The 57010-nt window shown below is 41.8% G+C and overlaps 1 protein-coding gene across 2 annotated transcripts; it reads left to right on the top strand.

The window, feature by feature from the left end:
* The first annotated feature begins 854 nt into the window (after window positions 1–854).
* LOC105027272 (neuropeptide FF receptor 2) lies at window positions 855–13492 on the top strand. 2 transcript variants are annotated; one of them, XM_010899302.5, is made up of 6 exons: window positions 855–968; window positions 6805–7164; window positions 7855–7954; window positions 8227–8347; window positions 8609–9379; window positions 10288–13492. In XM_010899302.5, the coding sequence occupies exons 2-6, from the start codon at window positions 6813–6815 to the stop codon at window positions 10303–10305; spliced, it is 1362 nt and encodes a 453-aa protein (XP_010897604.3). In that variant the 5' UTR covers window positions 855–968; window positions 6805–6812; the 3' UTR covers window positions 10306–13492. The 2 variants fall into 2 exon arrangements, with proteins under 2 accessions (XP_010897604.3, XP_010897603.4); XM_010899301.5 differs by having other exon boundaries at window positions 855–963.
* Window positions 13493–57010: the final 43518 nt, after the last annotated feature.

Genomic DNA, 57010 nt, shown 5'->3' on the forward strand with positions numbered 1-57010 from the left:
ATGGTGGATCTGTCTCCAAAGAAACACTCAGATCTCAATAAAACTGAATAAGGTCTAACCACTGCTAGGTTCAAACACTGTTTGAAATAATTGCATGGGCTTGCCAGTTCCAATTCCACCAATAGGAAAGGTCCTCATGTGCCTTAAATCTCTAAGCACGACTGAAACAAGTGTTGTTGAATAGTATTCAGCCCTGGTGGGTGCTGACTCCTCCCTCCAGGGTGATTGACATGAGAGGGAATACCATAGAGGTTTGTAGGCTTCATGAAAGCAAGTCTGCACAGACAATTAGAGTGGAACATGACACGATGTGGATCACTCACCCCTAACCAGGGCAAAATCTAATTGGTATGACACTGTACATTTGATGATTGAGAACGAAGGTAAAGATGGACATACAGTCACTGGAGCAGTATCGAGCAGACATTATCTATATGTAAACCATCTGTATTAACATCACTTCCACTCCGAGGGATTTTCTTTGTCATGATTAACCTGCACAGATATGTCTCCTGTGATATTAACGATGCACTATAATTAAAACAGTTCAGTGGGCTAAGGGTCGTTAAGCTGGAACTCTTTTTTTGGTTACACGTTGAGCCATATTTGGTTCCAGGTAGAAACATTTTGGGTTCTACATGGAAGCGATTCTTGTTTTAATGCTGTGTATTTGGCATATTCATTTTCATTACAGACATCCATTTGCAATACCACCAGCCTATGAAGTCGATATGATCTGCTCTTTCACCTTTGCTGACCTCCATAATTAGATCTTGGGTGGGGCTTTGGGCTGCACGCATTCCACCAACTCCTACCCACCCTACGCGCTTCCTCCCACCTCATTCTGAGCCTCATGCGCTGGTTGGTGGATGTGTTTGTGTCCAAGCATACGAAGTGACAAATCACCAATATCGGTAGTTACAATGTACGGAGCGTCTTCACAGCAGTGCTTTCTTCAAAAAAGTTAGGTAAGATATGTTTAAATTTTTTTAAGGAGTTTCCTCGCTAGTGATGTGCTATAATGAAAACAAATTAGGAGTACATTTGCAGAAAGGGTAGCCTCGTTTGTGCTTTGATTCCGTTATGCATAGTTGACTTCCTGAGCTCTGTGAGCAGCGCACGAGCCCACACCAAAGCGCTTAGGAATGATCTTTCACATCAATGTCTAAGTTATTGCAGTCCACCACTTTTTTATCTACCCACTTTCACGGCAGAAATATATTTAATATTAAGTTCAGCAGCTGAAATTCAGTTGCGCGAATGTCATTAAAATGTCAACATTTCATTGCATTGAATTCCAGCATCATCTACATTCGTACAATATGAATTATCTCCATACATTTCGTTATCCTGTTCTGTGTTGAAGATTGGAAATGCCGAACCGAACCGCTGTCCAGGGTTCTGAAATCTCCGTTAATACCTAGATGTGTTCACTTTTGAATAGTGGATCTAAAATAGCTTTGCCTTGGAACCCAAATTTGGATCGCGAATTCTTTAGAAATTACATTAAACCAGATAAGGTATTTTGTCATTCCATTTTGGTATTATATGTAGCAATTATGATAGCAAAGAACAACATTGTCAATTGTTCATGTTCAATTGTTCATGTCATAAATTCCATATAGCTCATGTTCTTGATATTTAACTCAAACATACATTCAAAACCTTTAGTTGTTAAACCAGTGCTTAAGGCTAAAAGTGCAGATGGTTTACGTTGCTTCTTCACTAGTCTGAGAAGGCTGTAATTTTTCCTTGATCTCAATATGTTGCTATATCTAGTCTTGTCCAGTGTTTTTGACCGGAGGTAAGTATTTTTCTATTGCACACTCTATGCATTCTCTCAATCAGCTTTATGAAGCAGTCACCTACACTTTCAATTATGGGTGTGCCTTGTTATTAAAAATTAATTTGTGGAATTTCCTTTTGTCTTATGCGTTAGGGTGGGTATACAGAGGGTGACAACGGAGAGTGGGCATACAGAAGACCATCATCATGTCTGTACTGTAGTAGTCCATATTATTAGGAACAACTCAACTAAGCAAAGAATGAAGACAGTCCATCATTACTTTAAGACATGAAAGTCGGTCAATCTGGATAATCTAAAGTGCAGTCAGAGAAACCATCCAAATACAATGATGAAAAAGGCTCTCATGAGAACCATTACAAGTAAGACCCAGCAGAGGATAAGTTAATTAGATTTACCCAGCTCAGAAGTTGGCAATTAACTGCACCTCAGATTGCCGCTGAAATAAATGTTTCGCAGAGTTCAGGTAACAGACACATTTTAACATCAGTTGTTCAGAAGAGACTATGTGAATCAGGCCTTTATGGGAGTATCACTGCAAAGAAATGACTATGACACCAGTGAGAATAAAGAAACTTGCTTGGGCCAAGAAAAAAATAATACTTTAGACGATTGGAAGAAGACTGGTGGAAATCTGTCCTTTGTTCTGATGTCTGAGTCCAAATATGTGTTTTTTTGGTTCTAACCACTGTGTCTTTGTGAGATGCAGAGTGGGTGAACGGATGATCTCCACATGTGTGGTTCCCACCGTGAAGCATGGAGGAGTGATGGTGTGGGGTGAAGCGTGGAGGAGGAGGTGTGATGGTCTGGGGTGAAGCATGGAAGAGGAGGTGTGATGGTGTGGGGGTGCTTTGCTGGTAATACTGTTTGTGATTCATTTAGAATTCAAGCCGCACCCAACCAGCATTGCCACCACAGCATTCTGCAGAAATACGGCATCCCATCTTGTTTGCGCTTAGTGGGACTATCATTTGATTTTCAACAGGACAATGACCCATAATAAACCTCTAGGCTGCGTAAAGGCTGTTTGACCAAAAAGCAGAGTGATGGAGTGCTGCATCAGATAACCTGGCCTCCACAGTCACCCAACCTCAACCCAGAGGTGGATTGGGATGACTTGGACTACAGAGTGAAGGAAAACCAGCCGACAAGTGCTTAGGCTATGTGAAAATTTCCTTAAAAAAAAACTCCTTAAAAAAAGCAATCTGGGTGATTGTCATGAAGTTGGTTAAGAGAATGCCAAGAGTGTGCAAAGCTGTCATCCAGGCAATGGGTGGTTAATTTGAAAAATCTAAAATATAAACGTGTTTTGATTTATTGTAAAATAATTGAAAATAGTAAAAATAAAAAAATTATCTTTAATGTGTAGGTGTGTCCAAACCTTTGACGGGTACTGCATTAAACATTGTCTTTAAACACCTGTTCAAGTGTCTGTTAATGATAAAATAAAATACTACCATCAAGAAGAAATCTTAATAAATACATTTTGTGTAATCTAATCAGAAATCTTTATAATTACACAATTTCTGCTGTGCAGAAGGATCTCATACGATAACAAGGTTATTTTAAAACATTTCTTTAATGCAAAATGCTGAAGAAAACTCCCAAAATGTCCTAAACATTTTCTTAGAAAAGTATTCATTTTTGACAAAGTATTGAAAAAGTATGTTTTTTTGGCAAATGGAAAAACATATTGCTCTATATGCCTTTAAAGATGGAAAAAATTACATTTACATAGTTTTCGTATTAACAGAATTTATTGAAATATGGTATTTGGGGACTGTTTGGACAGTTCCAATTACTTTCCTAAGAGACTTTCCCAATTACTTTCAATAAAACTAGATCTAGATGAAGAGAAAACAACAACACATTTTGGAAATGTGTCTAAGGACCTAAACCTCTCTGAGAAAGTGTTTGTCTGTCAAATTGAATGAGTATCTTGCTCACTCAACGAGAATGAGGAAGAGCTGAAAGGAAGGCTATGCCATGAGATTGTTCAGCCAATACTTTTATTCAATACTTTGAATACTGTGCTTTTTGTATTTTTGTCATTATGGAGTATTGTGTGTCGATTGTTGGCAGAACATATTGATCATAATTTATGTTCAATAAAAAACAAGATGTGTAGAAAGTGAAGGGATCTGAATTATTTCCAAAGGCACTGTATATTTTTATATATGTATATGTACAGTGTGTTCAGAAAGTAATGAGCACTCAGGGGAGAAAGGCCTTGGTCAGGGAGGTGACCAACAACCCAATGATCACTCTGAAAGAGATCCAGAGTTCCTGTGTTGAGATGGGAGAACCACTCCTCAGTAAAAGACACATGATAGCCTGTCTGGATGTTGCCATGATAAACAAGATTCTCTTGTCTGATCAAAAAAAGATTGAACTCTTTGGCCGGAATAGCAAGCGTCACATCTCGATGAAGCCAGGTACCACTAATCACCGGGCCAATACTTTGTTGTGATTGAGGGAGAGATGAATGGAGTGAAGTACAGACAGATCCTTGATGAAAACCTATTCCAGAGCGCTCAGGACGTCAGACTGGGGCGAAGCTTCATCTTCCAACAGGACAATGACCAAGACAACACATGACTGGCTTCAGGACAGGTCTGTGAATGTCTTTGAGTGGCTCAGCCAAAGCCCAGACGTGAACCCAATGAAGTATCTCTGAAGAGACCTAAAATGTCTGTGCAATGACATTCCCCATCCAACCTTATAGAGCTCAAAAGGATCTGCAGTGAAGGATGGGAGAAAGTCACCAAATACTGGTGTGCACAGCTTGTAGCATCCTACCCAAGAAGATCTGAGGATGTAATTGCAGCCAAATTGCTTCAGCAAAGTATTGAGTGAGTCTAAACATTTATGTAAATAAGATTTCATTAAATTAATTAGCCAAAAAAATCGAAAAACATTTTTTGCTTGTCATTATGGGGTATTGTTTGGAGATTGATGTGGACAATTCTTTTGTCTGTTTAGAGTAAATTTATAACGTAACAAAATGTTGAAAAAACGAAGGGGTCTGAATACTTTCCCAAAATAAAAATCAGAAAACATTACAATTTCTCAGAAAAAAGAAAGACAAAACAACAATGCTGTGGTTGCATGAATGTGTAAATCCCTCAACTAAGACTTTGTGGAAACAGACGTCTGTTTGGAGAGGTCTCGGTTAACCTAGCATCTCTTAAGATTGCATTGTTTCCCGCCACTCTTTGCAGCACAGTTTGCGCCCCAAAATAGAGCTTTTTGCCCTCGTGTTTTGTGCAAGCCTAAAACAGACAAAATAAATTGTACTATTAAAATGTTTTATAACTTCTACTTTTACTTTACTCAAACCCTCAATAACATGGGATACATGTTAACCCCCCCCCACACACACAGACACACACTGTATGTTCATTGATTTTTGGTTCTGTTTAGTCTGTTTGTATGGTCTTTAAGTCGTTTCACCTGTGTCTCGTTTACCCCTCATTATTTCCCTATATAAGTTCCTCCTAGTGTTTCCTGTCAGTCATTGTTTCATGTAACATTCCTGTCTCCTTTCCCTGGTGGTTCCCTGTGATAACTTTTATTAAAGAACCTTTGTTTGATCATCTCTGTGTCTGTGTCCTCCACAGATCGTTACAACAACACACTTTTTCAATTAAACAGAAGTTGTCTAGCTTTTAGATATAACAGCTGTATGGTTCAATTCCCTCAACTATAACACGTGTTTAGTTGCTCTGATCTGGCGGTCTGAATAAACACGTACGTAAACGGTATGTCTGTGTTAGTGTTCCTCTGGCTCTTTATAAATTAAACACAAAATGGATTTATTTAGTGGTATTATTTAGTTGATGGTTGTACTTTAAATATTTTGCTGTTACTCAAGAAACACCATTGTATCTTTTCAACCCACCATACATCCACAACTATCTTCTTTCTGTCTTTATAAGCAATTTTTTACCTGAGGAATTAAAATGTTACCTCAGTAATTTCTTTAATGTTATCATTGCTATTACTGGTTCACAATTTATAATTTTTTCAAGAGACAGCCCTGAAGAACATGCTGATTGATATTCAGAATGATTGGTTCAGTAAAATCCCTTATGTAGTCTCAATTATGGCTTCAGTAATGCAGTGGTGTGCCTGCTGTTATTTTAATAGGTTGATAGAAGTAAAGCCTTAATGGGTAAAGATAGGACAATAGTTCCCAAAGGCAGCATGAAATGTGGATTTAGCAAAAAGTAGTATTTTTCCTTGAAAAGGACATTAAAACTACTTGTTATCTCTGTGAATGTAACAACCATCAACAATTCCCTCCAGTAATTTTAGGAGGAATTGAAGTCGTTTTAAAGTCCTTCAAAAGGACTTTAAAACTACTTGTTATCTCTGTGAAAGTCAATAGTTATTCACTGCAGTAATTTTAGGAGGAATTGAAGTCGTTTTGTGTCAGACGGAGCTGTGATGGAGGGATAATGTGCTGGTGCTCGGCATGGCACCGCAGCGTAAAGGCAATCACTACACGTAAACAATACGTTGACATTTCACAAGATAATCCCTTCGTCGCGCGGGAGGAAGAGAAGGACAGTCAGCACACACTTGACTGAATCAAAACACAGTCTTCAGTTCTTCTGAAGACGAGTTGGTGTGCTGTATAACAACCAATCAATGTCTACTCTCTCTCTCTGTAGGATTGCCTCTTGATTGTTTTTGGTCTAACCCAAGTATTATCTCTCTTGATTGGATAATCTTGCAAAGTTGAGAATTTTAACTGGATCTTGGCACAGTCACAAACACTTTATTGACTTGAATCAATAGGTTTTCCTGCATTTACTGACATCTTGGAGCCACGTATACACACGTATACACACGCACACACATGCACACGTAAGCGCACAAAGACACAAAAAAAGCTCTTAAACAAGATTAAAAACAAGACCATTTCAACATGCAATAAAAAATATTGTTCTTCTGATCTTTTCTCCCTCCCCCTTCCTGTCTCCCTCCCCCCTTAGGATCCACCATGACACATACTCAGCAGCCCAACAGCTCCAACAGCTCAGAGGTCTGGAACACCACTTTCTCCGACTCCTCCAGGGACACCCAGGACCCCCTCCACCCGCCCAATCCCAGACAGAACATCACCTATGTGGATTTCTACCTCCACGAACCCTCTGTGGCGGCCATCTTCATCGTGTCCTACCTGCTCATATTCCTTGTGTGTATGGTGGGAAATGGCGTGGTGTGTTTCATCGTGCTACGGAGCAAGAACATGAAGACGGTCACCAACCTCTTCATTCTAAACCTGGCCGTTAGTGATCTTCTGGTGGGCATGTTTTGCATGCCAACCACGCTGGTGGACAACATAATAACAGGTTGGTAGCCAAAGACCAACCCTATCCCTAGCCGCAAACCTAACCACAACAAGTCTCAACACTAATCCCAGTTTCAACCATAAACCCTAATCTCAACCACAGCTTCAATTGTAACCATAACCCTAAACCCTAGTCTCAACCGTAACCCAAACTCGAATCCTAGCTTAATACCTACCCTCCACCTCCACCTAAAACACGGTAACCTCAAGCGAGGCAATCCTGTCAGCAAACAGCTTCTTAGTGTGTACCTCCTCTGCCCATGGGATTATTGCATCGCTGACATGGCGTTGTCGGCACTGGGGTTGTTTTCTTGAAGGACTCTGTAAACGTTTTCTGACAGCTGGTAGGTCTAATGGATGAAATAAATGTTAAGTGTGCCAACAATGGCCGCTTCTATACCTATAGTACTTACTGTAAGTGGCACAGTCATGAGTTTTGAGTGCATGTAGTGCCGTCGATGTTCATCCATTTTCTGTTTGTCAAATTATTATCATGCAGCATGTCTTTCTGAGTATTCCCTTTATACGGTTCTTATTAACGTATGTTTATGCTTGAAGTGTCATCTTATTGACCTGTTTCATACGAAAAGGCGTTTTACGCTCAGGATCCACTTCACACATTGCTCGATATTTGTCCCTGAAGTCTCTTGTCCAAGCACATCTGGACCTTAATATGTGTGTCTAATAACAGGTTGGCCTTTCGGAAGTTTAGTGTGTAAACTGAGTGGGATGGTTCAAGGCATATCAGTGTCAGCTTCTGTCTTCACTCTGGTGGCGATAGCTGTCGACAGGTAAGGTTCCTTACCAAATTATTCCTTTGCTGAATTAAACTGTGTGTGTTTGTGTGTGAGTATGTGTCTGTGCATGTGTGAGTAAAATTTTTGGGAAAATTAGCATGAGCTTTATTCTATTAGAAGCTGAATTACTTAAAAGTTAATGTGTCTTTCTGTTTGTGTGTGTTAGTTGAATTATTACCTCTGACATATCATCAATACAGCCAATAGAGACGTTTTCACATAGATTCACCTTATACTCTCCTCTCCTGCCTTCTCTCTTCTGGAAGGTTCCGCTGCATTGTCTACCCCTTCCAGCAGAAGCTGACCATCTCCACCTCAACCCTAATCATCGTCATTATTTGGGTGCTGGCTATCTCCATTATGTGTCCCTCAGGGGTCATGCTCCAGGTATATTGTATATTGTTTTATTAATAAATTGTTTCCAAAGGGACACCTAATTCAAAATCTGAGGTTAAAGATCATTTCCAAACACATCAAGAAAAATATAATAATAAAATTCAAATAAAAAATTCCACCCAAATCTGGGTACACAATCAGTCTGTAGTAAGCATCGAAGCACGCTTTCATCGCTAAAATAATAATTTTTGAAAAACAAAGTTCCATCTTTGAAGACCCTGAAATCAATCCAATCATTTAATCTAATCCAAGGTGACCAAGGAGCAACGGGTCCTCATCCTGCTTGGAGACAGCTACAACGAGACCCGCCCCTTCTTCTGGTGCCGTGAGAACTGGCCCAATCAGGAGATGAGGAAGATATACACCACCGTCTTATTTGCTAACATCTACCTGGCTCCGCTGTCACTAATTGTCATCATGTATGCCCGCATCGGATTCACCCTCTTCAAGACCGCCGTGCCCACCTCAGGCGGGGGCAGCGGCAGCAGGGACGGGACGAAGCCCGGCCCGGACAACCATCGCCACGCGGTGTCGAAGAAGAAGAAGCGGGTGATCAAGATGCTGCTGGTGGTGGCGTTGCTCTTCATCCTGTCATGGCTGCCACTGTGGACGCTGATGATGCTGAGCGACTACGCCAGCCTGACAGCCAGGCAGCACCGCGTCGTCAACATCTACGTTTACCCGATGGCTCACTGGCTGGCCTTCTTCAACTCCTCCGTCAACCCCATCATTTACGGCTTCTTCAACGAGAACTTCCGGCGGGGCTTCCAGGCCGCGTTCAAGTTCCAGCTGTGCTCCTCTGACACGGAGCACCGGAAGACCTACTCGCACCGTATCCAAGGCAACGCCATTTTACCAGCAAACCTGCACTTACCCACTGGGCCTAGTTCACTGGGGTCGGGCTTGGCTGTGGTGAATGGGAAGGGCACGGTTCGGGGGGAGGACGTTGGGCGGACATCGGATGGGCAGACGTCGGGGAGCAACGTGAACGAGCAGGATCTGGTCATGGAGGACCTGGAGAAGGTATCCCATATTTAAACAGCAACTGTATGCTTTAAGTGCCATTTGAACGTTCGCTGGACATTCTGTACTCATGCTGTGCCGTACACGTTTAGGACGCGGTGAAGGTATTGCTGATAACATGCCCGCCATAAAGACCTGGAGATGCAAACACCACACTGACACCCCATGAACCATGTAATACACGCGGAGAGGAAGTCCTGGATATAAACACTGAATTTGAACTGTGATGCACTTATATGCCATTAGGACATGTAGTGCTCATCAGGTTTTAGTGTACTATCTACACATACTGAGCACAGAGGACAGCTCCGGCCATAGGGTAGAGTATGCAGGTACTTTCATGGTATTCATTAGGATTGACAATGCAACCACGCACAGATAGACCCTTGAGGGTTAATGTGATGACATCTTAATTTTCCCGTTACCCATTAAGGAAAAAGGGAAAATAGGATTCTTCCCCCCACGGCACAATATCTGATTGGGTTGGTTTCACTCATGGTCTCCTACTCGTACAGACATCTGCATAGGATAGGCATGCGCTTCCTGTCAAAACATCTGTTTTTTTTGTGGAGGATGCTTGATTCCATACAGAGACACTGATTGTAGTGTAGAGGGACAATAATTACCAAGGAACTATTTCCATGCTTTTCAGGTTTTACAGGAAGTTGTCGTCAGCAGTATACATTAGTTGATTCATGCAAGCCTTCATTACGTTCTATTACACTAAAATCGATAGAGAAATAGACATGACTGGGAAAAAATACCATAAGCTACAGATAGATTTGAAAATATGTAATTAAGCACTTTTCCGTTCTTGAGGAAAATTCCATTCTGATCTTAACCGTGATTAAGATATGAGCTTCAGCTGATGTTTAAGGGGATACATCTGCTTTCTTTTCCTTCTGCAGGTAATATATGACCTATGAAACACACAGAATGTCTCAAAAGAAGGTGCACTCAACCTTATTTCAGCCGTGCAGCAGCCAGTGGACACCAAGCAAATGAAATTGGGTCAATGAAAGTTCCAAGAGCATGCATTAGGTTGCGCAACCTTTTTTTTACCATGCAAATACTGTACTACAAGAGCATGGACTTCTAAGCCAGAGAATATATTGCACACTCAGTTTTACAGAAATAGTTGTACATTTTAAGTTAATTCTGAAAACAGTTTATTTTTTTCATCAATGGGTGCACAAATGTTGCGTTGTTTGTGTGTGTTTTCTGCCATTGCTTGCAGTGCCTGAATGGGGAGAGAACAACACTGTGTCTGGGTGTATCAAGGTGACACCGTTATTAGTTGTTTACATAACCTATTCGCAGAGGTGTTAAATGTAAAAAGTAGGTGTACTTCCTCGAAAAATACTTTGCTGTGTTCACCAGGTGGGGGAAGTTTAGATTTAAGGCCTAAATAAAATGCCTTCACATGGTCATTTTGATCTTAATTAGGATTTTCCTTCGCCTGGTAAACACAGCAAAATACTTCTAAGTTGTACTTTTGCACCTGTGCCTATATGATATGTTACCTTCTGCCGGTGAACACTGGTCCCTGGGTGACATTAACATGCCTGGCGGTCGGAGGGGCTTCCCACTGGTCACCTGTATCCTGGTGGCTCCGCCAGAACCTAACGTGCCAAAAGTTAACCTACCAATGTATCAGGGCAGCCTGATAGCCCAAGGCTACAACTAACCATACATTACGTCTACAACCTTGGTCATTCATGCTGGCTAATCAGTCAACGGTTGGCATGTTGTGTAGCAGTTACCCATACTTGGTTTTTCTCGGTTTTGATAAATTCCCTGAGGGCTCCCGACTGGTGACTGGGAACATTTTAGGGTAGCGTCTCACACTTGAAGAGGACATCTCATTGGTTGTCACAGATGATATGCGTGGGTTCAGCCATGGCTGGTGGACAACAGTTGAAGAACAGGGGATTCTTGCAGTGCTTCACTCCACACCTCCCTGTTGGGAGGTGGGTGTGGGAGGCTGGATGGATGCCTGGGTTACTGGCTGTACTCCAGATATCTCAGAGATGTGAGGGAGAGTGAGGCTGGAACCTTGATGGATGAGGACCTAGATGGTGACCGTTCAGAAGCTACCACAGACAACCTTTCCTCCAGTCAGTGGGGATGTGTTCTGGATGGTGTGTATGGGGGGAACTCAGAGCCAAGGCTGAGGTGATATGACTAATCTATTTCCTTGGGACTGTGACTGGATGAGAACATGACCTGCACACTTAGACGGGTCTGGGAGTAAAAGGGATGGAATCGACCAATGATTGACCAATGTACTTGTTGGATGCAGTGAAGAATATTCAGATTTTGGTGTTTGTTTTTTTGTTTTTAAATAGCGGTGTTTGAATAGTTACTTTTAACGATGAGTGAACCAGGTTTTATGTGCCAAAATGTAGTTACCTCTTCTGAAAGTCAGGAATAATTGTTACTCTGACTGTAATCTATCGTTGTTCTAATACAAAGACAATACAACTTAACAACATCATTTAAAGGTAATCTTCACACTGCGTGTTGAATTATGTATGCATGCTTTACTCTGTTGGGAAATGTTTGTCCTGCTGCAAAATCGGTGATAGTATTTTGCTATATTTTCCCCTTCATGGAATTTAGTTCCCAAGCAGTTATGACAGCTGACTCACTGACATTGTTGGGAAGTAGATGGATTTGCTTAGGACCTCATTATTGTATAAATATAATATGTATCATGGCCCTCAGAGTCATGAAATGTATGATCGGTTGGGTGTCGCTGTCATGAAACAAAGGGGGCCACAATTTGTCGTGAAGTGATGCATAGTAGCTGGTATTGTGATTGTCTGATCTAAGAAATGTGCTTCATGAAGTAATACCTCAGCTTGTCATTGACGATGAGTTCACCCCCCACAGTCTGGGATGGTACTATTTATAGACAGGCAGGATCGCATGCACACACACTGTGGCTAAACCTAATAAATAATGGGTTCTTTTATTTCTAGAAAAAATGTCAAATGCTGTGCTATATTGTTTTGTTGTGTTGATGTGTGTCTGGCTTTAATGCAAACGATGTGAGCGCTGGGTGAGCTTGTCATTGCTGATAAAGTGGAACAGGCTGGTTTAGAAATCTAATCCGCACATTTTGTCACACTTGCATAACACAACATATTTAGACGTTCCCAGTAAAATGCTTACAATAAACACCTCAGAAATCAACTTGGAAAATTAGTTCCTGAGTCAGTGAGTTTGTGAATGTGTGTACACTTTGAGTTGCACTTAAGCAACTCTTTTTACATATTCTCAATTGAATTGAGGTCTGCTCTTTGACTGGGCCACCCCTGGACTTTGACACGTTTTTTTAAGCCACTACATTGTGGCTTTGGTTGTATAATTCGGGTCTTTGTCCTGCAGGAAGATGAAAGATGAACCTTCAAGTCCCAAGTTTCCTGCAGACTTCATCATGTTTTCTTACAGATTGCCTCCATTTTACCCAGCATCTATAGACTACTCTGCTCCATGGATAAAGGTGTCTGTAAATGCTTGATAGATTATTTACAGACAATCAGTAACATTTTATCTAACCATCTACAAACCCTTATCCTAACCTTAAACTTTATACTAACCCTAACCTTAACCCTTCCCCTAAAACTTCTAAACCTAACCCTAACTTTACCAAGAAGTTGCTTATCAACCGATAGTTTGTTGATTTTTTTTTTTTAACTATAAAACATCTACATATGGAAATTGGGACTCTCAAAATGAAGTTTAACTGAACCGTATTCTGGATTTGCTTTTGTCACGGTTAGGTGAGCAGCAGCGCCACCGTTACGTGCACCTTCAGTTCCCATATTACACGAACACTTCCCGGTCTGTCACATGTTTCCAGTCTTCCACACCAGGTCCCAATTGAGCTAATTTGTATGTGTTTAAATGTTTCCCCTCTGCTCCCCACATTGTGGATATTGTTGCTGTTATGTTTGTTCGGTTAGCGGTGAGTGGTGCTTGTTTGTACTGTTGAAGTTTGCTAGTTAAGACGCGTTGTCGCGCACCTTTCTTTTCATCAGTATATTAGTTATCGTTGTCCGTTCGTGTTCGGTTTTGTTTGTTTTTGATTAAACTCCACGAACGAGAGAAATGCCTGCGCCTGGTTCCTTAACCAACACTACACCACAACTAAAACATTACAGCTTTGAATGTTGCTTTGTGTACAGGATGTCAATTTTATTAAGAATTGTGCTACCCAACTGTGGGACCTCCCTGAGACCGGTGTATTTACCCTGAGATCATGTGAATCCCCTTGATTACACTCAGGCGGGCTCCATTCTACTAATTACGAGACTTCTAAAGAAAATTGTTGGCACCAGAGCTCATTCAGGCATGTCGAAGCAACAGTGTGCAGTTATTTTTTGTTTTATACTTAAATAATTTAGAACAATTTGAAGAGTTTTATTTTTCACTTTGACTTTAGGGGCGTTTTTTTAGTTGATCAGTGGGAAAAAACATTAATGGATTAAAAACCATTAGTGGATTAAAAACCATTTTGGTTTAATGTTGTAACCGTAGAATGTGAAAAGTCCAAGGGGGTGAATATTTTTGAGAGTCACGGTTAGTCTAGATGTTAAAGGTTTGTGAAAAGTGTAATTAATCAACTGTGTAGTCAAGATCTGTGCCATAGTGTCCATATATTATAATACCAGAGTGATTTTCAGTTATATGAGCTTGTTTTTCAAACAAGTTAACTTAAATCTATTTGAAAACACATGCTCACATGACCTAAATCCTTTTTTTTTTCTAACAAAAAGTCACCTAAAATTTACTGTGAATTTGGTTGATTGTGAATTAACATTGACTTGCTAAGAAATAATCAACATAATCAAATTCCCAGAGTGCTTCACTTGGATGTTTGGCTTTAAAAAAATCATTCAACCATGAAGTACTGTTTTCCTGGCCCATATACCTTTTTTCAAAGAGAGGGATCATAAAACAAGTGAAATTCTCCTATAATGCATTCCTGGGCATTAATAAATTCTGTTCAATTAGATAATGACATAAAAATGAAAGAAATTATATTGTTCCAGGTGGGACATTTTATACCTGAAAAACATAAGATGTTATTGTTCAGTCAATGTGTGATTTGCTACAGAATAACCTTTCTGCACTGTCGGATGATGGTCTTCCCAAAAATGAGGAATGAAGTGTCAAGCCTATGTTTTTCCCTGCTGTCATGGTTAGTTTCTACCCTCACCTGGTTGTGTAGGTCTGAACTGGGAACCAATTTATAGGAAAAACCAAAAACCTGCAGACACTCGGCCCTCTGTGGAATCGGTTTGACACCCCTGCTCTAAGGGATCGCCCAGCCACCTCATTTCGGCCGCCTGTATCCGGGATCTTGTCCTTTCGGTCATGACCCAAAGCTCATGACCATAGGTGAGAGAGATTGACCAGTAAATCAAGAGCTTCGCCTTGCGGCTCAGCTCTTTCTTCACCACGACAGACCGATACATCGACCGCATTACTGCAGAAGCTTTAAATGGCCATCATTTCCACAATTTCTAGTGTTATTGTCGGATTCCAAAATGTATTAAAATTATGTTTTCCTCACCAATCTACACACAATAACCCGAAATGACAAAGCATGACCATAGGTGAGAGTAGGAACGTAGATTGACTCAGCTCTTTCTTCACCACGACAGACCGATACATCGACCGCATTACTGCAGAAGTTGCACCGATCCATCTGTCAATCTCCCGTTCCATCCTTCCCTCACTCGTGAACAAGACCCCTAGATACTTAAACTCCTCCACTTGAGGCAGGCACTCCCCACCAACCTGAAGTGGGCGAGCCACCCTTTTCCGACTGAGGACCATGGCCTCGGATTTGGAGGTTCTGATTCTCAACCCCACCGCTTCACACTCGGCTGCAAACCGTCCCAGTGCATGCTGAAGGTCCTGGTTTGAAGGGGCCAACAGGACAACATCATCCGCAAAGAGCAGAGACGAAATTGTGTGGTCCCCAAACCTGACACACTCCGGCCCCTGGCTGCGCCTAGAAATTCTGTCCATAAAAATTACGAACAGAACCGGCGACAAAGGGCAGCCCTGTCGGAGTCCAACATGCACTGGGAACAAGTCTTACTTACTGCCGGCAATGCGGACCAAGCTCCTGCTTCGGTCGTACAGGGACCTGACAGCCCTTAACAAAGGACCCAGGACCCCATATTCGAAGCACCCTCCACAGGATGCCGCGAGGGACACAGTCGAATGCCTTCTCCAAATCCACAAAACACATGTGGACTGGTTGGGCAAACTCCCATGAACCCTCCAGCAACCCGTTGAGGGTATAGAGCTGGTCCAGTGTTCCACGGCCCGGACGAAAACCACACTGTTCCTCCTGAATCCAAGGATCTACTATCGGCCGTATTCTCCTCTCCAGTACCCTGGCATAGACTTTCCCGGGGAGGCTGAGAAGTGTGATCCCCCTGTAGTTGGAACACACCCTCCCCGACCGCCACGCGATGCTGCACAGGCGTGTCAGCCAAGACAGCCCCACAACATCCAGAGACTTGAGGTACTCAGGGCGGATCTCATCCACCCTCGTTGCCTTGCCGCCGATTAGTTTCTTGACTACCTCTGTGACTTCAGCCCGGGTGATGGACGAGTCCACCTCTGAGCCCTCATCCTCCGCTTCCGGCGGGATTGAGGAGATCCTCGAAGTACTCCTTCCACCGCCCGACGACATCCTCAGTTGAGGTCAACAGCTGCCCACCTCTACTGTAAACAGCGTTGGTAGGGCACTGTTTCCCTCTCCTGAGGCGCCGGATGGTTTGCCAGAATCTCTTCGAGGCCAGCCGATAGTCCTTCTCCATGGCCTCACCGAACTCCTCCCAGGCCCAAGTTTTTGCCTCCACAACCAGCCGGGCTGCAGTCTACTTGGCCTGCCGGTACCCGTCAGCTGCCTCAGGAGTCCCACAAGCAAACCAGGCCTGATAGGACTCCTTCTTCCGCTTGACGGCATCCCTTACTTCCGGTGTCCACCACCGGGTTCTGGGATTGCCGCCTCGACAGGCACCGGAAACCTTACGGCCACAGCTCCGAGAGGCCGCTTCGACAATGGCGGTGGAGAACATGGTCCACTCGGACTTGATATCTCCAGCCTCCCTCGGGATCCAGTCGAAGCTCTGCCGGAGGTGGGAGTTAAAGATCTCTCTGACAGGAGACTCGGCCAGACGTTCCCAGCAAACCCTTACAGTACGCTTGGGTCTGCCGAGTCTGTCTAGCTTCCTCCCCCGCCATCGGATTCAACTCACCACCAGGTGGTGATCAGTTGACAGCTCCGCCCCTCTCTTCGCCCGAGTGTCCAAGACATATGGCCGCAGGTCAGATGAAACGACAACAAAGTCGATCATCGACCTACGGCCTAAGGTGTCCTGGTGCCACGTGCACTGATGGACACCTTTATGCTTGAACATGGTGTTCATTATGGACAAACTGTGACTAGCACAGAAGTCCAATAAATGAACACCGCTTGGGTTCAGATCAGGGGGGCCGTTCCTCCCAATCACGCCCCTCCAGGTGTCACTGTCGTTGCCCACGTGGGCGTTAAAGTCCCCCAGTAGAACGATAGTCCCCAGTCTGAGCACTTTCCAGCACCCCTCCCAGAGACTCCAAGAAGGTTTGGGTACTCTGCACTGCCGTTCGGCCCGTAGGCACAAACATCAGTGAGAGACCTATCCCCGACCCATAGGGGCAGGGAAACGACCCTCTCGTTCACCGGGGTAAACTCCAACACATGGCGGCAGAGCTGGGGAGCTATAAGCAAACCCACACCAGCCCAACGCCTCTCACCATGGGCAACTCCAGAGTGGTGAAGAGTCCATCCTCTCTCAAGGAGTGTGGTTCCAGAGCCCAAGCCGTGCGTAGAGGTGATCCCGACTATGTCAAGTCGGAACCTCTCAACCTCACGCACGATCTCAGGCTCCTTCCCTGCCAGCGAGGTGACGTTCCACGTCCCTAGAGCTAGTTTCCATGTTCAGGGATCGGGTTGTCGAGGCCCCCGCCTTTGACTGCTGCCCGATCCTCTCCGCACTCACCCCTTATGGTCCCTCCTGTAGGTGGTGAGCCCACGGGAAGGCGGCCCCACATCGCTCGTTCAGGCTGAGCCCGGCCGGGCCTCATGGGGAAAGGCCTGGCCAACAGGCGCTCGCATACGAGCCCCAACCCCAGGCCTGGCTCCAGGGTGGGGCACCGGCAGCGCCATACCAGGCGACGTCACGGTGCTCAAAATGTAACCCATCATTAAAGGGTTTTGAACCGCTCTTAGTCTGACCCGTCGCCTAGGACCTGTTTGCCTTGGGAGACCCTACCAGGGGCATATAGCCCCAGAAAACATAGCTCCTAGGGTCACTCGGGTACTCAAACCCCTCCACCACGTTAAGGTGCCAGTTCATGGAAAAAAAAAGACGTTTTTGATCCCCGTGTTAAAAAAGCTAGAATTGGGATCATGTACAGGATAATAAGCCACACGAGTGACAAACAACAAAGAACAACATGACCAACTTAACAAACTAAGGATTTGTGGTGACATGGAGACTTCATTCATTGTTTTACTCACTATCGGCTTCCACTGAAAATGTTGCCTGCCTGCCCGTGAAATAAGGATTTGGCTTTGTGAATATAAACACAAGAGGAATACCGATGACTGTTGTGCCAGCTTGTGGTGGCCGAACAAACGGTCATGACCCACGAACAGAGCTTGTGTCTCAGGAGTGGAGAGCAACAGGTGTGTAGCAGAGTGACAAACACTGGGGCCACAGAGGCCCTGGCAAAAACAACAACTGACCCCGGAACAGGAGAAAGTCATCAAAACAAACATCCATTTTAACAAATGCCTCACCACAAGCCTCTTGTCTTGTGTGCAGTCTCATTGTGTTTCTGTTTTTTTGTCTTTAGCTCTTCCTTTCTACCTCTGCCTTTACTATAACCCTCTCCCTGCCATCGCTCACCATCTCACAGCCCTTCTCCATCTAATCCCACAGCACTACACACTAACACACCTCCTTTGACACATATCCACATCCCATCCACCTGTTCTCAATCAAACAGCAAAGTACTCCACTATTTCTGTTTATTTCTGTTGTTGTTGTTGTATTATGCTTCAGCATATTATGCTGGGCCTCATTGACATGTTAAACCATGTAAGACATGCAGTGTCCCCCTCCCCATCTGTTGCCATGTGTGTGTTTAGCTGGGATCTCATGGGCTCATGTAACTTTAATGTAAACTCACTGGCCATTGACAATCTGAATCATGGATGAGGCAGGCGGGTTCTTCTATTTCGGGATGCTTGAATCTGTGCTGAGTGAACACATGGATTTCCTTTCCACAACACGTAAGCCTCTGACTTCTTTATTCGGGCTTATCGGCAACCCAATGGAGGAATTAGACTTTAAGTACTTTCCATAATCTCTGTTTCCTGCCGTTCTATGGCAAATACCACTATTGTCTTTGTAGATTGCGCTGTGGGACTTCAGTGCATGTCTCATTATAAGTCCAAAAATAATGCTTCCACAGATGATTTAAATGTTCATTATAGACTAGAGGACAACATCTCAAAGCCTTAAGGTAATAATAATGATAATACACATCGATCCGCCATAACAGTCTGACCACTGAAGTGAATAACACTGATGATCTCGTTATCATGGCACCTGTCAGTGGGTGGGACATATTATGCAGCAGGTGAACATTATGTCCTCAAAGTTGATGTGTTAGAAGCAGGAAAAATGGGCAAGCGTAAGGATCTGATTGACTTTGACAAGGGCCAAATTGAGATGGCTAGACGACTGGGTCAGAGCATCTTTAAAACTACAGCCATTGTGGGGCGTTCCTGGTCGGCAGTGGTCAGTACCTATCAAAAGTGGTCCAAGGAAGGAAAAGGGGTGAACCGGTGACAGGGTCACGGGCGGCCAAGGCTCATGGATGCACGTGGGGAAGGCTGGGCTGTGTGGTCATTATCTGATCCAACTGACGAGTTACTGTAGCTCAAATTGCTGAAAAAGTTCATGCTGGTACTGATAGAAAGGTGTCCGAACACACAGTGCATCACAGTTTGTTGCGTATGGGGCTGCGTAGCCGTAGACCAGTCAGGGTGCCCATGCTGACCCCTGTCCACTGCCGAAAGCCCCTACAAATGGGCACATGAGCATCAGAACTGGACCACGGAGCAATGGAAGAAGGTGGCCTGGTCTGATGAATCACATTTCACAGTTTGAGGAACACAACAACGAGTTCAAGGTGTTGACTTGGCCTCCAGATTCCCCAGATCTCAATCCAATCGAGCATCTGTGGGATGTGCCGGACAAACAGGTCCGATCCATGGAGGCCCCACCTCACAACATACAGGACTAAAAGGATCTGCTGCTAACGTCTTGGTGCCAGATACCACAGCACACCTTCAGAGGTCTATTGGAGTCCATGCATCGACGGGTCAGGGCTGTTTTGGTGACAAAAGGGGGACCTACACAATATTAGGCAGGTGGTCATAATGTTATGGCTGATCGGTGTATATGCCTTGGCCTCCTCACTTATGACATGGCCATTATTGTGATCAGTGGCCCTTCCAAGCCGTAGTTAAACAGTTAATCATACCCACTTTTCCTGGCGTCCATAATGTTATATGACTTCACCCTACACTGTTGTGTTTATTTAATCGTTAGTGCTTCAGCCTGAAAACATGGAAGACTTTTGACCTCGTCAGGACAGAGATGCCCAATGGATTACCCCCGTGATATTTGTCTTTCTCACCCCTTCTCCCCATCCATCTCTTTTTCTGTCTCACTCCACCCCTCTTTCTTGTTCTCACCCTATCTCTCTCTCCATGTCCCTCACCCTCCCTGCTGCTCTCTCCCTCTAGTTATCTCAAAGTTTTTGTGTCCTGTACTGTAGAATTCTGAGTGTCATTCTTGAATATTCATTCTATTGATGCCACTGTTAATCTGGAATTTGGCTGGAACTAGTGTCTCATGGAATGCCACTAATAGTGTCACAGATTCATCATTCGGTCTTTATACTTCACTTTCAGACACTCAATCACCACACATCTGTACCCCTCTTCCCATCCCCTTGCTTAATCCAATCTTGCAAATGGAAATTCAAAGGATCACTTTTATGTATAAAATAGAACTGATTACGGATTGAACAACAATTGTGCAAAATGTTTACAAGCAAACATTTCTTTACAGTAAGCAGTATAATAGTTGGTAAACACCATCTGCTCTAAAAATTGTTCTCTCTAGGTTTTGCTCAATATATGTTAAATTGAACAGCCTGTCCTGTGCAGACTATACACAATCAGCGGCTGATTTCTGGAGTCAAGTCCAGGACTGGTTGTTACCTGATAATATCAGGATATGATTGGACCTGCAGTTTCTACTGCTGGGGGATTTGAGGGACCACCTTGAATCAATTAAAAATAGAATTTACTTTTGGAGCAATTACAAGAGAAGCATTGCAGATGTAAAGGTTCAAGTCCTCTGGGATGGAGGGATGCATTGCAAGAGGAAATATCAGAAGTGTGGTAGATATCAGGGTAATTGGATGAATTGTCCACAGTTATTAAAAACCCAGCACTTCTGGTAAAGAAGGTAATTCCAAAGAAGTTGGTCAAGTATAGATACTGTAGTACATAGACAATATATCAAACATTGAAACTGAGAAATTGTATTATTTTTGGTAAAATACATTCCCATTATGAATTTGATGCCATCAACACGTTTCAAAAAAAGTTGGGACAGGGGCATGTTTACCACTGTGTTGCATCTTCTTTTAACAACACTCTGTAAGTGTTTGGAGACCAATTGCTGAAAGTGTAATGTATTTCCATTCCTGCTTGATATTGGATTTCAGCTGCTCAACAGTTCGGGGTCTCCTTAGTCATATTTTCCATTTCATAATGCGCCAAATGTTTTCAGTGGGTGAAAGCAGGCATGCCAGTTTAGCACCTGGACTGTTTCACTATGGAGCCCTGCTCTTGTAATACTTGCTTGTTTCAATTTTCTTAGTTTTATTGTACAATTCACAATAAAAGTATAAAGGTATAATCCTTAATATCTGCCAACTGGCACCGCATCTCATGTCTGGATTCTTTCTGAGTACTGTAGCCTGTCTTCTAATTTGTTAAACCACCAGTGACAGGTCAAGTGACAACATAAACACTAGGACTGTATCTAAATCATGAAGTTGTGCTGGTTGCCTGATCACATCCAGAGGGCTAACATTGATGACTTTCTTTCGCATCCTAAAAAAGTAAATGCAACAGCGAACTGTGAACATTTTGCGCTTTCTGAGTTTGTCTTCATCAGTCGTAGTTTGATCTGCGCTACGTAGGTTAATTACAAACCTGGCTAAATGCTAAGTAGGTTTTACCACGTTCGTTTGCTTTTGCTTTTTACGTTCGGTTCGCCACCGTTTTAAAAAGTAACCGACAAGTGAATTGGCTGCACTTCAGCGATCGTTTCAGGCCACTATGGGGATTCTTTCCAGCCACCTATCTGACTAATGACCAAAACCCGGTCCAGAGAACTCAAAGAGGGAAACGTTTAGTGGCTGAGGTACTGTCTCTGTGGTAGGTTTACTTGTATGGCATGGCTCCTGAACCTGAGCCAGAGCTGAACTCCCGGTCATCCCTGTCTGTACCAGACAATAATAAGAAAACAAAACAAAGGGACCTGGGGCCTGCAGCCATCCTGGCCGGCAGGGTGATGTCTTTGGAGCAGCTGGAGACTATAACGCTGGCAACTGTGGGACTGCACACCGACCCCATGTGGCACACCATGCGGAGCGGGAGGTTGGCGGACAGCAATCCTGTGTTGGGGGAACAAACAAATGAATCAATCTCTGCTAAAATGGGTCCTTGAGTCACAGCTGCCAGATGGGTTGTTGCCCGTGAAGTGGCACACATACAAATCCTTACTGGAAAGTGTGAGACGAATTCATCCCATCAAGTAAAAAACTAATATAAAATACAATAAATCTGAAGAACCCTGTCATATTTGGGATTGTAAATTTAGTCAGTTCATATAGGCAGTTAAATATTGACTGTTTTTAACTGAATGTGACTAACAGATCTACTTATTCTTTGAAGTCCATTGAACCAGAATTTAGTCCCTGTCTCCACAGTGTCGTGACACAGAGCTGTCAGGGTTTCCCCTGGGCGGTTATTTTAAATCAGAGCCCAAATGAAAACAAAAGCATCCAGGGTTTTATGAAATCCAGCTGGCACACAGACCTGGACATCTGTCTTCGGGACAGGCAGCTCAGGCTGTGCTGCCTTCAGTTTCTGGAAACTAAACAAACAGCAGAGTCAGCACATCCAGACCCTCTTCCTCACCTGTCTCCTTTTGTCCCAGCCCTGACCCTGATGGTCCTCAAGTGTGGCTCATCGGGTCTGTTGGTTTGGGCTGCATTCCGACTTCTCCGTTGACATCCGGGCTGGCCCACCCACGCCACAACAGTCAGATACAAATCTACAAAACGGACGTCTAGATACGTGTTCTTAAAGATGCCTGAATCATGCATGAGAGCCTGAATTGCCAGAAATCCTAGTGGATTCCCAGGAGTGGCTCAGAAAGTGTCTGAAATCGCGCAAGGTCCTATCAGATTAAACCTAAAAGCGTATTTATTCCACTGCGTTGTCTTTCTAAGTGCTCCATTCTCAACAAGGGACTGGTTCTCATCCTTTCTAGAGGTGATTTGTGGCACATAAGGCTGACTGTGAATGGTGGCAGTTTGAACATTTGTGTGTGGGAGTCGGAGAGTTATAGTTTCTTAATCTAGTTAGGTTTGGTATATGTATTACAATTTTGTGTTTCTAATTTTGCATTTCTAAGTTTAAGAGAGGATGTGCTTTTGCATTGTTTGCCTGGTTGCCTACACTGTACACTTTGAAAGATTCTGCCAATGCTTGCTACACCAGAGAAGTCATGACGGGTTGTGGAAAATAGTTTGAATGACATGAGGGTGGAATGAAATGAACTGCTGCCAGGACTCATGTCTTGATATTGGAACAGGGTAAATTGATAAATGAACTTGAATGTGCTGAAGAACAAGAAGATATTTAATCATTTGAATTTAGTGAAGGACTCAAGTCATCATTCAACAATAAATATAGGAGCCTATTAATGGGACAAGCAATTCCTTGTAATTCAAACAATTCCCCCCATCTATATCATAACCTAGCTATTTCTCTTGGTATGTGTATACCAGTTAACCTCAACAAGTGCAATAGGAAAAAAGCTTCAGTTAGCTAAATCCAATGCTTAAGAGATTTATGTAAATGTTCTAGTGCATGACTTACCAGACATTCTCCACAAAAACGTATTCAGAGATTAATTATTTATTTTAGCCAGAGACTTGTTAGTATGACAATGTTAAAATCCAGCAAAACAGACATGGTGTAAAAAATAAAAACAGAAAAAAAGCAATTTAATGTTCAGCGACTCTATGTTATGTTGATATTTAGGGAAAATAGCATGAAAGACTCAAAGGTAATTGATCCTTCTCATAATCAGTTAATCTCTTTAATTGAATAAACATATGTTCATCCACTTTCCACTCATCCCACAGCGCAATACTGACTGACAATGATTGATGATCATTAGAATGACAGTAGTCATAATACACACATTCAAAACTATTTATTATATAACTTTTTTCTCAAACTCAAGGTGCAAGAATAAAAGGGGAAAAACTGCACAAATGGAGATCCTTGAACACAGACAACAATGCTATATACCATTCAGAACCTATCTGGAGGTGAAGAGAAAAGAACTGGAGAGGTCCTTGACAGCTTTTCTTAATAACAAGCTGTGGCTTCAACAAGACTGACACTCTTAACAGTTTCTGGAAGTGCAGTCCAGTTTTTGTAGTTGTTTTGTAGTTGATCCAGCCAGTGGAGCATGAACATTACAGGTGTCACGGGTGGAGGTATCAGGACACAGGAGTCACGGGTGGAGGTATCAGGACACAGGAGTCACGGGTGGAGGTATCAGGACACAGGTGTCACGGGTGGAGGTATCAGGACACAGGAGTAACGGGTGGAGGTATCAGGACACAGGAGTCACGGGTGGAGGTATCAGGACACAGGAGTCACTGGTGGAGGTATCAGGACACAGGAGTCACTGGTGGAGGTATCAGGACACAGGAGTAACGGGTGGAGGTATCAGGACACAGGAGTCACGGGTGGAGGTATCAGGACACAGGTGTCACGGGTGCAGGTATCAGGACACAGGTGTCACGGGTGCAGGTATCAGGACACAGGTGTCACGGGTGGAGGTATCAGGACACAGGAGTCACGGGTGCAGGTATCAAGACACAGGAGTCACGGGTGGAGGTATCAGGACACAGGAGTCACGGGTGCAGGTATCAGGACACAGGTGTCACGGGTGCAGGTATCAGGACACAGGTGTCACGGGTGGAGGTATCAGGACACAGGCGCAGAGGCTCAGGAGCAAACATACTTTTTTATTGCACGTCTCAAGAACAGAACACACCATAAATGACACATCCATACAATGACTGTGAAAGTGTTAAGGAGAAGGACAGGCTGCTTTTAAGAACAAAGGACAAAAACCAAACAGAACAGGTTACGTTCAAAAACCAAAAGCAAAATCTAAACAGAACCTCACAACAGGAGCGAAGGTGGGGGGGTTTACCAATAATTACACCGATACACGAAACTATGTACATCATTATAATATTATGTAAGGAATGAAATGCAACATTTTGTATGGCGTAGAAGGTAACCTATTATTTTTAATGACTGTGTAATTATACTTCTCTGAATATAACAAATCAGTTGATGAAACAAGAAGTAAAAAGATCCACTCGTTCTTCCAAACAAAAGGGCATCAAACCAGCAATTTACTTCATCAACAGCATCAGCATTTATTTGGTTGGCCTACCTCTGGCAATGGATGTCAATAACAAAAGTGCTGGATAATAAACAGCTTTCCTTGAAAAATAAATCACATGGCCATACATTTGGCAATCCACAATGCCTCCCTTACTGAGGTAAAACTGGATATTTTTTACTTGTGTCTGGCTTACTGCTGAGTTCTCTGTCAGAAAGTAATTTGTAGCCATTGTGAAAGTCAGTTGTTTGGGTAGCGCCTTGGCGTTGCCATGGTAGCGGTAGAGGCAAGGTCCTGTCCCAATGGGACAAGAAAGCCAGCGTGAGCTAGATTCTTCGGAAGGTAGTGTAAAAGAAAGGAGGATGGAATTCCTTTATTCCAAGTCTTGGCACATGAATTTCCAAAGATTGTTTGAGTAGTTACTCAACTAGGCAAAGTGATGGAGATGGAGGGGACTGTCATTTACAACCTGCTCTACTTCCTTTCTACCCTCTGTCTTCTCCCTTGGCCCCATCTGGCTCATGATAAATAATTTCTAACCATTTAATGACACGCATACACCCAAGATAATAAGTGGCCCTTAACTAGTCTAATTAACTCAGCAGTCTTTGAGAGAGAGAGAGATCAATGGATTTATTAGGCTTTATTATTTGATCAAATAAATAAATTGTTGCATCCTTTTATCTTGGCCATAAACCGACAATATATCCTTATCCCTTCTCCGTTCATTCATTCTGTATCATGAATCTGCTGAAAAGACAAAAGCATATGGACCCCTTACGCAAGTTTTTTCATTAATCCACTTATACTCATGTAAACCTAATCAAGTGTGATACAGTGTGGAGAACAAGTATTTGATACACTGCCAATGTTGCATGTTTTCCTACTTACAAAGCATGTCATGCAATAAAATGCAAATTCATTACTTAAAAATCATGCAATGTGATTTTCTGGATTTCTGTTTTAGATTCCGTCACTCACAGTTGAAGAGTACCTATGATAAAAACACTTCTACATGCTTTGTAAGTGGCAAAACCTGCAAAATCGTCAGTGTATCAAACACTTGTTCTTCCCACTGTATCTACTGCCTGTTCAACACTACTTCTCTTCAGGGAGAGAGAGAGAACATCTCACCCAGGCATCAGCATTCAAGCGTGCCTTAGTTAGCAGACAAAAAAGTATACAGGCAGAAGAGACGCAGAGAAAGGGAGCGATTAATATCGTTCAGTGAAGTGTGGCGCCAAGCAGACAGCACAGGGCCAAGGTTAGAAGCACACTGTATTCTCCCTCACACTGAATCCATTTGGTTAGGGGATTCTGTGTAGTATTGTAGGGGTAGACCAGGGTTGTTCAAGAGAGACTCACTGTGTCTTTGCACCGGAAAGGTACATATTGTATAATGGGGTTATATGGTATGATATTGTATTGTGAAATAAAGGGAAATATGGAGATTTCTTTACAATTTCAACCACTAGTTGTGATCTACTTGTTCGCTATGTCACCCGACTCAAGGGGGAAGTGAAGAGGAGTGTGGTCAGGGAGGCAGACTGTTCAGTTCTCTCTTAGCGGTGTTCCTATTGTAACGGGATGTGACTCGGGGAACAGACTGTGCCAAGGCCTTTATTAACAAAAAGTGGATGAAATCAAATCAGAAAAATAAATGAGCCAGAACCCAGTTGTGGGGACCAGCATCCCGCTCTTCACTACTTCCCCTTTCTGCTGCCTAGAGCTGCATTCTTAGGGGCCCTCTGGACGGCTTGTCGGGCGGCTCTGTGGGAGCTGTGGCCACCACCTGCCAGACTGCCACCATAGTCTGGCAGGGCCTCTGGCTGGGTGATGACTAAAAACAGGATGATGGTGGCACGTGTTGGTGATGACAATGCGCACTTTCGATTGCTTTGGGTTGTGTATCTCCAAGGTTATTCAAAGGCTGCTGATATCCAAGGTTATTCAAAGGCTGCTGATATCCAAGGTTATTCAAAGGCTGCTAATATCCAAGTTTATTCAAACCTGGGTGTAGATCTGCTTCTCAGGGGGGCACAAGGTCTGCTAGAACATCCTCTAAAAGGGGTTCTATTGCATAGTGCCAGCTGTTCTAGTCTTGGTGCTGCCCCAGGCACAACACATGTGTGGGGTTGTTCGTGGACTCCCTGTGTGGGGCTCCTTGTGAACTTTTGTAGTCTGCGGATCTTAGATCTTCTCCTAGAAAACCGCCATGCTCGTGGTTGTAGTCTCAGCTAAGCGCATTGTTGATCTCCCAGGGGTCAGTAAACCCCAACACCTCTCATTTACAACAGTGACCTAGGGACCAATTAGGGTTGTAGAAACGTCAAATTAGGGTTAACTGACATACTCAGGGACAGAGCCATTCTGGCTCCGGGATTTGACCTAATAACTATTTAGTCAACGGTCAGATGTGCTAACCAATAGGCCAACTGCCAGCCATGAATGCCTGAATATAGAGACTTTGTGTGGTTTTAATATGTAAGGACACGTTAATAAAGAGTAGTAGCCGATATCAGGAAGACGCATGCCTGTACACTGCTTGTAAAACAACAACAGGAAGGTTTTAAGTCATTGCTAGAATTTTATTCAGAGACATGCCAAGCCCTTCAATGTTGGGGTTCTCTATGGGGTATTGTGTGACCATTGTGCTGGCCTTTACAGTACATGCTCAGATTGCAGATCCCCTCACACTTGTCTTAAAAGTAATGACATGTTTTGGATGGGTTAGGGAGTGGATCAAAGGACATCTATTCACAGAGGCTGTTATATACCGGGCGGTTGACCAGGGTTAGAGTGTTAGATGGCTTATACAGTCTATTTTATTGAAGGGGTTATTTCGGGTAAGGGGCCACATCAGAGTTTAGTTGGATTAATTTACTGTGACAGAAGCAGTGAAAACAATGTCCTCACTCACCCCCCGAGAATTGTAATCTATCACCAATCCAAAACAGACGCCACAAGTCAAAGCCTGTCACTAAAGAGAGAATTCAACGGGATTGAGAGGGTGGATGTACTGTAGGAATTTGCTTTCATACAGCACTCTCCTCTCTTAGAGGACATACGAGGTAAAAGGAGGAATGGGCTTGTGATAGACTCTTAGGGTCGGGGGAAAGTGGTTGTTTGGCCCTTCTCCAGCTTGGTATTCAGGCCCCTTTATTCAGTACTTTGCAGAAGTGCCTTTGGCAGTTATCATAGCTGTGAGTGTTCTTGGGTTATGCCTCTTCCAGCTTTGCACACCTGGCTTTGGACATGTTCTCCTCTTCTTCCTTGTAGATCCACTCATGCTCTGTCAGACTGAATATGGATTGCCAGTGAACTGTGATCTTCAGGTCTCCCTAGAGTTGTTCAGTGGGGTCCAGGCTTGGCTGTGCCATTCAAGGACATTTACAGCCTTGTACTGAAACCAGCATTTGCTTGGCTATGTGCTTTGGGCTGTTGTTGTGCTGAAAGATATATCTTTGCCATGGCCCGAGGTCCTGACCGATCTGAATATTCTTCAAAGATCCCTATGTATTTTGCCCTGTTCAATGCTCCATGAATCCTGACCAGTCTCCCATTCCCTGCAGCTGAGAAGCATCCCCATAGCAAGCAAGTTTATTTATATAGCACAATTCATACATCGAAGCAATTCAATGTGCTTTACAAAGAAAAAAAATATATATACAAAAATACAATAACATAAAAATACAATCTCAAATGAAAACATCAAAACAAATGAAAACATAATAATAATAAAAAATACAATAAGAAAACATAAAGATTAAAAGTGGGATAAAAACATAGGAAGCTATGAGGCTAAACAGTGTGGTTAAGTTTAAGTGCTCATGTAGCACCGGTATCACACCACTTACTGCGCCACTGGACCAGTTCTAGGTTTTAAGGAGTGGGGAGCAAAAAATTATTACACCAGAGACCGTTGCTTTAAATTCAAAAGGCCGGCAATTTACTGAACACAAAACACACTTACAAAAATACCCTGCAGGTTCTTAATACTGAGGTAAGTATAATAAATGAAAGGGTATTTCACTCTCTTTTTGTTCAAAGTTATTTTAGTCAAACTAATCTAAGTTAGACCAGTCTTTTTCCTAGGTTGCACCTAACTTAGAATTCCTATTTTTCTTCCTGAGTTAACTCCTTTTTTCCTTTCTTTTAAGGGTAAAATAATACCTTCAATTACGCAATCAATCAAAGTGGATCACAATCATTTCGGATCACATTCAAAAATATGAACTCAATATGAAAATAAAAGTATGACACCTTCCAAATCCAAATGTCCAAATGTCAGTTCAATTATTCAGTTGAATGAAAGTTTTCAGTTCGATTCAGTCCAAAAATAATAATTCAATAAGTTCCCAGTTCAGTTCAAAAACAATTCCTGACATTGCTACCACTCTGGCAGCGAGTCACCATACGCAGGAGATTTCCTCACAGGTGAGATGGAGAAGATGAATCGAAGGTCTGGGCCTGGCTCGCCATCTTGAATCCCGTCTATGCACGTGCACGCCTGCACGCTGCAGACCAATCCTCGCTCCGACCGAGCTTCAACACCAAAAAAACTGACTAAAACCGGTGTGGCTTAGTTCTCATAAAATCCCTGTCAGTTCCCGACCAGGTAAGTTATGTTTTTCAACTGCAAAATGAACTTTTCTACTATTTTCCCTGCTTATTAGCCACCACTCGTTCAATACGATTTTCCTCCCGCTCTCTCCCTCAGGTCTCTACTGCAGCGTCACTCAGGTGCTGCGTCGAGCGTCACTAGTCCCTTAAAGAGGCAGCGACATAAATTTTCTGTCGGCATACTTTTAATCTTAAACATAAAATTATTGTTGTACATTTTTTTATTAACTTTCCAACTTATTTATGCTTTAAAACTATTTATTTATACTTTATTTTAACATGGGTTACAGCCATGTAAAAAGAGAAGGGTTTTTAACCTGGATTAAAAAATTGATATGTTTGGGGCACATCTAAGATCTTCTTGTAGTTTATTCCAGTTGTGTACAGCTAAGTGCTAAACACAGCTTCTCCATGTGTAGTTTGGACTCTGGGCTCTACTAGCTGACCTGTGTTCATGGGCTGTAAGAGCCCTGCTCGGTTTATATTCTTCAAACATATCAGAAATGTATTGTCCTAAACCATTCAGAGATTTATAAACTAAAAGCACCACTTTGAAATATATTCTGTAACTGACTGGAAGCCAATGCAAAGACTTAAGAACCGGGGTGATGTGCTCTCTTCTCTTGGTCCTGAAGTACATCTCCAGAAAGTCTTGATGGTTCCAAACTTTTTCCATTTCACAATGACATCATGTCCATTAAAAAAAAGACACAGGATGCGTCTGAGTGTCATGGCGAAGGGTCTGAATACATATGTATATAATGTGAGGGAACCTCATCCTGGAGACCTAAGGATCCAGGGGGACCTTGGCCTGAAGGACTAGCAGGGCAGAGAACAATTGAATTCACCTGTTTTAATTAACTGCTGTCTTGTCTCTGCCCTATTTAAACAGCATCAGGCTGGGAACTCAACAGTTCTTTGAGATCATTTTGCAGCTGCCATGGACAGCGTCTCTGCAGCGCTCCAACAATCCGGCCTTGATGGTAGAGAGGCTAAACAGTAGCCACTCCTCAGTAAGACAAATGACAGCCTGCTTGGAGTTTATCACAAATAATCTAAATGACCCAACAGGCTGTCATGGACCTTTTACTGAGGAATGGCTTCCGATTTGCCATTCTACCATCAAGGCTGGGTTGGTGCAGTACTGCAGAGATGGTTGTCCTTCTGGAAGGTCCTGCTATCTCCAGACAGGGACTCTGGAGCTCAGAGTGAGCTTCGAGGTCTTGGTAACCTTCCTGACCAGGGCCTATCTCCCACAATTGCTCAGTTTGGCTGGGTGGCCAGGTCTGGGAAGTGTTTTTGGTTCCAAATTTCTTCCATTTAAGAATGATGGAGGCCATTGTGTCCTTTGGGACCTTAAATGCTGCAGATATTTTTTGGTACCCTTCCCTAGATTTGTGCCTTAAAACAATCATGTCTTGGAGCTCAATGGACAATTCCTTAGACCTCATGTCCTGTTTTTGTTTAAAATTAAAAAAAATAAAATTAGTTTTTGCTTTGTCATTTTGGGTTATTGTGTGTAGATTGGAGAGGAAAACATAATTTTAATACATTTTGGAATGTGACAATAACATAAGAAATTGTGGAAATGGTGGCCATTTGCAGCTTCTGCAGTAATGCAGTCGATGTATCGGTCTGTCGTGGTGAAGAAAGAGCTGAGCCGCAAGGCGAAGCTCTCGATTTACCGGTCAATCTACGTTCCTACTCTCACCTATGGTCATGAGCTTTGGGTCATGACCGAAAGGACAAGATCCCGGATACAGGCGGCCGAAATGAGCTTTCTCCGCAGGGTGGCTGGGCGATCCCTTAGAGAAGCTCGGTCACCCGGGAGAAGCTCGGTCACCCGGGAGGAGCTCAGAGTAGAGCCGCTGCTCCTCCACATCGAGAGGGGTCAGCTGAGGTGGCTTGGGCATCTGTTTCGGATGCCTCCGGAACTCCTTCCTGGGAAGGTGTTCCGGTCCCGTCCCACTGGGAGGAGACCCCAGGGAAGACCTAGGACACGCTGGAGGGACTATGTCTCCCGGCTGGCCTGGGAACGCCTCGGTGTCCTCCTGGAAGAGCGGAGTGGAGGAAGTGTCTAAGGAGAGGGAAGTCTGGGCATCTCTGCTTAGACTGCTGCCCCCGCGACCCGGCCCCGGATAAGCGGAAGAAGATGTATATGTATGTATGTATATGGTGGCCATTTGCACTGTACATAGATTTACTTTTGTGATTATTTTGTATGTCAGGCTATGTGAATTGCTATTATGTTTGCTACAAAAAAGACCCATGACACTACAATACTAATAAAATACAATACAGTATTATATAATAAATGCAGTAGGAGATAGGGATGCCCTGAAAATCCACAGTCATTTTCTAAGAGGGCAACATGTGAACATGCAAACACACAGTCACACTCATGCAGTCAAATTCTTTTTGATCAAGTACAATACAATACACACAAAGAGCTGTTTTTTTTAGAAAAGCACAAAAGTCCCTCCTCCAAATTCTTTCAACCTTGTTATGCAGGACTCTGGAACATCAAAGTCTTCTGACAACCCCTTATCTTCTCTCTTCTCGTGAATAACTGAGTGTTTCAGTCCTGACAGTTAAATTGTTATTTTGTGGTCAGTACTGGTGTTGTGACTCAGAGCTTGGTGTGCATGTAGACAATAGAATGATGCATATTAGAAAGGACAGAAGAGTAGTGATAAACTGAGTACCACTTTAAAAAATAACAACAGCCTGTTCCCTTTTCACAGCGGTGTGTATAATTGAAAGATTAATAACATTAATTCATTAATTCATTAAAAAACTTCCTGGTCCCCTGATATGTGTGCTGACATTTCATGTACTGCTCATTGCTCAACCAGCAAGTTTCCAAGATACCTAGCAACAGAGCAATACAGTCATAGCTCAACATAGGCCTAGACATGCCAATTATTTTATTTTAGGGTCATTAGATTTAGAGTTGCCAGGCAACAGTGTAACATATACAGTATATGGTGTATATAGACCTGCATGATAACTTTTATCAGGGAGTCTCATTGAGATGTCGGGCTGTAGTTTCAACAGGAAATGAGTAAGCGCAAGTGTCAAAATTAGTTTATTAAATTATGTTTTATTTTAATCTAGAAACTTGGCAAGGTTAAACATCAGATGGGCCGCGGCATTCTGGATGGGTAGCAGGGGTTGGTGGCACAAGCAGGGCGCCCAACTGACTGGTAGTCCAGATGTGAGGTGACTAGTGCCTGAATTAATACTTGCACCACTGCTTACTGTGTGTGATGTGGTCATACTCAAAGAATGTTAGCGACCATGAACCTGTAGGAGAGGGTCACCGGCTTGAAGTTTGCGGAGAATGACGAGGCATGTTCTCGGGTCACACCGACGGTGTTTGCACTATCGGCGAGGGACAATGGTGGGATTGTCAGCCATGACGGGGAGGCCTTGGAGGGGACTGACTTTACTCTGGAAGAAGAGCTCTGTCTTGTTGTGTTTGGGCATGAACTTGTGGGCAGACATCAAAGAAGAGACACCCAAAGTCGCCCACCTGGGTGTGCCAGAATGAATTGGTATAGGAGAGGCCATGTGAGAATATGACGTCTTGAATGCGTTTCAAACTTGCCTTAACTAGCTGACCCCTCAAGTTAGCCGCACAGGTTTCGCACAGACTTAGAAGGAGTTTGTGATGTTGCCTGAAGTCGAATTGCCAGAGGAGTGCATTTTGTGGTGTAATGAACCGTGCGTTTAATCGTGCCACACACGTCCAAAGTCCAGAGAACACACTGGCCTCCTGCTCCGAAGCATTCCTAATGCTAAAGAAAAAAAGGTCACTCCAGTATCACTCCAGAGTATTTTATGTAATATTATGTAACTGATCTTTTGCCAGTTTGCCATTTTGGCAGGCAGGTTGAACATGTTGCTAAATCCACCAGCAGTACATTTTGACATAAAACAAACTTTGCCTTTAGCATTAACCAGTGGAAATGTGGGGATGAGTTGTCTTATCAGTGATGTTAATTTGCCTGGCAGTTTGGATACATTATTATCAATTCCAGTTCATATAACAACATGCTGCCTTATAATAACAGAAGTACAGTTCTCTTCTTCAACCATGCATGTGTAAATTCATGAATTCTGAACATTTAAAGCCTCTAAATGAGTAGTAATAGGAAGAGATAAAAAAAACAGAGAGATTAAAAAACAGACATCCAATGAGTTCAGTCATTGTGTGTGTGTGCGTGTGTGTTCTTTTTTTATTCTTTCTTTCTTGTGTTTTACATGCGCTCTTACTCAGATTGACAAACTACTTTGGGTGTTTCGTAATACTTCTATTCAGTTTTCAAAATACTGGGTAATAAGTGTATATTATATTGGGTCCAAACACCATATCTGTGCTTAGGTGCATTCATTTTCATGCCTTTTTGGAAAGTCTTAAATCCTGTTTATATTAGACAAGTAACCTTTTCTGAGGTAAATATAGCGGTTGCTTCATCTAACATGAATTGTGATGAGGAGTTACCAAGGAAACCCATGTGCTAGCAGCTGGCTCTAAGTCACATTTGTAGTCTTTACATTTCTGGCAACTTTTGTATACTTTAAAAGAGTGAACTGTATAATTACCTATTTACTTGTTTGACAGAAGTCGTTTTCATTAATAAAAATGTTTAGTAGTGTTCATCCAGCATCCAGGTTTCAAACACAGTTTTTCTTCAAAAATAAATGTGCCTTAATTTCCAATTTGAATACAGTTACCAAACAGACAGGAGTGAATGACCAATTGTTCTACAATCATAGTTAGACAAGAGTAGACAGGGTTATTAGTTCCCGTGCCCTCATAGAGAGGAAGTTAATAAGCAGCTTTTCCAGACTGGACATTTCTCCTGAGATAAATACTAGATTTAAAATGCGTTTTTGTGTGGAAATGTACACTTAGACAGTCCAATTTGTTGGCCCCTGTGGATTTCTTTGGGTCTACAGCCAGCATGTCATCAAGGGGTTCTTTTAAAAACTTTATATTTTTTGTTATCCGCATTTAGTGCCAAAAAGCTTGTTAACTACCTACACTTTATGTCACAGTACCCTTCACTGTGTTAAATATAATGGGAAATTCACTTGTTCAACACAGTCGTTTTGCCATGGTTGTTTTTAAGACATTTGAGAGAAATGTCCATTTTCTTTGGCCGACCACAGAGGCTCTTCAAGTTACTTTGTCAGTCATGAAATGTTTTATATTAATGAAATGTTTATTATTTCATGTTTTTTGCCCGGACCGCCTAAGCTTAGCCAGCCAATTAAGCAAATTATGCATTAGGCTTTTGATAAAAACATTGCTGGCTGTAACCTTAAGTAACTATGTTATAGTGAGCCTAAAATAAAACTGTTCGTGGTTATGTTATGCATGCTTTTTGGGTCAGGATAGATTAAAACTTTGCTGGCTACAACCATAAAATAAAAGTGTTCACTGTTATGTTGCAACTATTTCTGGTGGATTTTCCAACTATGCATCTGTACATGATTTTTGCGGTAATATAGGCTAGATAAGTAGCCAGTAAAATACTAAGGGTTTCCACAATTCTCTCATCTTTTGACTTGATGAAAAAGACATCAACATACGATGAAAAATGTATCAATTTCATTCATGAATGAAAGAAAAATTAACGCTTTTGCTCGATGAAATAGACCCAAGTTTGAATCCAGTGAAGGTGTCAAGCTTAATTTAATTACTTTTCGTGCCCATAATCTCACAGGGCTGACCTTTCAGCTAAAGTCTAATTAACACGAAACCAGTGAAGTCATTGAAAAGCCCCAGACCACGGAGACCAGAAAGGTGAAGGAAGATCACATGTCAGGGAACTCCCAGCTCACACTGCGAGGATGTAGTTGACAGGATGTATGGACAGGATCAGGCAAGATGTATGGACAGGATGTATGGACAGGATGTATGGACAGGATCAGGTAGGATGTATGGACACAATGTATGGACAGGATCAGGCAGGATGTATGGACAGGATGTATGGATGGGATGTATAGACAGGATGTATGGACAGGATGTATAGACAGGATGTATAGACAGGATCAGGCAGGATGTATGGACGGGATGTATAGACAGGATGTATAGACAGGATGTATGGACAGGATGTATAGACGGGATGTATAGACAGGATGTATGGACAGGATGTATGGACAGGATGTATAGACGGGATGTATAGACAGGATGTATGGACAGGATGTATGGACAGGATGTATAGACGGGATGTATAGACAGGATGTATGGACAGGATCAGGCAGGATGTATAGACAGGATGTATGGGAACATCAGTAATGGGGCATTGCATGTCCTACCTATTGTCCTTTGTTCAGTTGCCAGTCAGTGTATCATGTGGTGTCAAGCTTAATTTCATTATTTTTCATGCCCATAATCTCACAGGGCTGACCTTTCGGCTAAAGTCTAATTAACACAAAACCAGTGAAGTCATTGAAAAGCCCCAGACAACGGAGACCAGAAAGGTGAAGGAGGATCACATGTCAGGGAACTCCCAGCTCACACTGCGAAGGGCAGCCAAATGTTGAACTTCAATGATGTAATTTGAATGCCTCAAATCATGATGCTGCCGAAAAGGGACATCTGCAGCTCAAAAAACACCAGAAAATGTGAGTCGACACTGTTAGTGATGACTCGACCTCTGAAAACCAATTATAAACACTCAATGGCCAGTTTATTAGTCACACCCATGTCTCCAGAACAGCAGACAGAAGACTTTGGGCACGAAAATGTTTCACAGAAGTGTTTGCTAATGCCATGGTTTACCACAGATTGGACTTCAGTACATTCATACTGTGAAAAGATGAACACTTTCTTTTGGATTGAGGTCTGCAGACAGCCCAAGATACTAAGGTTAACTGAACATGGTGTTCTGAGAGATTAATAGATTGTGGTTGAGAGAGATTGTGGGTGTGTGTCTGTGTGTGAGCGAGAGGTAATGTGTGTGAGAGAGAAAGAAGGAAAATTAACATTAAGTCAACAAGTTGATCATGCTTAAGGAAGGCAACAGCCCTGGATAGGTCTACTGTTACTATTGTTCTGTCAACATCTCCCCTTAGATCACCATCCAAGCCCTGTCCCAAAGGAAAAGACAGGAGCATGGATTTCTCAAGTAATTGCAGGCACTCTGGGCACCCTGTGGACCATTTTCTTTTCTTTGCAGACAGACCATAATGCCTCTATCCATCCCATTAGTGCCATTAGGATTACTGGGACTTTTGTCCTTTTTTCACCTCTACTGGGATTGTTCAAAAAACCACAGATCAGTTGGGAAAAGCTTTTAAAATTGTCCACAGGTTTTAGCGGACATCAGCTTTATCCGTGCCGGATTCAAAGACATGCTGCAGTAATACATGTGTACCAGAGATGTTAATGTTAATAAACTAAGCTTTGTTGCTCATTGTTCTCATTGGGTAAAAGCTGAAGAAAGTGTCTGGTGGAATGGTTGCCAGGTTGTCCAGTGGTGCAATGGTTCTCCAATTATGTCTGCATACTGAACTGGTTAAGAAAGCTGGGAGAGGCTTTTCATCTGGGTTGGCGGCCTGTTGGGAATTGAGTTGCCGATTTCTCTCTAATTCTAATTAAATGTTAGCCTAAGCAGAGCCACAGGAAGCATAATCTACATGGAATTTTGCTTAAAGGATGTGCAGGCTAATTTATTCTACGCTTCACCATCGTGATGTTTATTTTTTAAATTATGTATGTTTACCAGTACAATGTTGCTTATTGTTAAAACTAAGGGCTATAACAATGAATCAGGTGAATCAAGTAAATTTTTTTATTAAATTCTGAATGCATTGATATCTTCAGTTCCACAGGTTTTCTATGTCATTCAAGTCTAGAGCCTGTGATGGCTTTTAGCAATTACAGTGTATAGGGAACACATAGAAGTCAATTTGTTTATTAATGGATATCAGTGGGGAACAGATGTAGGTCAATGGGGAATGAATGGGAGTCAATGGTGATTTAATGGGAGTCTATTGGGAACACATAGAAGTGAATGGGGAATGAATGGTGGCCAATGGGGAATTAATGGAGGTCAATGGGGAATGGCAAACTGCCAGAAAATTTTTTCGGGATACAAAGAAAAACCTAAAGGTAACCTCAGGAGAAACAAAGGCTGCTCTGGAAAAAGACGGTGTGGTTGTTTCAAGGAGCACAGTACGACGATACTTCAACAAAAATTTGCTGCATGGTCGAGTTGCCAGAAAGAAGCCTTTACTGTGCCATTGCCACAAAAAAAGCCTGGTTACAATATGCCCGACAACACCTTCACACGCCTCACAGGTTCTGGCACATTGTAATTTGGAGTGACTATATTAAAATAGAGCTTAATGGTCACAACCATAAGTGCTATGTTTGGAGAGGGGTCAACAAGGTCTATAGTGAACAGAATACCATCCCCACTGTGAAGCATGGTTCACTAATGTTTTGGGGTTGTGTGAGCTCTAAAGGCATGGGGAATCTTGTGGAAATTGGCAGAGTGCCTTAAATTTGTCTGATTGTCTCCAGATTGTATTGGATTCAGGCTTTAAACTTGCATAGCACAATACCACTGAAGAGGCTTTCTCACAGCGCAACATAGTTCCTCACGGGCGCCCCCACACTGGGCCATTCTTTAATGAGATGTAAACCATGAGGTAATAAATTAACTATTTTGGAATACATACCAAATATGAATAATGAAAAGGTATTTCAAAAACATCCAGCAATATCAAACAAAACAAAAATTCTAAATGCAATAGTCTTTTCAGAATTTTTCCAATATTCATATACTTGGCATACTTTCACATGAAAGCAAATCTCAATACTTGGTTTTATGTCTTTCAAAATAGTGATTAAGTATTTGAAACATATTTTCCAATTAATCCTAACTATGAATTGTTTTTTGTTAAAAAGACACAAGGAAGGGTCTTTTTTTTAACTGCACAGTGAAATGACAGATGACCTAAATGATTGAGGCGCTTGTTCCCGTTCACCCTGTAAAAGTATTTAATTGATGCGGGTATTGATAGATTACATAAGGCCAATGGACAGTTCACCCTGGGGGATGCTGACATGGATGTCACTCCCTCTGCAGTCACAATTTCATCAACCTTTTCTTTGACCTTTGAACCCGCCTCATGTAGACTGGTACTGTTTGCAGCTAAAATTGTGAAAGGGCCTTATTGACGTTTTGATGATAGAGTTCCAGATGACTTCTGTGTTGATGTACAGTGCAGACAGATCTAGGAACTACAGAAACATTTAGGAAGTACAACGTGGAGTTTGACAACGTTATCTGTTTAACAAAGCGATGAAAGAGACAATTTTCAGAAGAGCTACCTAGTTGGAGGTGTGTTTAGTGATCCAGATTTGATCACTTACTATACCATAGATAACAGACATTCTGGATCATGTGGTGAGAGAACACTGTTTGAAAACATGACATAAGACCTCTGTGAACTGTCAACCCTGCCAGGAGACGGTCGTCAGCACATGACACTGAAAGTCTTAAGCGTTGATGTCTCTGAACGTCTCTAATTACACATTAGCATTAGCATTGTATCATAAAGTAAAGAGGGATTGTGTGTAGATTGATGGCAGAAAAAACACAAAAAAATGGGGAGAACACAATAAAATGTGTAGTAACTGAAGTGGTCTGAATACATTCCGAAGCCAGATTACAACTCTGAGCAAACCTTCTGTGGCAAACCGGAAATTCTTTGTATTTTAGTTCAATGCAAACAATCCTGTCATCTTTGAAAAACTCCTCAGCATTGCATATTATCGTTCATATTTCCCTTTTTATTTGATACACATTTTGAAGATGCCTCTGTCGGCTGTGCAATATGAATAGAGTTGTTGGATGTGTATTGAAATGACCGTATTTATAGCTTGATAGTGATATTACGCTAGGAAATAGTTTCTGCTTTCTGTTTTTAGCACATTGAAAAGCAGTAATGGAAATGAAATAAGGAAGGAGAAAATAACAGTATAAAGTCAAGTCGAATGTCTCTCTGCCCTAGTATCTCCACCTACACCACCAAATGTCTCTTTGCCCTGGTACCTCCACCCACACCCCCAAATGTCTCTCTGCCCTGGTATCTCCACCCACACCACCAAATGTCTCCCTGCCCTGGTATCTCCATCCACACCACCAATGCAATATTATTCTTCTGACACACTGTCAAAGAAGCCACTGCCATGACATTGCTTATCATTATTACTTATATTTTTTTATTTGCCATGCCTACAAGCTTTCTCCCTGTTTAATATGCTTCCCACTACTGTACACACTGGTGTTCACTGTCTCTGGAATTGTTACCTTATCTGCACCCACAGTAAATAAATGTAAAAAACAATAATCACTGAAGACACAGGCCTTATCTTAATTTAATTCTGCTCGCTTCCACTCTCCTCATCTCCTTCCCAAATCTAATTTTCTGTTATAGATTGGTCCATGTCTCAGAGCAAAAATGATGAAATGTTATTTTTCCAAAAACAATTAGAACAGTATGGATATAAGACAGCAATTAATCCCAAAACTATACTTATGACATACACCACGGAAAACAAAATTACTGAAAATGACTATCCATAAAGACATTAAATAAGAGTATTATTTGTGTATTATTTGTGTACTTTCTGTGCGTATCTGTACATGTATAATAACTTACAGTTGTCCTCAGGGTGCTGCAGCTCTGATGGTTACTGGACCTAGAGGTCAAGGTTTCAAGTTATTCATGGTTTCATAAATCAACAATGCTGTATCCTGTGTAGGCTTGGTTTCAATTCACAGTCATATCATAAAATACAATTGTAAGTTTCCTCCCATCCCTCTCTTTCTTGATGATAGCGTTAAGAACAAGAGATAGGGCTAGAGAGAGAGTTACAGAGAAGAGAGTCGTAAATAGCGAGAGCTTTAATGTAAACTTTATAACTAATGTTGGGGCTTAAAAATGGGACCCTAATAGGTCCTACAGGGAGAAAGAGTGAACATTGAACTGATAAAAAAGTGATGTCTCTTTTGATCTTAGATCCTGTTTCCCTTGCCACTCAACCATGGCGCAAAGCTCAGACAGACAACACAGAAGTATTGTGCGTAGACACACACACACACACACATACAGAAAGACAGCTTTGTTTTGAACTAGGAGACTTGTGATTCTGAATGGCAACCGGTTTAACGTATAGTTTACCACCATCATTGATCTCTCAAAATGGGAAACTAAGACGTATAAAAGAGAGTGACATCTTTCTCTATCAATCAATCACAGTAACCTTGTTTTCTTGCCTCACACCGTGGCCAACCACGAAGACAGACATGTGCAAATGTGCTCTAACATCCCTTTTCTCTAAATCTTCCCCCATTACACACACTAGTATTAATAAGGAATGTGGATGACGACATGAGAAGCGGCGCATTTGTGTAGGCAGCCAGTGAGGATCCACTATGCAGCATATGGCAGAGACACAATAATTATGCGTTTGTATTGTACTGTAGTAACACAAACTCTTCTTTCTTTCACTCTTCCCCACTCTCAAGGACGGATGAGTTAATAACAATACTTAAAGGACCTGAATTGTCAGTCGATCAAAAGAAAACAATCAAAAGTGAGCCAGATCTGACACTGAAATCGTGAGTAGGCATTAGGTCTAATGAACCACAGTGATGTAGATGTAACTTCTTGGTTCATTATATGCTGATAGCAAGTCGTTTTGAAGTTCTAGTAGAAGTTTTTCTCAGTTCAACTTGTTGCTTTGCCAGACGAGCACAGCTAGTTCAGCCAGGGAACCTGAGTGGGCGTTGACTCAGTGATGCATCAGCTAACGTTGGAATCACTCCTACCACAGTCTGAAGATTTCCTAATCTAATATTGCGGTCTATTTAAGTCAGTCAGGGCACTCACTCTGTCTGCCATCTGCTGGTCGTCTTGCATGCGGTTCGCTAAATCCACCCACCACCCCAGCCTCCACCCACCACCCCAGCCTCCATCCACCACCCCAGCCTCCACCTGTTTGTTCTGTTTCCATGTCTGAGGGGATTGGTACCTTTGTTCATTTGCCATCAGTATTGCTGTTATAGAATCACAGGGTAAATGTTATTGTTAGTGGGATTGTATACACCATAATGCGATGCAGGTCAGTTACCCCAATCAAACAGAACCTAAGGCCAAGGCGTTGTATCTTTATTGATGTGCTTGTTTGTCTAATAAATAGTTAAACCAAGACATGATGTTTCCTGTCTGAACTTCAAATTTTCCATAAAACCAAACTACACTCCATTTGGAGCATCTGTTTCCATACATTTCCATACTCTGTTCTAAGTGACCGATCTCAAGTACAGTACATCTTATTTATCTTAGGCAGTAATCCCTTATTAATCATCGAAAATCCCACAGTAATCCCTTCAATTAATGTGTGGATGTCCAAATTGTTCATTACGAACTGACAGGTGCTTAAAGATATGAACTCACTACAGAAATATATTTTTAAAGAATTAGGATTAAATAATAAAGGTATGTAAATTAAGAGAAATTTACTTAAGAATTTTAACATTCAATTCAAATCCAGTGGTTCCTCCAGTAATTAATTGGGTAAGTAACCTAATTAATTCAGAGATAAATAATTTGACTGTTTTCAACTTCCAGTCACTGCACTAACACTAGGCAGCAATTGGACAAACTCTGTATGAAAACGGTAAAAAGCAAATGCACGCAGATAAATAAAAATGGAATCACAGAGTTAACATGACTATTATGAAGTAGATTAATGCATTGCATGCCTTAAGAGTTAGTTACTTGTGTAGACCAGTAAACAGTATTTTCCACAGTTTTCAGCTATTTTCAACAGAGTAGCTGCTTGCTCATGAGCAACAAGCCAAAACAAACCTATGCCAATTGGTTTGGAAACCTGCCCCGTTTTTGTATAAACTGATTGTTACTGTGTCGGTGTGAAGGCCTGCCCCAAAGACACTGGATTATAGTAGAGCATTTTTCCACTCATTTTGTCTGCCCAACTGAAGTGAGGTGTTCATGCCTACTTGCGAGTCTAGAGTTTTTGGCACCTGTGTTTGAGTCTTGGTAATGGTGTATTGTTGATGTGTATGATATACAGTTTACTGTGCGTCATCCTTTGTCTTTACAACACAGTCTACAATAGTATCCCTAGCCACTCTTGGCTTTTCAAGTCGTGCCAAGAAGATTATTTCACTGTGATTTTCATCATATTCATCATGTGAATTAATCTGATCTGTTACACTGTTAAAAGTGTTACATGAGCCAAGATTCTTTATTTTAGTGAGATGATATATTCAGCATAATGTCCTTTGTACTTTGATCCAAGCCATCGGGAGACACACATAACCAATCAGTGAAGGACAAGACTAATTACCTTCACATACATTCTATTATTACCTGTAATAAAATGTTTATGGATCCACAGTTCATTTTAAGCAGACTATTTTGCCCTCAGCCGTCAGATTAATTACAGCCGGGAGTGATACACAAGTTTACATGGGCAGTGTGCATGTTCATACAATTGCTACAATTTTATCGAAGGATTCATTATTTATCTGCCCTGCTGTGAGGAGCAGCTGGTAATTGGCACAGCGTTTTGCTAGGCCCTTAGATTAAAGTGATAAAAGCAGAGGATGCTTTGTCTTTGCTGAATTAAAACTGTCTCTGTAAGTCTTTGAGTTGAGCAGGATCCAGAGATATATATCTGTATGACTAGAATCTGTAGACACAAATCAACCTTTTTACATAAGTCAGTACAATTATATCCTTAGGTTTTTGTTTAAAAAATATATATATTCCAAAGCAAGAGGTCTGTTTTATGTATTTTATGTAATGTTTAGTGGTTGTTGTTTGTAGTTTGTACACTTTTAGTTTAAATATTTAGAAGGAACAAGTCCATAATCTCCAAGGCCCCAACAATTTGCCCTGAATCGCTAATTCTAGGTTGAGAATAGAAATCTTAAAGGAATTTCTGCCCTATTTTCATTGTTGAAGCTGAACTAGTTGTTGTTGGAATGTGGACAAGGTAAAATGAGCAGCTTTGCTTTTTCACCTGAAACACAGTTCATGGGATATAGACGTGTGAATTATAGCCTAACAAATACTGTCAGCATAATGTTTATAACACACATCTGAAGACATTACTCTGATTAGCAAAAGCGATCCTAGAGTTTCATCAACATACTTTGTTCTATTGAATTACGTACCGTATGTATGAATAGAACGGGGCAATGCTTTGTGTTGCGTGTAAGAGAGAACGACAGGGAAGAAGACCAGAATAATGAATCACAACTATCATTGTAATATACCCACCTGATCCTTACTAAGGTCTCCACTCAGTCAACAAGCCCACAGCACAATGGAGGAATCAGCTAAATTAAAACCTCTCATCTGTAAAACAAACAAACAGAGGGCATATGCTTTGGGGAGTGAAAGAGAGAGAGAATAAGACAGGTGAAGGGGAGGGACGGGGGAGAAGAGGGCAGAAATACAAAGAATGAGTAAGAGGGAGAAAGGAAAGTGTGGAGGGATGGATGCACAGAGAAGGATGGCAAACAGTTAAGATGGAGGTGGAAGAGAACGGAAAAGTTCAATCATTGAACACATCCCCATTCTCAGCATTGACATTGAATAGCATTGAAATTAAATCCATGATTTATAGCTTCAATAGCTATGTCCCAACTCTGTTATCACTTTAATCTTATATGTAAGGTAACAAGCAGCAGAACTTGCAATGCTTTAGACAAATCATGATTTGGTGTTAGCATGTTTCATGTTTCTGAGAGGAGTGAGACATTTGGGCTGTAGGCTTGCTTGTAGTGTTCATAAACAGAATGCTGGATCTTTTCATTCTTATAATTACATCTTTCATCTCATCTACATCATCCATTTTCCCCCCAAGATGACAGTTCTTCCTTTCATCAAAATATTAGAGGTTAGACATAATGTTTTTGGGATGAAATAGGAACCGGAACCAATTCTATATAATGATAAAACATTTTCATCATGCATAATAGTCAAGAGACCTTTTTAAAACACTGGATGTGCCTCTCTTTATAGCTTGATCAAATAGCTTGTTTGGATATACATCTCCGGAAAAAATGAAGAGACCACTGCACCTTTTTCTTTCCTTTCCAAAAAAGTTGAAAAACTTTCCTTTTCTACTTTTTTGGAAAGAAAAAGGTGCAGTGGTCTCTTCATTTTTTCCGGAGCTGTATATATATATATATATATGTATATTCAGTATTATTAAGGCATTTAAAACGGGTTTCTGATCTGTTTTACTTTCGAATATGAAGCCAGAACTTGTTGAGCCTTTGACCATTATTTACACACGACTAGTTTGGGTTAGCCAATGTTGGACAAAATACAAAATGGTTAGATGATCTTTGGCTTGTGGACTGTTGTGATGCATAGATGTTTTTCTTCAGAGTGAGCAGATTGATTGTGGTGCACCTTGGGCCTGAGAGATTGAGGTCTCTGGAGTGTGGGCGGCATTTCCATGCTGGCATCACATATGCAGATATTCTGACTCTTTAACAGCATCTTTCACACATTCTTATTTTTTTATTTCACTTGCTCTCCATAGCTCTCACTCTCATTCTTTCTCTTCTCCTTTCTTTTTTTCACAGTCTCTCACCTTCACCATCTCGCTCTGTTGCTCTCTTGCTCTTTTCCCAATCATCAATATTCCGCTCCCATTCTTATTTAGAGAATCTCTAAAACCCAGAGACAGAAACTTTCTTTATCTTTCACAGGTAGTATAAAGAGGTAAAGACAACATGAAGCATCTCAGGGCGTTGACACACACACACACACAGACACACACACACAGACACACACAAACACACACATGGAGAAATGTATCATTCCCATTTTATAGAAGAATCAGGTTCATTGTCACACTCCCATTACCGACCCATCCGGTCCCAGTTTATTGGTTCATTAGCCTTTCCTGTTAGAGGTGTGATGGGATAGCAGCCCCCTTGATGTCTGCTCCTCTTTTTTTCACATAAACCTCCCCTCCCTCTCCCGCTGGGTCCTAATCACGCATGATTGTTTGTGGGCATTTAGCTGTCATCCAATCCTAACAAGTCCAGACCTCTATGTCCATATTAACGTGGGGGAACAGGGGAATGGGGTACATTGGTAAAACGTTTACTTTCCGTAAACGGCCGGCGCTCTGCAGGGCTTAGCAGGCCGCGTGGTATTAAGAACTCATTAATGAGTTCTCTCCATTCTCTGTGTTTTTTTTTAGAGGCGCAGAGAATGAACACAGAGGATGTGTGGGGATGAGGATGTCGTGTGGATGAGACGGGGACGAGGGTGTAGGATATAATCATGTACTCACACAGTGACATGCTCCTTTGCCTTTGTGTCAGGTACAAGTCTCACATGTCTGAATCCGCAATAGTTTCATGCTTTGTTTTTTATGGATGGTGGTGAAAGTGGCAATATGTTGAATTCACACCAGCGCATGATGCAATGCATTCCAAGACATAATGGCATTGACAAGCCCCTGTGTAAAGTACAATAGTGGGAATGTAAATGGAACTGAAACAAATTAAATGGAATTCTACCTTGTTTCTCAACACTATGCACTGTTGCCTCTGTCCTTATTTATCTTCTCTATGTCCATATGTCTGTCTCCATCTCTATGTCCATATGTCTGTCTCCATCTCTATGTCCATATGTCTGTTTCCATCTCTATGTCCATATGTCTGTCTCCACCCTTATGTCCATATGTCTGTCTCCACCTCTATGTCCATATGTCTGTCTCCATCTCTATGTCCATGTGTCTGTCTCCATCTCTATGTCCATATGCCTGTCTCCACCTCTATGTCCATATGTCTGTCTCCATCTCTATGTCCATATGTCTGTCTCCACCTCTATGTCCATATGTCTTTCTCCGTATGTCTGTCTCAAAATGTTTATGTACAACACCTCTATCTCTATGTTCCTTTATCTCTGTTTGGATTTCTGTATGTCTATCTTTATGTCTTTCTCTCTCTGTGTACGTATCTGTCTCTCCCTCTGGATTATGTAGTGATTCGTGGTTCAGCTGTGGATGTGTTCATTGGGGAACGTAGCAGAGCTGACAAAAGACGTAACTGTTATGTGAAACTAATTAGCCTTTTCCATTGTTTCCAATGAGGTCTCATCTGTGACGCATCATGATAACACTCCTGGAGTATGTTTGCACTGCATTTAAAGCTGATAGTGAGCGGTAGAGTTGTTGATATTTCATCATAAAAGCTTGTGTATCAAAGCCGGAGTGGTGTATAGATAATCATGGGAAATAATAACCTTTAACTGCATGTCATTTCTCTGCTCGTTTTTATTTTTGAGTGTATCTTGGGTCTTTCACCCTCTGGTCAGTCTCCCTGATGACTTTTATTTGAAATCCTTTCCCACTCTCCACAGCAGCACCACTTCAATGAAGCTGTTGAGTAAACAGCACTGACATACATGAAACAACAACAAGGATCTGAAGGAAGAGTAGGAAATAAATAAGTACCAAAAATACTACAAAACAACCCAAAGATCGTCTAGGATTACACATTCAGGTTTACACTCACATTTACTGTGTCTTGAACGCACGGCAGTGATCTTCTCCGCCCAAACAACAGTAGAACACTGTGAATTGGTGAGGGAGCAACACAGAGTGATGGTAGTTTTCTTAATTGACATTGGCCTGGGCGAATATGTACTCTTTGTGTACAGTAAATCTGAAAAGAGCTAAATTAATCTCAAGAGAGCTAAGTCAAGTGTGATAACACTCAGTTCATTCATTGGAATGGGTTGATTCAGCATGAATATAAACACAGATACACTACCATTCAACATTTTGGGGTCACTTACAAATGTCTTTGATTTCGAAAAGAAAAGAACATTTCCTGTCCATTAAAATAACATCAAATTGATCAGAAATACAGTGTAGACATTGTTAATGTTGATGATGAAATGGCAGATTTTGTAGCTGGATTTTTTTTTGTATTTTCATAGGCATACAGTGGCCCATTATCAGCAACCATAACTCCTGTGCTCCAGTGGCATCATTAGAAAACCCTTTTGCCACCCTTTTGACCACAAACTTTTGAACGGTAGTATACATTTTTGAAGCCATTCGTCAATGATAATTCCCATGCAGTCACAGACAGGTTCTTAACGTTTCATTACCTTTCATTGTGTGACTGTCCCAAACGACATCTTTGAACATTCACACATAAAGCATAATTGCACACGTGTGGTCTGTGTATAAACACGCACACACGCCTGTGCATCCGTTTCCACATGGACAGCTTCTCCGTGTGAAGAGGAAAAGCGCAACGTGTACTTTGACACAGAGAATCATTGAGAATGCTTCTTCAAGGGGTGTAATTACTTCATCGGGCTATTCAAGTGTGAGTTCATGGGCTGAAAAGCATAAAGGTTATCTTTACTTAGCCCTTTAATGGCCTGTTTTGTAAAGGGCACGCTATTCTCTACATCATACACTTTCCTACCAAGCTGCTCTAAATTAGCATCCTATACAATAAATATGGTGCCATCTATGACGCAAACAACGAAGCTAGCTTTACATTGCTGATTGATGCTACCTAGTACTACACACTCACTCGGTCCTGTGTGTGTGTGTGTGTGTGTGTGTGTGCTGATGTGTGTTATTAGCAAGCTGCCGGGTGATGAAGTGACAGAGTCATTGATTAGATGTGTCATTGTCATCCAGTAAGCAGAGGTTCCCCGCTGCACTCTCACCCCACTCCTTTACCCAGCGTCACACAGCACAAGGTCCATCAGTAATGACTGACAATCAGGTTAACATGGTCAAATCTGGTTTATTTAGGCACCGTGTTTTTCTTTGTTGCTAATTGAGGCAATTGCCATCTCACGTCTGGATCATTGCAACTCTCGATTGGTGGGGCTCCCAGAGTGTGCCCCCAAACCCCTGCCATTATATAATAATTTTAATTACAGTTGAGGTTACCTTGGTGAAGGTTTCCGGGCTGCATGGAGACTTTTTCCAATGTTCTCCCAATCTCAGAGATGGCAAGCAAACTTAGCCTTAATCTGCACGGTTTCCTTTGTCACCTCATGATTTCCATGGTTCTCCTCTATTGCTTAATTCTGAGTCATCTGGTGAGTGCAATGGAAATTACTGTGTGATTTCTCATTTGTCATACTCACCAAAAAAAATATAAATTATTAAACATTATTGCCCTGTATTTGGTGATACAGCTCATTATTGATCCATGTCCAGCCATTAATGATTCAGCTCACTGTTTTTATTGATCCATGTGTTAATTACTAGGACTTGTCAGCTTGAGTGGTTCTCTGTCAAAGATGCATTCTGGGAGATTTGGCCACTTCTCCCAAAAACAGGTTCCCTGAAAAAATTTAAGATTCATAGAGAGTAAGGTATGATAAAGAGTAAGGTATGATAAAGAGTAAGGTGTGATACAGAGTAAGGTATGATACAGAGTAAGGTATGATACAGAGTAAGGTGTGATACAGAGTAAGGTATGATACAGAGTAAGGTATGATACAGAGTAAGGTATGATAGAGAATAAAATATAATAGAGAGTGGGGTATGATACAGAGTAAGGTATGATACAGAGTAAGGTATGATAGAGAATAAGATATAATAGAGAGTGGGGTATGATAAAGAATAAGCTGTGATTGTAAGTAAGGTAAAGATGCTGCTCAGTTTGTAGTTTTGAACCTGTCCAGGGGCAATCTAAACCATCTTCTGCCTTGTTGTCTATCCTGCTCCAGTTTGAAAGACATTGCCATTGTTCACATTGTTTACATGGTTATATGGTTACCATTGCGGTTAGAACAAGGGATGGCAATCATCCTATATTTGACAATATTGCATTGCACATCAGCAATGCAGTGGTCTTTTGTGTCTCACACTGCCAACACCAAGGTTGTGGGTTTGAATCCCGCTGAGGTCACATACAAATCTGGTGGTAATTCTGAATTTTTTAAACTGTGCCTTGTAGAAAAAAACATGTAAAATGCATACATTATCTTTACCCAATGGTTGAGTGATGATCAATTAGGAACAATGAGCACGGTGATAGAAGGTATTTTAACAACAGAGAAGAAAATCCTATCACAAGTTATGCATGTACTTTGTATGAACCTCATGTATTTCAATGTGAAATGTGATCTTGTTTGTTGTACTCAGTCAATATTGGATGTGCTTAGAGATTTGAAAGAAGAGCTTTTTTAGGCTATTTCCACTAGGGTCGGAAATAGTATTTTTGCTTAGGGCCCCCAAAAGGCTAGAGCCAGCACTGCCTGCATCTTTTCCTATATTGTACTTGATTGACAACTGAAAACATCTTTTAATGAAAACATCTTGATGGTTTGCGAGCAAAACACTTTACAGAACAATGGCAAGAAACAGACCATTCTGTAAATTATTTGACTGTCGTTCTGCCATTGGTACATTCAACCGCAGTGCCCCAAAAAACATCCATAAATAACTGAATATTTTATAAACAAGGTCACTTGTCTCAATAACACGCTGCTGCAGTATTGTATCTACAAACTCCCTGTGACGTAAGAAACAACCTGTGGATGTTGATTAAAACCGTAACCCTGGCAACAACAGATTTAACCTAAATATAATACACTTCACAGTGAAACAACATCACTTGCCGGTCTCTTTGGACTGAGTTAAAGTCACGTGTGATGATGACAGGGGTAGTGTTGTCTGCAACAAGCCACATGCCCCCTAACATTGTCAGTGTAAGTACTGTGTCTCTCTTTAAACGGGTGACGTTCTAAAATCTCCCTCCCTCCCGGAACAGGCATCCTCCCGTGAGATAATTTAGCATTATTCCACGTGAATGATCACATTCAAATGTTACAGCAACTCGGTGCTTTCTGGCAGTCACAGAGCCGACACAGGAAGAAAATCCATTTGAGCTAGTCAGGCTAGTTACCCGTTTCACCAAACACATGTCCGCTTGTTAAGGGGGGCAGCAGAAGCGATGCCTGATGTTTAGAACAACAAACCTCACACTATGGAGCAGTATGGCATGTGGAGTGTGTGTGTGTGTGTGTGTGTGTGTGTGCGTGTCTGGTGATGGATTTCTAACACGAAAAAACCCAATTGAGGTACACAAAAACAACAACAGCATTTCAGTGTTTGGTCTGCAGACAGAAAAATAAGCATCAGTGCTTATAATAGGAATCCAACTGTATTGAAAGCCTTGATTTTAAAAAGCAGCTTGCAGCATGAAAGGATTTTCCATAAGCAGTAAACAATGACAATTTAATCCAACAGCCAGAAAGATTGAAAAATAATCAGTTGTGCTGGTGCATTACATTTTTAATGTTTTATAAGACTTTTTGTACAAGATTTCCCCAAGACTTCCCCAAGACATTTGCTTTTGCTGTTCAGATAAAGAAGTGCCAGGAAGAGACCATAATAAAACACTCTGCTTCAGTGATTATTGTTATTTCATTTATTGTGCTTTTGTTGTCATTTACCACTTCCCACAAATATACATTAGATTGCAAAGAGGGATAGAAGGAGTTTCAAATATATTTCTTAAACCTGACATTTTCTTTAAAAACAAGGATGTCAACACTAGGAAAAGCAGAGTTATTCTGGGCTTCAGCTTGGTAACCAAAAGTTCATTTTAATTTTAGATTTTCTTGAAAACAAGGAACATTCTGCAGATTAATACCATAAGATCTGTGTCCATACAAAGCTTTTCTTAACCCCCACCCCAAAAAAATGAAATGTTTGTCTATGGAGAGGCAGTAATCTGATGATGTGACAGGATTTGTGTACAGGACTCATCTGTTCTATATGGTTTATTGACCAAAAAATCTATTTTGGATTATTTATATCTATATCATATTTATTACTAATATATTTCAAAGGTGCTAATAAGTTGATTGACTGTTGACTTCACCATATATAAAATGATATAATTCCAAGAGTTTCCCTTCTATTTAAACCTTGTCGTATATAAAACAAATTTACTGAATTGAATATTGAACCTAGGTTTGTTCTGGTTTTTTTGTTGATGACCTTGATCTCCTTTCCTTCCAGACAGGCATTTCTGTAGACTTGTCTGAATAATGGTCCACAGTAACAATTTTCACAGTCTGTGTGTAGCAATTTGTCCCTTTCAGGGTTTTTTTCTAACTTCTCTGTGTTAAAATTGGTAAAAAAGTTGCAAGGTCTTTTCCTCCTCCCAAATGTTCTAAGAACAGAGCAGAAAATCAGCAATTACATTTAACAACAGCCCAGCTTTCCTAGAGTGGAGAACAGAAAAGAGATCAAACAGACTTGGATAACTGCATTTCACCTAGGACTTTATAATCTAACATGTAAAATGCAATTTAATTACTTGAGCTTCCTTTGATGGTGTATTGTGATGCTTTAGATAGGCATGGACTATATCTAAGCATTAAGGCATGATATGGTGTAGTAAATGGCCTATACAAAATGTCTAATTGCTATTCTTAGACACTCAGTGATTGAACCAAAGGAAAAGAGACAAGTTTGCTGGGGGTATTTTTTTGGGTCGTGAATCTGTTTGATTCTATCGGTTTTCGTGGACACAGATTAAGCCTGGTCCCGGACAAAAAAATCAAGCTCAATGGAGAATCAAAAGTTGTTTATTAATAGAAAATGCTTTTGTGTTTTGGGCTTAGTTACAGTGAAACATATTAATTCTGGTCTACATTTTAACATTTCTTCCCAAAAGTTATGTCTTTATTTCATTAAATAATGAATGCCTCTCTTTTCACACCTAACAGTTTAACTTTGCCATTAAAATGTGTGCTGTTAGAGCTCCATTCCCATCCATGGAGATGCTTGTGGTTAGCTATCCCATGTCAGGATGTGCAGTGTGGTTTGGTCATTTATGTAGGAGTAGCCTCTTTTTCTATTATCTATTAGATAAAAGTGGGCTAATTTCATCAGCAAGGACATTCAAACAGTGTGAAGCAGTGTTTTCTCTTAACAACGCTAAGTTCAGTTTCCATTGTGTCAAATTGGGAAAAGACAGAGCAGCTACAGTGGAGAGATTGGACACAGACAGGGCACAGTGAATGTAACACACAGTCACTGTAAGTAGCAGTCCAGAGATGGGAACCATACTCACAAACGGAAAGGAAATGAACTCCCGAGGTGGCCCCATGGTCCAAGCGGCTGTCTCACGTGCACATGCACGGTTGCCATATGTGTTTCAGTCTGGACCAATGCTCTTTCAGCTCATTAACGCTGAAAAATTACCTGATCACCACTGATCCCACAAACAAGCATTTAAATGCTAAACTGATATCCATGTTTAAATTTAAGCTTGTGGGAGCAGGTGGATTTTGTAAGACTAATCTGGCTCAACAGAAAACAAGTATAAAGGGTTTGAGTAAAGGCTGGAATTGGAAAAGGAGGTTACCCTTTAATTGGTCAATTGTTTCCATGCCTACTCCTGTTGATTCACATGATGGCCTTCCTTTCTGCGTTTGTTGTTTTCTTTGAATCTGAGGAAAGACCAGTTTGGACCAGTCGTAGAACAACTCTGAAAATATGAGTTTACTCTGTGTGCACCATAACTGACTGGTCTAGACTCTCTCAAGGACATCATTCATGTCCGTTTTGTGTTGGTGAGCAGCTGGTCTCACAACTGTTTGAGGGGTTTCAATGCATGAATTTAAGAGATAAGAAGGGGCCTGTGATTGAAACATGACAAGTGAAAATCTGAGTTATGGAGACAGAGAGAGTTGAGAGAGAGACAGAGAGAGACAGAGAGAGACAGAAAGAGAGACAGACAGAGAGACAGAGAGAGAGGGGAATAGAGAGAGACATTCAGGGGCCCAATCTCGACGTCCACACTCACAGACTCACAGACTCACAGACTCACAGACTTTGAAGCGCGTTCTCATTAATTCTGTGAGGGCTTAGTGCTGTCCCACTGTCAAATTGTCAAGTGCGCGAGGGCTCTCTCGCAGACATTTTGAGCCCTTTATGCACCCTTTTCGTATGTCCGCATTTCTGCAGACTTAGCTTGAGGGAATTGTTCACAGCTTATAGCATTGTTGTCAGGTTGGGGGCCTCAAGGCATCACCAATACGCCTGGGGGACACAGTCAGGACCTGACCGGAGAGGTGCCTCTAGGCATCTCTGCAGTACAGTTTTCTGTTTTCCCCAATTAGAGACAACTGCGTCTCGTTGTCTTTAATTGGGGACCCTATTTAAGTTGTTCTGTTACCAGGGGAAGCCCGGAAGTGAGATAAAAATCCTGACAAATCTGCCTTATAAGAGAAGGAAGAAGAACACTAAACAAACGAGCATGGAATGAGCAACCAACCGTGATGTTAATATGGTTTGAAAAAAAGTTTACATGTAAGTATAAACTATGGTTCATATAGCCAGAACTGTGTGTGATGCTGTCTTGACCAAAAATAGAACATTGATTATTGACAAATATAGATAATTATTGATAATTACCTCTTGTCCACTCTGTAGGGCAAGAGCCTGCAAGACATATAAATCAGGCAGTCGGTCTATTAAATTCCTTGACAGTGAAGAAAGTAAAAAACGTAAAACCCACAACAGTGTGCAACATGTTTCAGTGTCGTCAAGGTAACGTGATAATGTCCAAAGTGCGGTTCCATTACTATTTATAGCATTTAGAGTCCTTGCAGCCTCTTGAACTCAATCACTTACCAGATGATGTCAGTTAAGTCTGTGAGGGTTCAGGGCTTAGGGTTTAGGGGGGACATTGAAAGTGTGCTGTGGTATCTGTTACCAAGACGTTAGCAGCAGATCCTTTTAGTCCTGTAAGTTGCGAGGTGGGGCCTCCATGGATCGGACCTGTTTGTCCAACACATCCCACTGATGCTCGATTGGATTGAGATCTGGGGAATTTGGAGGCCTAGTCAACACTTTGGAACAACACAACAAGTTCAAGCTATGAGGAATAGTTCAAACTATTCCTGAACCGTTTTTGCTTTGTGGCAGGGCGCATAATCCTGCTGAAAGAGGCCAATGCCATCAGGGAATATTGTTGCCATGAAAGGGTTCACATGGTCTGCAACAATGCTAAGGTAGGTGGTACGTGTCAAGTAACATCCACAAGGTTTACCAGCAGAACATTGCCCAAAGCATCACACTGCCTCCGCCGGCTTGCCTTTTTCCCATAGTTCATCCTGGTGCCGTGTGTTCTCCAGGTAAGCGACGCACACGTACCCGGCCATCCACGTGATGTAAAAGAAAACATGATTCATCAGACCAGGCCACCTTCTTCCATTGCTCCGTGGTCCAGTTCTGATGCTCACGTGCCCATTGTAGGTGCTTTCGGCAGTGGACAGCATGGGCATCTTGACTGGTCTGTGGCTTTGCTGCCCCATATGCAACAAACTGGGATGCACTGTGTGTTCTGACACCTTTCAATCAGTAGCAGCATTAACCTTTTCAGCAGTTTGAGCTACAGTAGCTCGTCAGTTGGATTGGACCACATGGGCCAGCCTTCACTCCCCACATGCATCAATGAGACTTGGGTGCCCATGATCCTGTCACCGGTTCACCCCTTTTCCTTCCTTGAACCACTTTTGACAGGTACTGACCACTGCAGACTGGGAACACCCCACAAGGGCTACAGTTTTGGAGATGCTCTGACCCAGTCGTCTAGCCATCACAATTTGGCGCTTTTCAAAGTCTCACAGATCCTTACACTTGCCCATTTTTCCTGCTTCTAACACATCAACTTTGAGGACAGAATGTTCACTTGCTGCCTAATATATCCCACCCAGTGACAGGTGCCATGATAATGAGATTATTAGTGTTATTCACTTCACCGGTCAGTGGTCATATTGTTATGGCTGATTGGTGTATCTTTTCAGGTGGCCCTGATGGTGAATACCCTAAAGCATCAGAGAATTAATAGAATCTCTATTACTTGGCATCATTACTCTATTATTTGCTAGTTGCATTATCACACAATCATTTCGCTAGGCTAGCTTGTTTAAAACTGACTGTAAGTAGACTGTGTTACTCATATTGTCCACATATTGTGTGAGTGGGTTTGTGTAATTGTAGGATCATATGAAGTATCGGTCCATCATAAAAGACAATTATTTTTCCTTTTTTTTGCAAGGCCTTTCTAACTCTGTATTGCTGGAGCTGAACCAATTCTGGGGGAAGGAATCCACGCCTGGTCTCAGGGTGACTCAGGGAACTCCGACGCAGTGGCTTTACTGCTGTTCACAGTTTATGTCTGAGCGAATCTGGCACATGGGTCTAGTTGGCTGTGTTTCATTCACTCCGATATTACTTTTACAAAACCCCTTTTTAATATTTTTCATGCGAAAAATAAAACAGAATGCACCAGCAAACAAAGCTGCTCCACAGCGTTCCATGCTGGTTGCAGGTCAAGGTGGATTTTCTGTGGAAATAAAAATGAATTTGTCTTAATGTTTTAGTGGTCTAAGCTGCTGCCTCTGGAGTACATACCCCAGCAGCATGAGTTTGATCCTGGCCTAAAAATATTTAAACAAAGTGTTTACTCTATATTTCCCAGTTTCTATTAGTAAAGCATTCCCACTGTATTTCTTTGGGTTAACATTTGCAGACCTGCCCGGTGTTGTACGTTTTGCTGGCTGGTATCAAGCTGTTTGGACTAAACCACCTCACACCCCAGGCTGAGACACACAATGAAAGGAAGTGTCAGGGAGAAACATTCGTTCTAAACTTCAAAAAGAATAGTGATGGATATCTCAAGGATCCCAAACGTATAGCGTCTGGTGCCATGATATTTTAATTGAGGAGGTTTTATTCACATGACACCTCCTTAACGCTCCCAGCCCGGTGATACACTGTAAGAAGCCCACATGAGAGGTTTTTTTAATCTATGGGTGATGAAGTAAACATGCATTAGCTCAGTTAGAATGCTGCTTTCAGATCTACAGCAAGAGAATCACCAGCCTCAAGCCTCTACACCCTTGGAGAGATGTTGCGTTTGGCTGTTCTCTTGCTCAAGGATACATCCCTAATTACATTTTACTAGCCCTCTGCTTTGCCTGTTTTGGAGAATATTTTCCTTTTGCCTGAGGCCAA

The sequence above is a fragment of the Esox lucius genome, chromosome 14, assembly GCF_011004845.1.
Source record: "Esox lucius isolate fEsoLuc1 chromosome 14, fEsoLuc1.pri, whole genome shotgun sequence".
Classification (NCBI taxonomy): domain Eukaryota; kingdom Metazoa; phylum Chordata; class Actinopteri; order Esociformes; family Esocidae; genus Esox; species Esox lucius.

What these genes read in the sequence shown, in the direction of transcription:
- LOC105027272 (XM_010899301.5), top strand. Translation starts at nt 870, where the DNA reads ATGTGTTTGTGTCCAAGCATACGAAGTGACAAATCACCAATATCGGTA. An exon ending in GTGGCGATAGCTGTCGACAG is followed by an intron (nt 7,955 to 8,226) that starts GTAAGGTTCCTT and finishes CTCTTCTGGAAG; the next exon opens with GTTCCGCTGCATTGTCTACC. An exon ending in CCTCAGGGGTCATGCTCCAG is followed by an intron (nt 8,348 to 8,608) that starts GTATATTGTATA and finishes ATCTAATCCAAG; the next exon opens with GTGACCAAGGAGCAACGGGT.